Genomic DNA, 72089 nt, shown 5'->3' with positions numbered 1-72089 from the left:
CCGGGAAACTTGGCTTGAAAGTGTCAACGTACACCTTGAAAAGCTGCTTGAGAAGGCCAATAAAGAAAATAAAATGCTTCATCACATGGCCTATCACTATGTGACCCAGAACAAAATATACAATATAAGGATAAGGAAACTTAAGGCAAGGTTTAGGAAGGCTTTGAGGAGGAAAAAGGAGCATTACAAGATGAAAATCTTGTTTGAGGCCTCACTAGCCCATCAAAGAAACTAATGAGGGAGCCTTGTGCCAAATCTGGGCAAGTTTTGGTGAAATTTTGTCATTTTGAAATTTTGAAACTTTTCAACACAGAAAATTGCATTACGTGCGTAGTGCCGGCTTTTGACTGAGCGAATTTTTAGAGAAATGATTTGCATATTCAGATTCAATAGGACGAGAACATCAATCCCTGAAATTTTCAGCATTTTTGGAGTAAATCTTGGTCACCTAAAGGTCAAAAAACCATCAAACAAATGCTCTCTCTGCCTCTTTTTGGGCACATACGAAGCAACCTTGGGAGATTACACTTTTGAGGGGTCAAATTACCACCAAATGCAAAAATTCAAGATGTTCCAAAAACTAGATAGGAAGATCTTTCCAGTGCGCTATCGTGGGCTCAATTCGGCTAAGAGAAAGGCCTCCAAAATCAGCTAAGAAGTGGCGCTACGCACATGACAGGTGGTGCTATGCTTAGAACCAGTTTTCTCAAAGATCCAAATTTTGCCTAGATTTCCTATAAGTTGACTTTTTCTTTCATATTGGATGAATTTATGATTGTAAAGGATGCTATCCTATGTAAATTTAAGTGTAAAATGACCTTAGAGGGTAGATTCATCATTTTGAAGTGGTTTGAGGGTGAATGAATCAGTTTCCATAGTTTTAGAGGCAAGCTGTTCTAGTGCCTATATTCCTATTCCTAGTTTAGATCAGTGTTTTTAAACTAGGCCGGCTCGGAACTGACTCGGCCAAGTTGGTCTGAGTCGGCCAAAAGAATTTCAACTCGGTGGTTGAACGAGTTCAACTGACCCAGTTAATACCGCGCTAGCCATGTCATTGCATGACTCAGCTGACTCGGTATTAACTCAGCCGGCTTGACCCAGTTCATATCAACCTGACCGGGTCAAGGAAAGCAGCCAGTGAACCCCCCAAAAATTCAATTTTTATTTTTATTTTTTTATGTTTTTTCTGAGTTTGGGGGACTCCAAATGGTCTTATTAATTGGTTTTTTTGTCTTTGGGCTCCATTCCCCTCTCCTAGTATTGATATGTCATTCAAATTTCATGGTAATGTTAAATTCTTAAAGTAAAAGGATGAAAATGAAGTATCTGCAAAATGAAAGATTAAGTAAAAATTTAAGTAAACAAATTTCCAAAAATCATATTTGCAAAAGAAACTGCCTTGTTTTTCCCCTCAAGGGTGTGACAATGTCATTCCTATAAGTTCCTTATTCTACCCAGATTTGGTTGTTCCTTCTGTTATATGGAAGCCATAAATGTGACTAGTTGGTAACAAAATACCCCTATAATTTGTTGGACCAGTCTCTACTCAATAGTACACCATAGGTTTCTAGAATTTCCACAATTACTCTATTTATGTACTGATGAACTCGATGTTCAGATGTTAAGAAAATAAGAACATTTTTGAGCTCACCAATAGCATGGAGAACAGTCCCTTCTAGTTAAATGATTTGTGCACAGGTCTTATCCCCTTTGGAATTTATTTTCTTTGCGACAGATAATGGAATAATGTATATGTATGCACCAGAATCAACTAAGAATTTTTTTATATTGTAATTAAAAAATTTGAAAGCCAACAAAAATGGTGGGCAAAGTGTGTTAGATTCATATGTTAAAGCATTAACAACTAAATCGAGGTGACCAAAAGAATAACGAAGTTCCTTATGCGAATACACAACATCGTTACCTGAAGAAGTTTGTTCAAGGGATGAGACAAGAAATTCCTATTGTTCGTCTATCCTTGTAAGCTCAAAGATTGAAATATTTGCACAAGATTTTTTCATGTCATCAACTATATTGTAATCTAGCACAATAAGAATTGATGAAGTGTCTAGAGGAGTGTCTTTGTCTAACACTCCCAGAGTGGTGGCATTGTTGTTATTGTTGGTGGAAGTGTTGCTCACGGTGGCATATTTTGTAGACTTACCCTGAGTGTTTTGAGTTGAGTTGTTAGGCAGCGTGATCTTTCTTAACAAGTGTTCCTTCAATTTTTGCCTCGTCAGCTCTTGTTTAGAAAATGGACCCTGGCTCCTCAACTTATATTGACTATTTTTCTTTCAACCTGGGGCCTCACTTGGTGGTGGTTCTTCAATAATTTTCTTCCTAGAAACAAACACACAACTAAAAGCATTCATTGCATGTCTGACACTCACAATTTCTTCAACCAGGATGATTTCTTCCTTTTCTTCTCTCTACTCAGTCTGCTTATCTGAAAGTACTGAATCAATGATGTGCATATCCATAGTTTTCGTGTTGTGATTCCACTGTGTGCATGTCTTTTTAGAATGACATTGAAAAGAGAAATATTGGTAGATATCCTCAATAAGTTGAAATTTGGGGGCTTGTTGCTGACAATGGTCTTGCTTGACCTCTGTTTTAATTCTGCCAACTTATTCGATAGAGACTTGATGGTCGGGGTTAAACTCACAAGATCAGTTCCTTCTTTATCCTTGGCCTTGCTTGAGGAAGCTTGAGACATTTTACCCATCTCCTTGGATTATTTTGATGGTTCATTAGGCTTCAAATATTAAGAAAAAGTCCCAAGACACATGTATACAATGAACACCACTAGCTCCAATAGTGGACCATTAGAGCCACCGCTTGCTCCCCATAATAACAAACTTGTCCCTTTGATGTTTTATTAGAGAAGCCAATGTGAAAAGTCCTTTGACTTTGCAATGAGGGTGTATATATAACCAATGGGGTGATCCTTCACCTCCCTTGTAACTCTTTGACCACCCTGATGACTGTTTGACTTCCTATGGAATTTCAACTTTTACATGACTCTTTACATTCTGTATCTATCCTTTGGAACTCCACTTTACAATATATTTATAAATAAGAATTTATAATAATCCACAATATTATGTGGAAAACTATGACTTATGACACGACACTAGTGACATGGACTGCATGATGACATGGTAATGTCAAGCCATTATTTTCTACTGCTTGATTTGTAACTTATTGGAGATTCATGCCCATAAACTTCCCCTTAATTGATCAACTTGTACTTTTAGTGACAACTCTATCTTCTAGCATAGTCTCCTTCTCCACCTCCTTCTTCATCATCCTGTCATAGCATGATAGAGTACCTCCATCTACAATTCACTCATGAAAAGGTGACATTAGTTCGATAAACCCCTGGAATAATATGTTTCATGATGATCCACTTACTAAGCCGGAACTGGGTGGCATAATGAGGGAAAGGCTCAATGACTATGCAATTGCATAACTCAGGAAGTCAAGGGTTAGTTTTGAGCCTTGAGACTGCAATGCATAGTTCAGGCTTGACTAGTCTTAAGGATTGCACATTTGAGGGATTCAAGGAGCCACGTTGAAGGCTTGAGCACTGATATAACCCACTTCCCAGTGCTAGAAGGATAGGGAGACCGGGTTATTGCACAATTTCACAGTTTAGGAGTGATGAGCCTCAATATTGCAACAAGAAGGTTGGAACTCCCAAGGCTACCAACTTAAATTATCAACTCGGGGTTCGTACAAACTTAAGAGTTATCAAAAATATATGGGGAACATAAAATATGTCCTTATTTTGTTGATCTGATGTAATTGAGTGAATTTCATGAAATAAAAGCCTAAAATAATTGCAGAAATTGGAATTTTACTATATTTTTAAGAAATGGAAATGCTACTTGCTCAAATGTAAACAATAATCCTAATTGAAAGAAGGTAAAGGTTTTTCCATTTGCAAGAATGAAAATTAATTGTCTATTGGAAGAGTTTAAACCTTGTGCTACTTGCGACAATGTGAATCATTAGTCATATTGCATAATGTGAAAAGTTTCGTTGTAAACAAACTAATCCTATGCAAGAACAACAATTTGTAATTGAAATCCTTAGAGCATGAATTAAAATAAATTGGCCTGATGTACTTTGTAAAACAAAAAGTTCTAAGTGGTTTTTATTCTTCTTAAATAATGTATCTAGAGACTAGGGGTAATCATTCAAGCCTAAGAGACAAAAGCAAAGCTTTTGGAGTGAATCTGGTCAAGTCTACTCATGCTACAAGAGTGCTATAGGAGGTGTTACATGAGGCCTTGTTTTGATACAACAGGAGATAACTTGCCGAATGACCAAGTAAATCAAATGAAAATGGTATAATAATTTTTTTTATTAATTAGGATGTCTTAGCACTCCATTCCAAGTGGAATCACTCCAAAATATTTCTTTTAACATGTGCTAAAATATAGCACAAAATTACTACTCTAGAAACTTGAAATTCAAGATCTAGTGAGCTAGTTAACCTACCAAATGCCTAACCTAATCAAGTGAAAATGATATGGAGTATATTTTTTTATTAACTTGAATTTTTGTATGAAACAATACAAGTGGAATAAACTGAAATGAATCTCATTAACACGTTCTAAAAAATTGCGTAAAATTACTACTATTTTGCTACAAGGAATTTCTAGAAATTCTAGATTTGTGAACTAGTAAACCAATCCAAGTAGCTCAATGATTAATATGAATTTTCAGAGCTATTCTAAGGCTTCATCATTCTTCTGAGACTATAAATAACCAATAAAAAATTTACTTCAATCACTTAACCAATGTAACCTACAACAAAAGAGTCATGAACAGTCCATGTAGAAATAAGAGATGCAAGTCAAAAAGACATTCAAAGGAAACAAAGAAATTGTACAAGAGGGCTCTAAGGTTCCTGGGATGGCCAAGCCGAAGGAACATTAGATTCCTATGAAGGAAACCAAGCTTTAGAAGCTAAAAATGGGACCAAAATTCATTATTTGAATCAATCCAAGTACATCCCTACTACAAATGAAAGTGGAACTGCTAGATAAAAAAATTTCTCCACGAGAAGAACAAGCAATACAGGCCCCTAGAGGAACATCCAAATTGGTACGTATAAAAATTTATGGGGAAGAATTCTCCTTGAAAGGAGGAAGCTTTCCCCTCCATTTTCCCTCAAATAGTGGATCTAGTTCCCAACATTAGGAATTTTCACTGAATGACAGGGAACACATTCCAAGAATTTCTCAATCATTGGAGCTCCAAAATTTTCAATAATTTCATGCTATTTTGTTCATTTATTATCCAATCTTGATCCTCTTGTAGCAGGGAGCAAGTACCTTGATTATCTCCTCCTCAAAATCTTCATAATATTCCCAATATTCTCACAACCTTTTACAAAAATAAATATTTATAAATAATGAGTTCATACAGGTGAATTTATTTTTTTTAGATGGTGGAGGAATAACCTATTAAAGAGTTTTAATAACCCAACATTTTGGATTTCCAAGTGAGTCCATCCTTAGGGAATACGTCAATAGATTAAGAAGATATTAATGATATATCTGGAGCTAATATTTCAAGTATATATATGGAATATGAAGAGGATTAATATAAGATATCTAGTCAGCCATAATTTAAATAGTGTAATAATAAATTATGGCCAAATAGATATCTTATATTAAGGTGTTGAATTCAAAGGAAGGGCAAAAAAAGAGACATACGAGGATCGGTCTTCAAGAAGGGCATCAAATCAAGGTTGAAGAGCTTTGTCAAGATTGAAGGATCAGTCTACATATACCAGTCTACAACAACAAGAACTTGTGTTTACACAACCATCATTCAAGTACCACCAAGACTCTCATCAATATACCTACAAAGCTATGAAAGTTAAAGGACCTCAAACTAAAGATCTCATCATCTTGGAAAAGATTGAAGAAATCATGACCTACTATTCAAAAGAAGGCAAGACATATTGAAGGCAAGAAGACATTGTCATCATTAATGTTGTAGTCAAGGAAGGATCATTTCCTTATCTGAGAAGATCATCCCAGGAAGTAGAAAATCATCCCTATCAAAGGGAGAAACGTTTTCTATTAAGAAGAGGCTTTCTCATTCAAATGAAGATCATTCAAGAAGAAGCCATCATATATATTCTTCAACCATCATCAAAGAAATCAAGGTGAATATTTCATCTTCACATGACAAGTAAGTATCTTTTCATTCTATCATCAAATTTGGTGAAATGACATCATGAATTGGAAGGACATCTATAATTTGATGGGTCATCATGATTCCTTCCATGAAAAATAAGGATAGACATAGTCCTATAAGTAGCTAAAGTCGTTAAACATATCAAAAGGTCTACTCCGAATATGGAAAGAGATACTTATGAAAGATCCCCTCACATAGAAATATTGGAGACATCAAAGTGTTGAAGATGATAAAATCATTCTCTGAATGTGCAATGAAGAAGGTCACATGAAATTTGATCTACATGAAGTTAAATGTTATTGAAGGATGTAGGATATCTTCATAAGGTCTAATATACAAGATCTATGAAGGAAGATAACCATCATTGATATATAATATGCTAACAAGGTAACAAGTATCCCTAAGATAAGGAATTTACCTCATTCGAGAAGTTATGGTCTTTATGCTAAATAGAGAGATACAAGTTGTTGGCGAAACAATTGAAAGGACTAAAACATGTGCAGAAAGGAAAGGCAAGTTTTCAATGCTATGGAAAGTTTATAGAAAGAATCTCATACCAATGATGGAGGAAGCTAAAGAAAAGAGGCTGAGGAAAGAGGGAGTAATAAATATCTACTATGAGTGAAATAGTATCCCTCACAAAAGGGTCCTATCATAAGCTTATGTTATAAGATATGACAATGATGATAAGATGCATTGTGGCATCATGGAAGTATCAGAATCAAGAGATCATGACATCACTATGGTAATCTTGAAGAACAATATCCATGAAAAACAAAATAGGAAGGATAGAGCTCTTGGGAACCTTAGTGGACATTGAAGGAAAGAGTCGTATAGGACAAGGCTCATCATACTTCAAGTCAAAAATGAAACATCTGCCAGTTGGGGTTATACAAGATCCATAAAATTTTCAGATGGAATCCTCATCGAAGGGTTCACTAATCTAGAGAGGAAGCAAGTGTTTCAACAAGAACTCCAACTGATGGAATCCATGAGATGATGATGTGATGACATGAAGTAGATCAAGCGATTGGAGATATTTTCAATCATGAAAGTTGCTGGAAGAATCCTCGATGACCTGAAGGTAAAATAATGTATGTATGCTTGTGTTAATTCTTATAATTTCATTTCATACAGTTGCGGGTAACATGGATCATTGCTTCTATCTTGAGAAGCATAATCAAGAGAAAAATATCTCCTCCTTTGAGAGGGTGTAGGAAGGCATAAGTCACACTAGGTGAAATCAACACAATATGTCCTCATATGAAGTATAATATGGTTGAATACAATTTAGAAAATTTGATCGAAAGCTCCTGGGAATGGAATGTATGAGGAAGGAAAATATCATGTGATATGCAACCATGATGAAGGAAATCAACATCCAAAGGACCAAGAATATTTGACAAAGAAATCTCTCGGAAAGATATGAAGGCTCTAATGAACGTATGAGAAAGATGAAGACCCTTGAAAATGGATATATTTGGGAGATGTGTCAATATATGTGCACGATGCTAATACCTACAAGAAGATGGCATGATGAAGAGCCAACTCATAAGGTATGATTTGATTTAATATGATGTTTTGATTTCTTGAAAAATATATGGATAATGCAGGGCTACTCGAACAAGAGTTGTAAATACAATTAGAATTATCATTCATGTGGTGGATGGAAGAAGCATGATGAGAAATAAGTGTTCATATAACGAAGGTTCCAGATATGAAGAATGCCACTTTCCACAAAGAAAGGAATGACATGATGAAATAAGGAGGAAAGTGATTGATGGTTGTTTCCCTACAAGGAAGAAGCTCAACTGATTTTCATGACGTCAAGAGGAGAAGTTAATCAAGAAAAGGACCCATGAAGAAAAATTTGTTGATGTATAGAAGAGTCCCTATCTAAGAGGGAGCTCTAACATGTCCCTAATCAATAGGAAGCTTGGATTGGATCACGCCTCATTAAAAAGGAGTGACAATTGTGTTTTTCTATTTTATGTGTCGTGGACTAGACCAGGACTGACAACCATAAGTCTAGGTGAAGGCCATGAAGAGAAATGTAGACACATGATATCCTCCCTAGTTGAGAGGGAGAGATACACACAACATTCTTGTCTTTACTTTAGAAGAAAGAATGGAGGATTGGGTAATCATCTGGAATCTGGTACTCTTTGAGGATATGTAGGGCATCCAAGATAAGAGTAGGCAAGAGGACCAACATTCTTTGAGGGCTAGGGACCCAAGATAAGAATAGTCCTAGAAGGTCATACTTTGTGAAGACCGAGGTGGGTATGTACCTTGAGAGACAATGATAAAGGTGTCTATAGTAATTGGTCTCGCCAACATTGTGCTCTGATATAATGAGAGATAGAGTTGTTAGTCAAGGCCTTGCTATAGAAATAATGTTGGTTACTATTATTCTATACAGATGGGTTACCAATATGATTCTTCTTCTGAGAAATTCTTCAGATTGAGAATGACGAAGTACCATTATAAATACCTCTTAGTTAAGGGGGAGTGTTGAAGAAAACTGTAACTAGGTTCGATATTTACAAATGTACTTTTGAACTTTGTACTTGTCAAGAAAAAGAAATATTATTTTATAAATTATAAGAATGAGTTTCTTTCTCATTTCATAGGTATAGGAAAGTCAAAGAGTCAAAGTAATGTATAAGAAGCTCTTCTTGAGCCTATGTGTAAATGTATACTAGTCTAAAAAGCCCTCCAAGACAAGGACAATCCTCCAAGACAAGCACATGAAGAAGTCTGTAAGCTAAATGATGAAGAAGACAGTCATGTCAGCCTACAAATATGTATAAAAGACAAGTCGAATCAAATAATAGACACATCCTTGTTGAACCTTAGAATTACCCTCTCCTTGACATTTTTCTCACCTTTTTCTCTCACTCTATTATAAGACTACAGACCCAATCAATGATAAATGCTAGGTTTTGTCTTAGGGAAAGCATTGAAATGATCACCATATTATATTTTCTTGTTCTTGATATTTGAATAGATTTTTGCAAATTAGCTACAAAACGCAACCTATTCTGCAGCTAATTGTGGATTCCGTAGCTACTCTCTTTGTTTCGCAGTTCTAGGTGTCAAATGAAGAATTGGGCCACATGGGCATTTCTAAAATCATCTCCGCATGGATTCTATCCTATTCACTTGATCCAAATTGATGGAAAAGAAATCTTAAGGTCATGGTCAAAGATGGAGTCAAAATATGTTAATTGGAAGCAATAGGACTCTTGATTTGCTCTTTCATAGCAAATCAAGATTCTAACAATTATGTTGTAGATTTAATTCGAATTAGCCACTTGTAGCTTATTAGAAGTTTAAACAGTCCTATTAAAATTCGAATTAAGCCACCTATAGCAAGTTTTTCTCATAAATATTCATGTTAGATTTAATTTGAATTAGCCACCTATAGCAAGTTTATCTCATAAATAGTTATGTTATTTTCCTATAAATATCGGTTTCATGGAACCGGGAAGTAGTTGGAAGTTAGAAGGAATTACGTTCAGGATTTTTTTGATACTCTATATTCAGACTTTGTTTTGTTCATAATACAAACTTCGTGTTGTCAATGATCATTTAAAGTGCATCCTTAACTAGCTACAATTCTAGCCACATCATTTGTAGAAGTAGTTGGAAGTTAGAAGGAATTACGTTCAGGTTTTTTGTTGATACTCTGTATTCAGACTTTGTTTTGTTCATAATAAAAACTTTGTGTTGTCAATGATCATTTAAAGTGCATCCTTAACTAGCTACCATTCTAGCCACATCATTTCACTTGTTGTTTTCAATTTAATGTCTATTAGTCTATTTCAACAAATCTATTTTCTAATTTATAATGATATTTCATTTCAGTTTTTAACCAATATTGTAAGGATAAAATCACAGCTGTGTAGCCTTTTTCTTCTAAGATATTTTGTGGAGAAAAAATGACTTTTTTTCTGAACTGAATTAAGATTGAAGTAATAAAGATACACAGTTGCTTAGTTTTCTTACTGTTTTTTCATTCATTCTCTTAGAACAGAATTTTCAATTAACTGTGTTAAGGGATGTTTTCAACTAAACTAAATGGTTAAATGTCTAATTCATACAGTGATTGAACTTCCTTAGTACATTGTTAGTTTTACATGCTTTTACCTTTTTTCTTTTAGATCCTTAGTTGCATCACTGATATTCCAAAACATCATTTCAAGGAGATTGATTTAATCATATTCCAAAATTGAATGATTGAATGTTTAATGAATGCAATTATTGAGTTACCTTCTGCATCAATATCACTCTTGGTTTTAAGAATTAGATCCATGGATTATGACTAGTGATAAGATTAGATAGATGCTCTCTTTTCTTAGTAGGTTCGAACTAGCCAATATTTCTTGGTCCATTTTTAGGAAATTAGATTAATTTAGGAACATTTCCTTTCCTTTAAAATTCATTAGATCCACTTAAATTTTCTCATATTTTCAAGTTGTACATTCTTAGAAATCAATGAATAGAAACCCCATAAAACAAACATAAAATACAAAACAATGAAGTAAGAGAAAGGTTAACTAAGCACATATAGTGCACCACACTTCATTAGTTTACAAACCTAGGTTGATAATTTATGCAAGCAATTTAGGACACTAAATTGACTAAACATTTTGGCACCATTGCCAAGGAAGTATAATTAGGTAACCTCATCTCTTACATCCAAAATAAATGATATGCATATAGAAAGAGACTCTAGGGGTAGATTCATAGCTAGAGGTAGGAGTTTAATTCCTACAACACCACTTACTCCACCAAGGCTAAGGAGAGATACACCTCCATCTCAAACTCATATTCCTAGCCATATACTTCTTGAAGTTCTAAGTTTAGAAACCCAATCAATATGATCTCCTACTTCATCTACTCAGGCAGTCCTAAAGGACGAAAATCTTGGATCTCCAATAGAAGGAGTAGCCTTTTTCACCTCTACAAGGGAACATATTTTAGTTGGAGAATTAAGAATTCCTAGTGGAGAGGGAGAAGTAGAACCTTTCTTCCACATACCATTGATAGAGGAACCAAAGGAAGAGCAATTAACCTTACAGGTTGAATCTTATATTAACTCTAAAGAAACTATAATGGCAGGAAGAGGACAAGAAGGAGAGGATGGAGAATTTTCACTATTTGGAAGAGGAAGAGGTAGAGGAAATAATGGATAAGGTAGAGGAAATAATGAAGGAGGTAAAGGAAATAGGGAAGTTGATAATTCTTTTGGATTCCCTATAGCTGATGAAGAAATAGATGCCACAATGAAAAATATCTCACTTTCTATCCTCCCAAATTTTCATGGATTAAAAAGTGAAGATCCTAAAACCTTTTTATTTGAATTTGAAGTCTTGTGTAGAAATTGTGATTATTTACAGGACTCTCAAAAACTAAAATTGTTTCCTTCAACATTGAAAGGAGCTGCTTTAAAATGGTCCATGGGATTGGTCACTCAGTCTATTAGAACATGGAATGACAAGAAGAAGGTGTTTTTGGACAGGTATTTGGATTATTCCATGACTATTAATCATAAAGATGAATTGTTTAAAATGATGCAAAGAGAGGATGAAAATTTGGAGGATTTAATTGAAAGATTCAACTATAACTTAAAAAGAGAAAAAAGGATAATTTATATCAAGATACTTTAAAAACTCTTTTAATAAAAGACATTAGAGATGTGTGGGTAGACATCCTTAACATGATGGGGAAGGGAGATATCTCTCAACTCCCGTTAACTGACATTGGAGAATTATGTGTTCATCTCTCAAGAGGAAAATCCAAAACTGGGAAAGGTCCAAGAGATCCTTCTCTTGTTAGAGTGAATAAATATGCAACTGGATCAGTGAGTAGGGAAGAAATTGGAAAAATGCTTAATGATTTTAAAACAGATATTCTAGGAAGCCTTAGTGAACAGATAGACCTCATTAAGTACAAAACAAGCAAAAAGCTGAGATTGATGCTTTAGCTATTTTTTGTCCCAAATATAGAAAGAAGCATGCTTTAAGAGAATGCCTTTTGGATGCAAAAATCATAGAGACTTGTGTGATTTTTTCAGAAAACCATGAGACCAAAAGTTGTCCTTCAATTCCTAGTCTTAAGGCTATTTTTCAAGAGGAAAAAATTTCAAATCAAATAGAATATCTTTAGAGGACCTTGGTAGGGGAAACAAAACCAGGTTTGTAACAACCAAATGTATATTCAGCCCCCACCAAATTGGAATTCTTGGCAGCAACCTTGGCCTCAATCTCAATCTCAATCTCAACCTTGGGCTCAAGGAATGCAAAATCCCTATGGAATATTCTCTCAATACTATCAATATCCTCCATCATATCCAAACTATCGTCCCCAACAAATTCCTCAACAAAATCAACAGCCCCAACTTCAAAACCAAAACCCTCAACATTCACTGCCATTCCCACAGAGACCAAATTAGTTACCTGCCCAACCATTACCAAACCCCAACAATAAAAATCCTCAGAATACCTATATGGTGGAAGGAAAGAAATTTCAAACTTATATGATCACTCCTTTAGGTCTCAATGATGTCCAACTGAGATCTGGTAGGATATTAGAAAAGAAAAAGCCTTCTGTAGTTATTCAAGAACAAGACAATTCTGAGGAAGATTTGGAGCAGCGAAACCCTAGAATCCAAAGCTCTGATACCAAATGTTATGAAACCAGCTCAAGAAAAGATAGAAAAGAAAGATCAACGCCTTAGAATTCAGCCTCTTCGAGGGGGCAACATCCTTTACATTACATAAATGAACAATTCTTGGATGATACAAATGACAAAACCTCCTTTCTATATATAGGAGTCTAAGGAGTCACAATATAATCCAGCCGACCTAACAATAATAATATAAAGCCACAAAAATAACAATAGAGGGATTCTATGGGGCACAGAAATAACAATATGGGGGTAATAGGGGCACAACAATATAAATAAGGGGTATAACTACAATAGTAATGGGGTAATCACTAGTATTATAGGGACCCAACATGCCCCTCTCCTTCAAAAAAGTGTTGTCCTCAACGCTTGAGCAGTTCTGGATACTTCTGCATAAAATTCTCATCCTCCCATGTGGAATCTTCAGCGGATAAGTTCTTCCACTTGATAAGATACTCTGAAATTGATCGATTTCGTAGCTGTCGAGTTCTTGTTTCTGTGACTGCTTCCGGTTCCAATATAATTTTTCCTTCCTCGTCAAGTTCTGGCAATATTGTTTGAACTGGGAGCTTGTCGCCTATAACCTTCTTTAAACATGAAACATGGAAAACTGGGTGCAATCGAGAAGCTGCAGGAAGCTCCAATTTGTATGCCATAGTACCAATCTTTTCCAACACCTTGTACGGACCATAATACTTTGGTGATAATTTATTATCCTTCTTAGCTTGCTTTAGGGACATTTGCTTATATGGTTGTAGCCGTAGGAATACCCAATCACCTACATCAAAACTTCTTTCACTGCGATGTTGATCTGCCTGTTGTTTCATTCTATTTTGTGCCAACACGAGGTTATCCTTTAAGAGTTGGAGGACTTGTTGTTGATGTTCGATGTGATGTTCCACTGCCTGAACCTTAGAATTTTCTCTTAAATATGATGTGATTGATGGTGGTTGATACCCATAAAGTGCCATAAATGGGGTCATTTTTGTTGCTGTATGGAAGGAAGTGTTATACCACCATTCAGCCAGAGGCAACCATTTGACCCATTGTGTCTGTTTATCAGATACAAAGCAACGAAGATATCCTTCCAAACATTTGTTTACTATCTCAGTTTGCCCATCAGATTGAGGATGATAAGATGAGCTATGAGCTAACTGAGTACCAAGACAAGAAAATAATTCTGTCCAAAAATTTCCAGTGAAAATGGGATCTCTGTCACTTACAATAATCTTTGGGTTTCCATGTAGCTTTTGAACTGTTTCCATAAATGCAGTAGAAACTGTACTGGCTTTAAATGGATGTGATAATGCACAAAAGTGTGCATACTTGGTAAGTCTGTCAACTACCACCATGATGACACTCTTTCCCTCAGACTTGGGTAAACCTGTGATAAAATCCATTGAAACCTCCTCCCAACGTTGGCTTGGAATGGATAAAGGTTGTAATAGACCCGGTGTCTTAATTGTTTCAACTTTATTTTGTTGGCAAACCAAACATTCCGCCACAAACTTTTGAATATCTGATTTAAGGCCATCCCAAAAAAATTCCTTCTTAACCCTGTGGTAAGTTTTTAAAAATCCTGAGTGCCCTCCTAAGGGAGAAGTGTGCAATTCCATAAGAATCTTTTGTTTTAGCTGGGAATTCTTACAGAGGTATAAGCGATCTTTGTACCATAACGAATCATTTTTCCAGCTAAATGTATCAGAAGTACTGGAATCTTGTTGTAGCTTTCGAATAAGTGCCCACACTTCTTCGTCATTCTTCCATTCCTCCTTTGCTTCGTTTATCCAATCTGGTTGGATAATAGAAATGGCACACAACAATGCTTCCACATCCTCATCCTTTCTTGAGAGTGCATCTGCCACCACATTTTGCTTCCCTTTTTTGTAGATGATTTCAAAGTCATAACCCAACATCTTTGTGACCCACTTTTGTTGCTCTTCAGAGGATAATCTTTGTTCTAAAAAGTATTTAAGGCTATCATGATCCGTTTTTACCTTGAAGTGTCTTCCCATTAGGTAGGGTCGCCATTTCTTAAGTGCATGGAGTATTGCCAACATTTCCTTCTCATAAATAGCTTTGCTTAAAAACTTTCCCTTGATTGGACGACTTTCAAAAGCAATGGGTCTTTCATCTTGCATTAGAACAGCACCAATTCCATTTCCTGAAGCATCACATTCCACAATAAAGGTTTTTGTGAAGTCCGGTGTAGCTAAGACCGGTGCTTGGCACATTGCCTCTTTAAGATGTTCAAAGGCCTTTGTTGCTTCCGGAGTCCATGAAAATGAATCTTTCTTCAATAATGTTGTTAGAGGTGCTGCTATTCTCCCATAATTCTTAACAAACTTGCGATAATACCCTGTCAACCCAAGAAATCCTCGCAGATGCTTTATGGATGTGGGGATTTTCCATTCCTTAATGGCTTTAATTTTGCTAGGGTCTACCTTAACTCCTTCATGAGATACAATATGACCCAAATATTCCACCTCCTGGACTCCAAAGAAACATTTGGATCTTTTTGCATATAATTGTTTCTCCTCCAATAGTTGTAGCACCTTGTCAACATGTTCAACATGATCCTTCCAAGACTTGCTGTAGATTAGTATATCATCAAAAAATACTAACACAAATTTTCTAAGGAATGGTTTGAAAATTGAATTCATCAAACCTTGAAATGTTGAAGGTGCATTGGTAAGGCCAAAAGGCATGACCAAAAATTCATAATGACCCTCATGAGTTCTAAATGTCGTTTTCGGAATGTCTTCAATCTTCATTCTGATTTGATGATATCCCGAACGAAGATCCAACTTGGTGAAGTAAATTGATCCATGCAATTCATCCAGTAATTCATCAATGACAGGAATGGGGAACTTATCTTTAATAGTGAGCTTGTTGAGCTCCCTATAATCTGGACACATGCGCCATGATCCATCCTTCTTGTGCACCAATACTACTGGAGCTGAGAAAGAACTTTGACTCGGTTGAATTATACCAGCCTCTAGCATTTCTGCAACCATACGTTCAATTTCACTTTTTTGGACATATGGATATCTGTACGGCCTGATGTTTGGAGGAACACTTCCTGGAATCAGATGAATAGCATGATCATGATCACGCATAGGTGGGAGACCTTTGGGAGTCTCAAATACCTTGGAATGATTGTCCAGGACTTTTTGGAGATCTGGAGAAATAGATGATTCCAATGTGGAAACATCTAGCGAACATAATTGTGCAATTACACCTCTTTGCTCCTTTTTTAGAAGCTTTGTCATGCCATTAGAGCTGATTATCTTTCCTGCAATACCCCTTAATTCAACTTCCTTTCCTTCCACAGAAAATTTCATGAAAAGTTCTTGAAAATTAAAAGCTATTGTACCCAAGGATTGTAGCCATTGGACTCCTAGTACAACATCAGCACCTCCCATTGGAATGGAAAGCATTGGGCTAGTCAATACATATTCTCCCATGGATAGCTTGATATTATGGCACTTTCCAGAACAATTTATTGTTCCTCCATTTGCAATCATCACTTGACACTCTGGTGCTGGATATAGGAAGCAATTCAATTCTTTTGCTACCCTACAATGAATAAAATTGTGGGTGCTTCCTGAATCAATCAACACTATTACCTTTTTCTTCTTGATTTGTCCTTCTATCTTGATGGTTTGAGGAGTGGTAATTCCCGCCAATGCATTACAAGATATGGTCGGATTTATTTGTTCTTCATCTAGGCTTTGTTCCTGGAATATATCCTCTTCTTTTGACCTTTCTTGCTCCTTTTCTTCTTCCTCTTCACAATCTATGTAGAATAATTTCTTCTCAGCACACTTATGACCTTTTGTGTATTTGCTATCACAATTGTAACAAAGCCCTTTTGCTCTTTTTTCTTCCAATTGTTGTGGTGTCAACCTTGTAGGTTGTGGAAGACTATGGGCAACAACACTTCCGTCTTTATAGTTGTGAATGGTATGCTTCCTAGTTGCCATAATTTTGCTTTCCATTTTTCTTGCTAACCTGAATGCCTTCTCTAATGAATCAGGTTCCCAAAGGCGCACATCATGTTGGATATTATCCTTTAAAGACCCTATGAACACATCAATCCTATGCTCCTCTGGAATATCTTTTACCCTTATGTTCAATTTTTGGAACTCCTCAATGTGCTCCATTATTGAACCCTTTTGTTTGAGACTTATCAATTGGCTAAAAAAAGTGTTGCTTTTTGTATCCTCATAATGTGCTATCAATTCTTCCGTAAAAATTGCCCAAGTGATAAATTGTTTACGAGAACAAAGCCATTGATACCATACAAACTGATTTGGTTCCAAATATAAAGTTGCCATACGTACCTTTTGTGTGTTTTGCACATTATTGAGATCGAAGAATTGCTCCATCTGTAATATCCATGTGGCGGGATCCTTGCCATCAAACTTCCTCATATCGATTTTTGGAATATGGTGGGTCTTCGATCCAACATTAGAGTCTATGGAATCATGATTAACATTTCTTTTGTTCACATCATGAGTTTCCTTTACAACCTTTTAACCATTAGTAAATATTTCTTGTAGAAAATTTGTCAAATCTGTCTTCAAATCTGCCATGTTTGTCTTCAAATCTGTCCTCAAATCTGTCTTCAGATCATCCATCTTAGCTTCAATGCCCTTTATCTTAGATTCCACGCCATTTATCTTAGATTCCATGCCATTTATCTTAGCATCTGTTAGCTTTTGTGAGCGTGACATTTGTTGCACTTGTTCTTGTAATTTTGATATATCATGTAGCATTTCTTCCTCTTCTTCATGAGTCATGCTAGAGCTTTCAGGTTCCTTACTAGGTGTTTGCATTTTCTTTCCTCGGGGCATCAGTTACCGATAATAATGCTTTACTATGCCGTTTGAATTCCTTCAAACCAATCTTTTGCAAAACTTAAAAAAAAACTACACACCTTTTTTTACTTTGTAGAAGCCTGATATTGAATCTGATGTATCTTTGTAATTTCAAATCATCCAGTTCTGAAATTGTGACCTGTAGTATCCTTGTATGTCCTCTTTCCAATGCCACTAGTCTGATCCAAATTGGATTTTCCAAGAAAGAGTTATGCACAATCTCCCGCAGTGACCTGATTATAGATTATTTCAGTAGAGCAAACTTGTATGAAGTGCCACGTGTCACTGCTCCAACCTTTGATTCTGAAAAATATATAAAAAAAAACTACAGTCTGTCCTCTTTCTATACCTTCTTACAAAATTTCAATCCGATGCTCAGAAAGAAAGTTATGATGATTTCCCCAGGTCACCTGTTTTGAGTTTAATTCAGGAGTTTGCAAAAAGGCCAACTTCCTCAGATCATATCTCCGAAAATGTCGTGCGAAAAGCTCTGAAATTAGGACCCAAGGTTCAGTGCGATTTCTTCTCAAATTGGTTTTTTTTTCGACTTCTGAAACGTCACAGAAAAAAAGTTATAGCGAAAATGCCACGATGACCTGTTTGGAGCAGCGAAACCCTAGAATCCAAAGCTTTGATACCAAATGTTATGAAACCAGCTCAAGAAAAGATAGAAAAGAAAAATCAACGCCTTAGAATTCAGCCTCTTCGAGGGGGAAACCTCCTTTACATTACATAAATGAACAATTATTGGATGATACAAATGACAAAACCTCCTTTCTATATATAGGAGTCTAAGGAGTCACAATATAATCCAGCCGACCTAACAATAATAATATAAAGCCACAAAAATAACAATAGAGGGATTCTATGGGGCACAGAAATAACAATATGGGGGTAATAGGGGCACAACAATATAAATAAGGGGTATAACTACAATAGTAATGGGGTAATCACTAGTATTATAGGGACCCAACATGAAGTCATATCTAAATTATCAATTCCAAGTTGTCAAAAGGATCTTAGAAGTTTTCTAGGATTCACAAGATATTATAGAAGGTTTATAGAAAATTTCACTAAACTAGCATCCCCACTCTTCAAATTACTCACCAATGATTGTAATTCAATTGGAATCCTAATTGTCAGTTGGAATTTGAGACTTTAAAAGAAAAAATTTCTGAAGCACCCATCTTCAGAGGTCCAAATTGGAAACTACATTTTCAAATTTCAAGAGATGCTTCAAATATAGCTCTGGGAGTTGTATTAGGACAAAAAGATTTGATCCTCTATGCCATCTATTACACGAGCAAGAATTTGACTCCCACTAAGTTAAATTACACTGTAACTGAAAAGGAATTCTTATCTGTTGTTCATGCTATCAAAAAGTTAAGACATTACATAAAATTCTATGAAACATTTTTTCAATACAGATCACTCTGCAATTAGGTACTTAATGAATAAACCTATTACTAATGGCAGAGTTACAAGATGGTTATTACTCCTACAATACTTCAACATCATTGTTCTAGATAGGCCTAGAAAACAAAACACAGTTGTTGATTTCTTGTCTAGAAAAATATCAAAAATGACACGCCAGTTGAAGATAAAATTTCTTGATGAATATCTTCTTGTAGTAACTACTCAGACCCCTTGGTTTGCAAATATTGCCAATTACTTAGTCACAATAAAATTACCTTCACATTTTTTTCCTAAGGAGAAAATAAAAATCATTCAAACAACTGCAAGTTACTCATGTATTTCTAATGAATTGTATAAAATAGGTCCATATCTCATGATCAAGAGATGTGTTTGAGATGATGAAATGCTTGAAATTCTTAAGGCATGTCATGATGAACCTTGTGGTGGAAACTTTGCTGACAAGAGGATAGCCTATAAAATCCTTCATTTAAGATATTATTGACCCTCCATCTTCAGAGATGCCAAATAATATGTTAAAAGGTGTGATAGTTTCCAAATGGTAGGAAAACCTGCTCCTTCAGATGAAATGCCACTACAAACTCAGGTACCCATTGAACCTTTTGAAAAATGGGCCTTGGATTTTGTTGTACCAATTAATCCTCCATCTAAACAAAAGAAGTATATTTTCATATGCACTGATTATGTCACCAAATGGGTAGAGGCTAAAGCATTACCTTTTAATAATGAAAAATTTGTAGTTACTTTTCTTTTTGAGGACATCTTCACTCGTTTTGGTGTTCTAAGAGAAATTGTGACAGATCAAGGATCTCAATTTACATCTAAAATGGTAGAAAGGCTTGTCGAAGAATACAAGATCAAACATAGAAAGTCTACTCCTTACCATCCATAAGCAAATGGTCAAGTTGAATCTACCAATAAGGTAATTGAAGGAATTCTCACTAAAACTATACATTTGCACAAAAGAGATTGGGTAGAAAGGTTTCCTAAAGCCTTATGGGTCTACAAAACTACATGGAGGAACACAACACGACATACTCCCTATGAGCTTGTTTGTGGGAAGTAATTCCTATTCCCTATAGAGTTTCAAATCAGAACCTTCAAGATGGAAATCCAATTGGGACTAGATTTATCAGAAGCACAAAAACATAGATTGGAGCAACTTAATGAGCTTAATGAAATCGGGCAAGATGCAGTTCAAAGAACAAGTTTAATCCAGCAACGAAGGGCTAATGGCATGATAAGTACATCAAGGACAAGAGGTTTTAAGCAGGGGATTGGGCACTTTTGTTTGATTCAAAATTCAAAGATTTTCAAGGAAAGTTTCAGACTCATTGGCTTAGGAAATATGAGATTGAAGAAGTCTTTAATAATTGAGCAGTGAAAATAAGGACAATAGATGAAAGAAAGGTACCTCTTATTGTGATTAGTCATCAGTTGAAGATATATCATAAGCCAATTTCAAGAGAGGATTTTGTCAAGATTTTCCAAGATAACACCGAAATGAAGAAGAAGAATTCTTCTTCTCCACTAACTTAGCTTTTATTTTTCCTGAATATATATATATATATATATATAAACACAAATAATAATAATAATAAAATGTATAAACTATGAAAACCAATTATTAATTGGCATACTTATACAAGAAATACAAGGTGAAAATCATAAATTTCTTACATCCTATATTTTCCATTTTCTTTTTGTAATAAGTAGTGACATAAAGATACATTCATTTGTATTCCTTGATCTACAAATTCATTTCATTTCATATCATCTCGCCCCATTTTCATTTTATTTTACAGTTTCATTCCATCTCACTTCACTTTCATTCCCTTTCACTGTCATATTCCATTTCCATTTCATTTCACATTCATGTTCCATAGCCATACTTCATTTTATCATGTTTCGCAACTGATTCCATTCTGCGGCTAATTCGATTCTGCAACCATATCTCATTCAACAGCTCTAATGTAATCATACAGCTTCCAAACAAATGATGATTGCAGGGAATTAAAGAATATTGTTTTGAAGACCAATATGCTAAAAAGGTACCTACGAATCAACATCAAAGAAAACAACAAATGAAAAGGTTAAGTTCAAAAAGGTAAAGTGCACAAATTTATTTTAAATAGTAAGGTTAAAACATAAAGCATATATAATATGGATATTCATATGTTTCCTTGATGAATCATCATTTGATTTTATTGCAATCTACATCATACTACATATCCACCACATCCTCCATATTCTTTCACATAACAGTCCATGATTAACTCCCTCGTTATTATTAATGGTCATGACTATGACGTAACATGCTTGTCTACGTTTCTCCAAAACCCCTACCATCTACTTATTTCATACAAAGCTACAGTTCCTTTCACCATATTCGCAGTCAATCCATTTCATAGAACCAGGAAGGGTAATTCTAAAGGTTGAGAACTCTGCATAGTAGAAGGCATGGGACTAACTGTCAGATAAGAACCGATAGGAGAAAAGTACATGTAAGGATACCCAAAGCTCAAAGAAATGTTGTAGAAAGCCAAATGACTTAAATTCATCAAGAAATTTGATGGTTTTCATAAGGAGATTACAAAATCCTTTGCTCGATCTTTTGATGGCACAAAGGTAGAAGTTGGAGATATCAAGTTTGCAGTAACTGATTCATTCGTAACTAAGGCTACAAAACTTCCAAGGCATGGTGAAAGATGGTTCAAGAACAAGGAGTTCCACAATGAATCATGGAAAGTAATACTCAAAAACCTAGGTATGGATGTCTTTCTTTTTAGAAAAGGAAAAACCATTTTAGCTCTTAAAAGAAAGTGGAGGAACATGATCTTGATATTACAGAAATTTATCACTTGTGAGGGGAGATTTGGTTGCATGTATATCTACCATATTTGTTTACTAATGAATTTCTTAGAAAATGGATAAATCAATCTTCCTTTCTTCCTGCAAAATAGTTTAAGAAGGATGGCCTCAAATGTGAAAAATAAAATAGATTTCATAGGGACAACCATGTATCATCATGGGCTGATAAAGGTATTGATTGAGTTTCATTTAAAAATCATAAGAGATACCTAGGAGAATTTCCTTATTAGAAACCATTTCCAAGAAGCCGTAGAGTCACCTATAGAAGGTAATGTCAAAAGAAGTAGAAGGAACAAGACTAGTATAACTATTGAAAACAGACCCGAGTCTTCATTACAGAAAGATGATGAAAAGTGAATCTTTGAAGAACTGACAGAAATTAGGAAGAAAATCAAGGCAAGAGGGAAGATTAAGAAAGGAGAAACAGGGCACGAATGAGGAGAATGTAAGTCCTCCACAACTTAGAAGAAGGTCTAGACTCCGGGGTTTGGTAAAGAAAACATCATCAAAAGGGACAATGTTTATCAATTTATACAAGGAAACCCTAGAAACATCCCCTATTAACATCTCTTCTGCACACAGTCCTCAAAATTCTCCTGTTCATCATTTTGAAGGTAGCCCAAGCAGAAGATCTCTAGGAATATACCTAGTATAGCAACAAATATATATGATTATATAGAATCAATAGAAAAGGGAGGTGCCTCAATGAACCCAGAACCTCCCGTCAATCCACAAGAACCTCTAATTGATACTCTCAAATAGGAAATTTATGAATTAGAGATATTGAATAGACATATCAAACATGAGAATGAAACCTTGAAGGAACAAAATAAATTGGACACAGAAACTCACGATAATACCATTCTGCATCTAGGACTGTGGTATAAGAAAAACACAAAATTGAAAAGAAAGAATAAGATTTGAACAAAGTCATTAACCTAAAGTACAAGCTTATGAAAAAGCCCAGAATGACAGTCACTTCAAAGAAGAGAAAAAGAAGGAAATTGGATGTAGTAGCAGAGGTATCTGAGAAAATGCATTAGGGAGGAAGAACTCACATTTTTGGCAAATTGCATGAGCACATGAAATGATATTGCAGTGGGGGTATGTTGAACCTCATAATTACCCTCTCCTTGACATTTTTCTCAGCTTGTTCTCTCACTTTATCATAAGTCTACAGACCCAATCAATGATAAATGCTAGGTTTTTTCTTAGGGAAAGCATTAAAATGATCATCATATTATAATTTTATGTTCCTCCTATTTGAATAGATTTTTGGAAATTAGCTATAGAACGCAGCCTATTCTGAAACTAACTATGGATTTTGTAGCTACTCTCATGGTTTCGCAGGTTCTAGGTGTCGAATGAAGAATTGGGCCACGTGGGCATTTCTAGAATCATCTCCACATGGATTCTATCCTATTCACTGGGTCCAGATCGATGGAAAAGCAAGCCTAAGGCCATGGTCAAAGATGGAGTCAAAATATGTTATCTGGAAGCAGTAGGACTCTTGATTTTCTCTTTCATAGCAAATCAAGAGTCTAATAGTTCTGTTGTAGATTTAATTCGAATTAGCCACCTGTAGCAAGTTTATCTCATAAATAGTTATGTCATTTTCCTATAAATATTGGTTGCATGGAACCGAGGAGTAGTTGGAAGTTAGAAGGAATTACATTCAGGCGTTTTTTTGATACTCTGTATTCAGACTTCGTTTTGTTCATAATACAAACTTCTTGTTGTCAATGATCATTTAAAGTGCATCCTTAACTAGCTGGCATTCCAGCCACATTAGTTGTAGATGGCCCCTATACTATAGGAGGTTTTCACTTGCTGTTTTCAGTTTAATTTCTATTACTCTATTTTCAACAATTCTATTTTCTAATTTAGAATGATATTTCATTTCAGTTTTTAACCAGTAGTGTAAGGATAAAATCAAAATTGTGTAGCCTTGTTCTTCTAAGATATTTCATGGAGAAAAAAATGAATTTGTTTCCAAACTAAATTAAGATTGAAGTAATAAAGATACATAGTTTCTTAGTTTTCTTACTACTTTGTCATTAATTCTCTTAGAACAGAATTGTCAATTAACTGTGTTAATGGATGTTTTCAAAAGCCATTTCAAAATGATGATGATCCTAAACTAAATGGTTAAATGTCTAATTCATATAGTGATTGAATTTACTCAGTACATTATTAGTTTTACATGCCTTAACCCTTTTGCTTTCAGATCCTTAGTTGCATCAATGATATTCCAAAAAATCATTTCAAGGAGAATGATTTAATCATATTCCAAAATTGAATGGCTGAATGTTTAATAAATGCAATTACTGAGTTACCTTCTGCATCAATATCACTCTTGGTTTTAAGAATTAGATCCATGGATTAGGACTAGTGATAAGATAAGATAGATGCTCTGTTTTCTTATTAGGTTCCAACTAGACAATAGTTATTGGTCCATTTTTAGGAAATTAGATTAACTTAGGAACATTTCCTTTCCTTTAAAATTCATTAGATCCACTTAAATTTTCTCATAGTTTTAGGTTGTACATTCTTAGACATCAAAGAACATAAACCCCCCAAAACAAACATAAAATACAAAACAACAAAGTAAGAGGAAGGTTAACTAAGCACATATAGTGCACCACACTTCATCAGTTTACAAACCTTGATTGATAATTTACGCAAGCAATTTAGGACACTAAATTGACTAAAAAATCCTTTCGATGGACACGTTGGCTAATTATGGAGAACAAACTACTATAAATACCCAACTAAGGTATCTGCAAAACATCAACGAAGAACTCAGACTTATCTAAGATTTTTAGAGGTTTGTCACATGGTGATCTTCATATGGGTATAGGACATAGATCTGCATTACAGGAGTAAGGATACCTATGCAACTTCCATATAAATTAGAGTGATAAATATCTCAGTCTCCCCATCATAGTCTCAACATGATAAACCCAATCACCGTGTAAGATATTCTTGACATGCTTACTGTTATAGTCTCAGTGTACTTATGGATGGAGAGATACAATCTTAGTATACTTGTAATGAAGAAGATTTATAGTCAAAGTCTTGGGATAGATATAATAAGAGAATCTCAGTGATCAAACAGAGACATACTCTCTCTAAAAATTCTGAACATAGTCATAATGAAAACTTCAATGTAGTAATCACATGTATATACATACATATCTCGTTATAAAAACCTCATCTATATGATGATCATCTTGGTGAGAAGGAATGAATGAAGTAAATATGGAGATATGGTGTATCAATCATGATCTCATGAATATATCACTGAAGAAAGCATATCTCAGTGAAGCAGTAATGATCTCAACAACAAGAAGAGGATTGGTGACTTGGTATTGGAGTGGAATAGTAGGTCAAGGGTCATGGTCTTGGTATTCATCAATTGGAATCTCCATAAGAAGAATTTTGTGTGGGTTTCCCTCTATAAGAGGGAAAGGTTTTGGCCCTAGGAGGATGCCAACATTTTTTGTTCTTGTCTCTATGTTTTTGGTAGCTATTTTATCAACTAACAAACACGCTCTAACTATAATAAGTGCAGATTGGAATAAGAAGAAAAACTGAAAAACACCTCAAAAATAGTTATCATGCCTAGAAGAATATAATTAATTATAACTACCCTAGACTCTCCAACAGTTGAAGGTTGACTGGAGAGGTAGATTGGGAATTTTTGGAGCTCAGGGGCTGGGCTTGAGCACAAATATTGTTCAGTGTGTAGTTTTGGAAGGCAGGAATTGTGCATTCCACAGTTCTAAGAGGAAAGGTTTCTTCTTGAGGGGTGAGACTGCGCAGTGTGTAGTTCAGGATGGCTGGAAAAGGCTGAGGGGCCCAATGCGAAAGTTTTCAAAATTTGAATAAGTGTTGGATTGTTGTAAGAAATATGGGGAAAACCATGTCTCTGAACATGATCACACACTTATATTATTCGACGAAACAACATGGAACACTTAGAAGACATAAAAAGCATCCTCTCCTCCATGTGACAACTTTGCGATGACTTACGCCAAGTGAAACACCAAAGATACAATTTGCAATAATCATGAAGAAACTTGTGTGAGAGTGCCTAAAAATTTGGAAATGAGTGAGATACATGTTTACATGGTAAAACCAACTCATTTACACAAAGATTACCACTTGATAGCACAAAAACTATCTTTTTCTCATTGTGCGACACTTAAAATGCTAAAAGATGACACTTTGATTTCCTTCCAAACAAGAGAAGAATACTTAGAGAAAACACATGCAATGACTTTTAATGCTTATGATGCCAGTAGGAAAAATCAAGGTAGTCTCTAGAATTTGAATGTAAACAAAAATTTTGGAGGGTGTTGTAGCAACGACAATATGTTCTTACTTTAGGTAACTTCATATGTTGGAAATCAGGTAACAATGACATAAGTAACAATGAATTATTCAATAAGCGTGGTGTATCTATAATGTACTTGATGTTGTTTCAATTGATTATTCAAGTCATGGTCAAACTGAAATGTGCGAAGTTATAATTAGATCACATATTTAGGGATTTTGTTTTACTTCAAATGAGGTGTTGAGACTACCAATCTTCCTTTGTTCAACCATAAGATATAATTCTAATATGATCATATAATCATATCTTCAGTCATGCCAACCTAAAAAATTATTCACATATTAGAAAAGAACAAGGTGCCAGCTATATATTATTCAAACATCATTAATATACCAAGTATATATGTTGTAGACAATCTAGGAATAGGTTATGAATATGAGCTGAAGTTTTACAAGCCTTGAGAGACAATGTAGTGTTATAGAGTGGATTTTGAACCTCTATCAAATAATGTTGAATTGGTGTTTGAGAGATTATGACATAATAGGTTGCACCAGTCATGCTCAATGAAACTCAAAAATTCTTCTTTGGAGAGTGTCTCGAAGACATGTCATAATGGTATGTGAATTTCTTGAACCGAAGGAAAATATTTCTAAGAGAAAGAAGGAAGTGTGCCCTTTGGATTTGTCTGGATAGGCCATGCCAAAAATAGTTCACAAGTAACTTATTTAATCAATGAAATCTTAAATATTACATGAATGGTCTCAACACAATCCTTAGTTTTTTGGAAGGGAAAGGTTGAAGTCAGATTTATGTTTCAATTGTAATGTGGTCTGCTCTAAGAAACATGGAGGGTTTTTCTCCATGGTGCCAAGGTTAATGCTTTTACATCCTAGTCATAATTTCTAATTTATAGAAGTTTAACATTAAGTACTATTACAGGTTAGTGATCTTGGGTTTTATTTCACAGCATATGAATCTTGTCAGAATATCTCACAAAAACACATCCAAGGACCCATGAAAATCCCAATAGCAAAATCATAAACCAAAATCAACCTTTGCATAATCTTCAATGTCGCAGGGTATTGGGCCAATATGTTTTATGATGTTCCAAAGCTTTACATTCAAAAAATTGAGAGAACATATTTGTGGTTTCTCAAATTATGTCGCAACAAGTTTAAGAAATAGGATGTATTACTTTGATCCTCTTCTTAATATCCAACCGCTGGTCATACGAGACCCTTATGCCCTAATTTTTTGTTCCTCAAACCCTTAGAACCTGCAATATAAAACTCCAACAAATCCCCAGTAAAAATTCAATCAAGAGAAATAAGCATTAGGCATTGAACAATTCTTCAGGTATGTAGAAAAAATTGAAAATTGATAGGTGTAGATCCCAACAAAATTCATACAAGCAACAAACCCCAAAAAATAACAAACCAACAGAAAAAACCTTTAACAACCTTCCTGTTGCAGATGAAAGGAGAAAATTATTTCCCACACTATAATTAGTTGAGATCCCTCCATTTATAGTGGTAATTATGCCTTTATAAAGTTCCACTAGAATATTTTTTAAAGTTCACTTCTTTGGGCCCAAAACTACGTCGACCCAAACTTCCAATTAAATATATTTTGTTAAAACCCTTTTCTCAAAATTTTCATTTAATTTCGGACCAAAAAATTTATGTTTCCTTTATGATTTGGGTCAAGACAAATTTGAAAATAATTGATGACTTATTAAATTAAATTGGCTCCTTAGAAGAAATTTTCCTTATTTCCTTAGCATATGTAATGGTGCCACATCATCCAAAAAACAATATGATGCCACATAATCACACAATTGACACATCCACATCATCATGCCTCCTAATCCAATTGAATGTTGTCACATCAAAAACCATTTTGGGTTTTGTAACACTAACTAGATACATCAAATTTGATTGAGCATATCTCATGAACCATGAAAGACTACAAGACACTCCACACATCAAAAAAATCAAAATGACGAGGATAATCCACTGGTAAGGGTATCTAAGACAAATTAATTGATCTACTACTACAAAAATTGAAAATTGATGGGTATGCCCATCATACAAAACATTCAAAACCTCAAAGTTAGGGTTTCAACAAACTATATCATCTTGTAGGCATCATTGAGCAACATCATCATCACCCACATCATCATCACCTGTATCATATCAATGACCTCCAACTATACCTGGCATTAATGACAATATCTACATCCTACGCCTACTGGCACCCAGTACACATGCACCTAATTTGACATCAATGACAACATACTCAACACCCTATGTATATAAAGAGGAAATTATTCTTGTTGAAAAATCAGCTCAAAGAAGCAAAAGATAAAAGAGGTGGTTCTTATTGAAAAATGTCTGAATGGGAAAGGAACTAACATAATTTAGAGGAAGAGGTTGTATCACTGAGAATATACCTTGAAAATTCCAAATCCATGATGTATCTAGACATAAAGTTTGATAAAAGAATAGAGAACTTAAACAACATTATTAGCAGTCAAAGACTGCTACAAATCAGCAAGTCTAGGATACAAAAATCCCTAAAAGCCTTTAAAAGGAAAGGTATGCACCAAATCTATAGGAAATGAAGTCATTAAAGACTATCAAAAAGCACTTGAAGGAAGAGCTAGTGAAGATAAGAAAAAGAGAAATCAGATAAGAAAACGACAAGGAGACAAAAATGTCAAAGCTTCAAATGCTGTTTGATCCGTATTTAAACAGGAACGCAACAAATTACAGAGATAAACATATACACAAAGATGCAACAGAAATAACACTTCATTTCATTAATGGAAAATACTGAAATATGCTTACAACCAGAAATGGAAATAAACCAGCTAGGGTGATGGCAGCTTATCTCTGAGAAGAGATGTGGTGGCTATAACCCTCTCAACTCCGTTACAATGAGGCTCGAATGCCTATTTATTGTTGAGAAACAATGGAAAACCATTAACATTCCAAAACCTAACCCTAGGATATGAAACGCCAAACTATGGGCCCCGTTTGGGTAAATTGGTACATCAACTTCCCGGGGTCGTAAGTTTGGCATACGATCTCCGTTTGACACGTACAATAGCTCGTTAGAAAGATCTATCCGAGCACTACTACTTTGGGAAGCGCAACATCGGTCCATGGACCCATGTTGCCCCCATATTTCCCAAAAAACATCGTTTAGGGCCTCAAAACGGCTCCAGAAGTTCAGGACCCGAAAAACTGCTAAAAATAGTAAGTTGTGCTACAATTAAGGAAACTAAAAATGCTAAGAGAAATAATGGTGGGGGTCTAGGTGGACTTGGCAGGTGGCAACCAATATCCACCTGGATCACTCTTCCACATAGACCTAGAACCAATAGACAAGATAGCTGAGATAAAATCAATCTACTAAATCTCAATGATTTTTAGATTTCAGGTACCCAAAATTGTTTGTATGCGTGTCAAAATTTTTGGCATAAAGCCATTAATTGTAGAAATTCTAAAGTTAGAAGAGATGACAATGTTAAATCTAGCTATTTTCAAAATTCTAGAAGACTAGAAATTTGTTTGTTGGTAAAACAAAATCATTCTCTCCTCTTGTGAATGAGATTGAGGGTTCAAGTGTAATAACTTTGGCCACAAGGCTAGTGAGTGTAGAAGAAAGTTTGATTATCCTCTTGAACAATATATATATGAATGATCAATACAACAAAGAAATATGAAGAAATGGAAGCAAAATATGGAGATGACAAAGGAATGTGTTGTATCACTATATGATCATGATCAAGAAGATAAATGGTATGTGGAAAGTGTTATTTCTAAACATATGAATGGAGACAAGAGAAAACTTTTATTTTTTGAAATAAGATAAGAATGGAAGTGTCACATTTGGATACAATGCCCTAACTTAAATAAAAGGAATAGGTGTTATCAGTCTGGATCAGAAGACAAAATCCAAAAATGTGTTTTATGTGGATGGTCTCAATCATATGTTTGATCTAGATGAGTGATAATGGTTATGATGTGATTTTTCACTCTAGATACCATGAGATATGGAAAACAAAGAATGGAAATTTGGTTGGAAAAGCAATCGTAACACCAAGAAATGTGTATGTGCTTGATTATTCAAGAAGAAATTATTGTTTGAGCCAAATAGAAGAATATTGGATATGGCACTAAACGATGGGGCATGCAATTTTTGATAGTTTGATGAAGAATAGAAAACCAAAGACAATCAAATGATTGCAAAAACTATCAAGTCCAAACAACTCAATATGCAAGACATGTCAATTTGACAAGTAGGAAAGATTGTGCTTCAAAAGAAAGGAATATTCATCCTGTAGACCTCTCAAATAGGTGCACACTAACATATGTCTTCCTATAAGCACAAAACCCAAGAGGAGAAGGGTACTTCATTTTTTTCATTAATTATTTTATTAGAGATACTTCAATAATTTTTATCAAAGAAAAAATAGAATCTCTACGTAAGTTCAAAGTGTTCAAGGATCAGGTTCAAAATGAGGGATATTTGAAAATAAAATTCTTGCGATTTCATAGGGGAGGAGAATACACCTCAAAGGAGTTTGAAGTGTTTTGTGAATAGCATGTAATTAAAGTGCAACAATTAGTTTCCAAAACCCCTCAGTAGAATGGGGTGGTGGAAATAAATAATATATCCATTCAAGATATGGCCTGAGAAATTTTGGATGAAGGTAAGGTTTCAAACACCTTCTAGGGGAAAGTAGCTTAGGAAACTATTTATTTCTCCAATAGAGAAAAACTTAGTCCCAGTAGTGATAAAACCCCTTATGAGTTGTGGAAAGGAAGACCGACCTCTATGAGGCATATCAAGGTCTTCGGCAGTAAATGTTACATCAAAATGGATGATCAAAATTTAGGAAAATTTGGCTCTCATGTAGAATTAGGGCACATTTCTTGAATATTTGGTTAATAGCAAGGCCTACAAATTATACAACAAAAGAACTAAGAGGATTGAGGAGTGGATTGATGTTAGATTTTATTAAGCTCTTCCTCATTCAACAAGGTCTAAGGAAAGTGATCAATCAGATGTGGAGGAAGATGATGGTTTTAAATTTGTAGAATAAGAAGAAGAGGAAGAAGAGACTTTTCAAAGGCGCAAGACTCCATCTAGATATGTGCAAAAACAACACCTAGAAAGGAAAATAATTAGAGACAAAGAACTTGGTGTTCAAAGAAGATGAAGATCATAAGCAAATCCAGTCATGCAAATATTGCTATTTTGTCTCAAATTGAACCCAAAAACTTTTGTTAAACAAGTGAAGATGAGTTTTGGGTGAAATGAATGCATGAAGAGTTGGATCAAGTTGAGAAAAATAGCACCTGGGAACTAGTCCCTAGACCCAAGGTGTAAAATCCCTTCTAAGGAAATTTACCAAATGGCCACAAATTTATGAGTTTTTTAGTGAGTCGTTTAGCTAGGCATTTTGTCAAACATGTCACATGCACATTGTTGTAGGTGACTGTGAATAGCTTTCAATTTCCCAATAGTGGTTTTTAATAATTTGATGTCTTTAAATTTTGTCCCTCAACCTTAGTATATAATAGAAAATTGTTTCATGAGTACAAGCATCACAAATAAGATAATATAATGCAATTTCCTTTATTAAAATATCATACCATAGTTATAGAGTATGAATACATAGTAGAACCTAGTTTTTTTTTACAGTAAAAATTTAGAAGTGATGAAGAATGTCCCTTTATTTATATTCTCTTGACCACTGCCACAAACATGTAAATGTTGTAGTGCATGCATGAACAAGAGAGATATACATTCATCTAGCAACATAAAGTATTTATCCTCAACCAAAAAAAATAATGGAGCTTATATAGGCACAAAATGACCTCCAACAAGCCACAAAGGATCCCTATGTTTGATATATACACACAGCAGGTAGTAATACCAAATCTCACCTAGCTAGGGAAGGCCCATGACTGGATAGAAAATTCCATCAGCCATGTAAGCTTACTCCAAAAGAAAATTGATAGTCCTCTATGAGATATATCGGCCAATAATGTATAGTAAGAAATGCAACCCTCACATAGTAAGAACACGACCCATCTTTGACTTGAACTCGGCTAGGGAAAGGAACCTTAACTTGACCCTCTGAGTAGGAAGGAACTTGTTCTTTTTTGGGTGGAATTCTTAACTCGGACAATCAAAGAATGTACAACCTTCTAATCACCGGTTCAAACTCTCTTTTATGAGCAAGACTTGGAAAGGTTTGATCTTGGAAACTTGGCCCTATGTAGCTTCCTCTTCAACAAAAAAAGATGAGATAGAAAATACCCAATAAGATAATAAAGTCAACTGATAATATCTTTCTACTTCAATATATCCTACCAATCATCTTATCGTTTGAATCCCAATGGTGAAATCTAAGTGATTCCACTCCATCTAGTTAGAGTGTATAGCTTTTAACATAGAAACTAGTTATGATGTCCAGGGTTTCCCAAACCCTAAACTCCTCTCCAAAAAATCTCCAAGAGATATTTTATAAAAAAGAAAAGTGAATGTATGAGGAGAGTCTCCTCATGTTTTCCCTTTCATAAACTTGTTGCCACTTCTGTTGCCATTTTACCCTTCTAACTTCTATAAAGACACTTTATAATCTTTTCACTTTATAAAGTTAAAGTAACTTTTCACCTGCCTAGAAAGTGTCCCCTTTTCACCCCTTAGGACATTTATAATGTTTCCCTAGGTGAATTAAGTGCCCTTATTAAATATTTCCCCGCTTTATCCTATGGGAACCATGTTAGGATAGCAGACTATGTCACATCCTTCTTAAGTGGTCGGGGACATTACAATCCTCCTCGCCCAAGATTTCTTGTCCTCAAGAAATTTTTACTTAGTATGTTTGAGCACCTGCTCACCTTCCCAGGTGGCACCCTCCATGTGTAAGTCCTTATATTTTACTAGTTACTCCTTCAGTATCCCACTTCACACCTTCCTTTCCCTTGTCTCTAAGATCTTTTCTGGGACCAAGATTAACTTTGCCTCCTTGTCCAATGGTGGGAGTTATGTAGAAGTGAAAACATGCTTCCCTAGGTCCTTTTTAAGGTAGGAGATATGAAATATGTTTTGAATTTTACATCCTTCAAGAAGATCAATCTCATAGTCCACTTCTCCCACTTGTCTCACGATTTTGTATGGTCCATAGAACCTGGTTTTCAACTTTTCTGCCACATTTTTTCTGAGTAATGACTATCTGTGGGGATGAAGATGGAGGTCTACCATATCTCCCACTTCAAATTTTCACTATAATTTGTTCCTTTTTGCATGCATTTTCAATTGATTTGAGCCATCTGCAAAGTTTCCTTGAGGACCTTTAAAATATCTTGTCTTTCTTGAATCCATTCCTTGGTCAGAGGTGCTTGACTATCCAAAATTCTGTATCAGAAAATGTTGGGGCATCATATCCATATAATTATTTGAATGGTGTAATGCCGATGGACATGTGGAAAGTGTTGTTCTAGAATTCCCCTCCCAAATGAAACCACTTTATCCATGCCTTTTTTTGGCTAGATAAATAATTCCGGAGATAGCCCTTAAGTCATTTGTTAACTATTTTTGGCTATCCATCGGTATGGGGGTGATAGATGCTGCTTAGTGTCAACTCGACCCCCACAAGTCTGAATAGCTCTTGCGAGAAGTTGTCCATCAACCTAATATCCTTGTCACTGGTGATGGTTATCGAAAACCCATGTAATTAAAAGACATCCTTAAATAATACCTTGGCCACCTACACTACTGAATATTTTGATGGTATGGCAAAAAAATGAGTGAAATTTGTGAGTCAATATACCACCACATATATATAGTCTTTTCCCTATACGAGAGGTAACCAAGTGATAAATTCCAAGGAAAGTTTCTCCCATTTCTACTCACAATAGAGAGTGGTTGGAGTAAACTAGCTGGATGAATTTGTTTTCCTTTTCTCTACTAGAAAGTGCTACATTCCTTCACAAAAATCAACCCATCCATTTTTAGGCCCTTTCAAGAGAACCTCTCCCTAATCTGTATGTAGTTCATTATGTATCCTCGGTGTCCTGTTAAGGGTGAGTTGTGATCTTTGTGCACAATTTTGTCTTTGAACTTGGATTCTAGGATCAGATAGATATGGTACCTATCAGCATGGATCAACCCCTGCAGAATCTTACTAGAAAATTTATTCTTCAAATACTCCACAAGCATCAATGACTCCCAATCTTTTATCATCTCCATAAGAAAGAGAGGGGGTTTCATACTTCAAAGAGCATTGAACATTATATTTTTTTTCCTTTGAATTACTCTATATTGAAGTCGTAGGCCTACAATTTAATGATCTAATTTTGTTTCCTCTCACTCATTTCCTTTTGCTCCATGAGGAATCTCGAGCTATTATGATCTGTCTTTATTTTGAACTTGTTCCCCACTACATGTTGTTTGAATATGTCCAACACATGCATGATGACTGAAATATCTTTATCATATATCAAATACTATCACTTGTAATCCATGAGTTTTCATATCTTGAACATTATGGGATGATGATTCTGCATAATAAATTCTTTTATTCCTATCCCAAAGCATCATATTCTAACAGAAATGGATGGGTGAATTTTGGTAGCGCAAGTAAAGGCCATGTGCTCATAACGTACTTCATCTTATTGAATGTTTCTTCTGTTAATTTAGTAACTCAGTGACAAATTCCAACCATGGGACAAGATTCCTCTTTTCTAGAAGACCAATTTTGACTATTGAAGTTCTTAATTTCGACAAGGGAAAGTGTATTTTTGAATTAAATCCCACATGTGCATATTTCATTAGGCTGGCCCAAAAGATAAATCAACAACCCATGGATGGCTATAAATACAGGTAAAGTGACCCTTATTTGGATATCATCATGAAGCATTTCTTCTATTCTTCTTTCTTTGGTTTTGGCTCTCACATGTTCGAGATTGCAGGGTATGAAGCTCGCAATTTTCTAGGGTTTTGGTTCACAACTACAGGCTTGTAAAAGGAAATTTTCAGTTGCAACTGCACACCAGCCATCTCATCCACGTAGTTGAATCTTTCCAACCACACGTACATCACATCATCCGTGTGGTTGGGACTCAGGGTTTGTTTTTATCAGTTGACCACAAATTTCATTCATTCACTGAAGGGTTTGGTAGCTGAGTGCATAGAGTGATAGTTGATTGTAGACTTATGAAGAATAATTTTAAGTATTAGCATTTTTTAGTTCATCACATGGATATTATTTATTTGCTTTTTTCTGGATAGGTTTATGGTCGTTGATATGCATCATTGTACTCTCCCTTATTGAATCATTCAATGACAATCTAATAAGAATAATTTGAAAGGGTTTTCCCCATAGTGGGTTTCTCCGTGTTTTTCAACCAATCCTTGTGTCTCTATGCATGAATTCTTTTCTTCTATTGTTCTTTTATGTTCCATTGCATTGATGATGATGTTGTTCTTTCTATGTAATTGCATATGTTGCTAGATAAAGTTGTAAATCTGAATAATGTTATGACAATATGGGGTGAATTCTATATGTAAATTATGAAATGCAATTATCAAAGTAAAGAAAAATATGGATCTAAGAAAAATTAACATGGTATCTATTGGCAATTGTTTCTAGCACTTGTAGCACGAGTGCTTCAGGGGACATAGAAATCCTCCTAGAGACAACCTCTGGGTTGATTGTAGACTAGTTCCTAGGAGATCTTAAAGGGAGGAGTGCATGGAAGATTATGAGTGATTTTTTTTTTTCACTCCAATTGTCACGTAATAAAAGATGATAAGAGGGGCTTGGTTCAATAGGCCTTAATTAAGTAGAATCAAGCTGACACATGTATCCAAATGTGAGGGATATATTAGGGTAGTTTCAAAGAGAAATGTCTTATTTTGGTGGCCAACTAACAACAATGATACATCCTAATATTGAAGTTGTAGAGATGGTGGAGAGGAGGAGAGGAAGGGTGGAAATAGATGCATAGGTCTGTAGACAAATAGAATCCTCAACAACAATGTTCCAGCAAAAATATGGAAGATGAAGGAGGTTAAATGATAGAAATAGTGGTATGATAATTAAGGTTTAATGCTAGATATAGCATGGGTATCATTAGAACCAAACAACATGAGTAAATCTGGGCTCACACATGTACTTTTCTCTATTTAGTAGCCTAAATAAATCCATCAATCAAGGAGAAACCAACAGCTTCATTACACTATTTCAGAAAAGGGAAAACTCAAATTGAGTGAGAATTACCAAGCGGAAACATGCTTCAAATTGATCATGCTTGGAATCACTGTTGAGAGTTTTAATTAGTGATTAAATCTCCTGATATTTAATTGTCAACCAGCACCCGTGAGCATGAGTTGTACTACGTTTTTGGTTCAAGATTAAATTCAGAGTATGTAATTTTCCTTTGATCGTTTAGTATAGAATGATGGAAAAGAAACAATACTAATTAAGAGAACTAGCCCTCATCTTATTCTTAGAAAACATAAGAAATACAAAAGAAATCTACTTAACTCAACCCACTATGTTCCTTATTCTAAATCTCTTTAATTGAAAGACAACCTTACTGAAGCCAAAGGCTTAATGAAATTCATTCCAACTACAAATCTTAAGTGAGGATTTAAACTTCTACCTATTAAAATACCAAGCACCTATTACTTGTAACGAAATATGATAAGGAGGCCCAATTGTAAGTCTAAAATCAAATACTAATATGTTATCTTCAATCCATTCAAACCAAACTACTTTTACTTGGAAATGAAACACCTTTCAAACTTAATTTTAAATTGTTACAGAGACTGACTCTATCAAAATGAAACCTTTGATAGAGTTAACTAAACTTGCTACTGTAAAATCAAATCCTATGCTACTGCATTCAAAATTGAAATCTAATCTATCTAGAAGTAACTATCTTCAAACAACTCAAAGCAATGCAAAGAATCAAATCATACTAGGAATACAAATCACACAGTTCAATGCTTGAAATCAATCTTTAGAGTATAGTACTGGAAATGAAAAATCAATCTTATTCTACTATGTGAAAATAGATCTAAATTATCCTATGATAATTTAATAAATGAAATCAATGCTCTTGAATGAAATGATTTAAAATAAACTACACTATGAAAACTAAATCATAATGCCTGAAACAAATCAAACAATTCAAATTGTGGAAATCGAAAATGCAATCCCTATTGCTACTAAACTCAAATTCACCTGAAAACATAATCAAAACCTCATACCATAAATAGATATCTCAATTATACATAAGGAAATCCACACTCACACTCATACCATTCATCATAACCTTCGTTAAAGAGATAGAAACACCTAAATAAACACACAAAGATTGTGTTATATAACTTCAATAATCAATTGATTTTCCTATCATGGATACTCCAATTATAAACATAAATGGATGGGTTTTTGAATGAAAGAACAAGGCATGGATCTGTATCGAAATACTAACTCAGTTTATGTAATGAATCAATGTCTTTTGACATGGGAAAGAATCTTTAAATGGTTTAATATGTAAAGCAATGAACCATGTAGATCATGAAATCATATATCATTGTTCATAGTTGTAACACACAAGATTCAACTATGAAATTACACACACACACCTAGCTATCTGAACTGTTAATGGGACTTATTTCCATAGGTGGTGGGCCATCCCACGCCTGGAGTAAGCTAGTCTACTGCAATAGGATAAAGATAAAAAACATAAAAGATATAGTTTGCAATCAACCATGATAACATTTTTTTTTGGCTCACAACTTGAATGTGATCATATATATTTCCGAAACAAAGTTTTAGAACTAATTGACATAAGTCACAATGTATCAACAACAATGATTGTTAACGCGATAGCTCGACTAGCATTGTCTTTGCATTACAACAACCTTTAAAGGCGACTGTATAAATGTAAAAATAGAAATTTAACTAACTATGGAAACCTTCATAGCTATAAACTAATCTAAGCACTGCTTGATCTGCTCCAAATCATATTAACTTTACTTGGAACGAACAGCTTCCTTCTAGATTAACTCACTACCATTATGAGAGTCGTATACTTTGATTCATACCTAGAGGATATTCAGCCTTGGAATTATCACAATTAACATATAAAATTGATCATGGAAGCATCGTGCTTTTCCTTATAGATCGTTGTGTAGTTTCGATGGTCAAAACAAGAAGGAGCCCACTTGGCAAAACTCTCTCGACCTGGCTCAAGGATCAGTTGTTTAAATATGCCAGTTGAGGTTGATGTTGATGACAAGACATCCTTCCATTCATGCAAACCTGTCAATACTATCACCAAGCTTCCAGTTAAACCCATGAATAAATAGTTAACATATAGGGACATAACTCAAAATTCAATTAAGTTCAATCAAAAATAGAAAAATGATGTCAATTAAGTGCATTTACCTCTAAGTTATGTACCAGTGGGGTTTAGGGAGTGATGTAGGTGATAAGGTAGGTAATAGGAGTACTTTCATGGGCAAAATATGGTGAAAGTAGGGATGAGAGGTAGAAAATTGGGGACAAAAGTGGGCGTCAACATCCATCCTATACCGATTCGAATGCATGTCCTCATGAATGTTGCCATAGTATGTCAAAAATAGTACTGATGTGGCAGCAAAAGAAACTCTAGTCGAAGACTATCGACCTTAACCAAGACCTATAACCCATGCTTAATTGGAATGGAACACATTGTAAGTTGCAGAGCAATCTCTTGAGCACTTAGCCTTTTGATAGGTTTCATCCTGGAAATTTTTCAATGTAGCAATTGCTTGCTCCTCTGCTTCAAGTTGTCATTTTGGGAATACAACTGAAGGTTACTTTCTCTGATCTGATGGTTAACTTCTATGACATACTGAAATAAGGCTTCATACTTGTTTGCTTTCTTACGAAGTTTAACAATTTTTTTTCTGCAAGTCCACTACAACAACCCTCAGGTTTTCTTCTACTACAGGACTCAAAGTTTTCATGGGTGTTGTCAATTGTTGAGTGGCACTGCCTCCTAGAGTTTTTCTATGACCTTTTCCTCATGAGGAAGCTTTCTCAACTTCTCTACTAACCTTTTGACTAAGATTCTTGTTGGTCTAGGACTAAACAGGGAACTGTGTTTCCAAATCTTATGCAATGTAAAAGGGGATGTCCACTGTATATACTAAGACAAAAATTTCTTTAGGGGAAGAATGCAATTCCTTGCCATCTGAGTCAGAAGACAAAATAACATCAATATGCTCAGAAGTTATAACCTTAGGAGTCTTAATCTTGTTCATGCTTCTAGTTCTCGAGTGGCCTTGGATCAAAGTTTCTGCCATGGATATCGACGGTATTGGGGTTGGAAAAAGATCTTTCTTCCTCTTAGGTTTTGGTTCAGTCCCTACATGAGCTTTAGGAGCTTTCAATGTTGGCTCTTCACCTTTCGACCCAACAATATCAGCTGGCTAAAATGGTCTTTACTACTCTTGCTCCACTTATTCCTTCAGTTATTTACCCTCTTCCATAGTATTAGAATAGGGTGTCGATTTGTCAGGAGTTTCACCAACAAGAGAGACAGGGTTACCTATAGAGTTAGGAAACATTTGTGAATGATGTGATAGGGTCTCCCTCCTATGCTTAAGTGATTGTCCCACCAACCAATTTCGACCTTTGAACTGAGTCTGTTCTCCAGGGAAACTTTTTATCAAGAAGTCTTCCCAAGACCCATGTCGCTTTGTAAGTGTTGGGTTGTGTTATATTCTTTCCACAACTAGACCACGTAGTTAACTGGTGGGTTAGAGGGGGGGTGACACCCACCCTTGTCTGGCGGGTTTGAGGGGGGCGGGTAGCCCCCCTCTATGTGGTTTGGGGCAATGCCCCGAGGAAAATTTTTTGGACCCTATATTAGGTCGAGCGTACCTACCTATGGTTTTGTGCATGGTTTTCACACATGGTTTTGGACATGATGGTTTTCGGTCCATGTTTTTGGATGTGATAGTTTTCGTTCCATGGTATTGGATGCTTCAACATGTGTAAATTTGTATTGTAACAATGAAAGGAACATAATGAAAAATCAATTTGGTAGTCCTGGTTTTGGGGTCCAGGGGAAAATCTCTATGTATATGTGCTTTATGTGTTATTCTCTCGTATTTTTTATTTTCTATGTTTTAGAATTCGTATGCAGGTAATTTTTGTACGAGGTTAAAACCTACATTTGGTATCAAAGCTGTTTTGGCTTCAAGGGGACCGAGGGGTTTCGCTGGGGCTGGTGGTAGATCATGTTCAATGGGATATCTACGAGATTGATTCTGTTGGTGAAAGAATATGGCGAACAGTGGAAAGATAGAGATCAAGAAATTTAATGGTTAGAGTTTTGAGTTGTGGAAACTCAAGATGGAGCATCTATTGGTGGATAAATATCAGTGGATCGTAGTAGATCTGGGTACTGTACGAGGATGGTCCTAGAACAGAAACAAAAATAAGTCATCGAGTGGGAGATCTAAATCTAGAGGGAGACCTAAATCTCTAGGAAAACCTGTAAAGGTAGTTTGTTGGAAATGCAGAAAGGAAGGGCACTACAAAAGGAACTGTAAATCTAAAGCTCCTAACAAACGAAATGGATCTGATGATGCTCCTTCTTTAGAGGTGAAAACGACCTCAGATGAAGGTGGGGATGTGTACTTGGCTTCTTCATGTACACATGTAGATCATAAGGCATGTTTGATTGACTCAAGTGCATCTTTTCACTTCACTCCCCATAGAGAGTGGTTCTACGAGTATGAGAAATAAAATTGTGGTGATGTCTTCTTAGGGGATGATAGGAAGGCTAAAATTGTTGGTAGTAGAAAATTAAAGTTGAATTTGCAAGGTGGAAGGGTTAGAACACTTCCGAGTGTTCTACATATTCCTACATTGGCTAGAAATCTAATTCCTATAAGCAAGCTGGATGATGCAGGTGTAAAAATAGTGTTCGAGAAAGATACCTGCAAGATGGTTCAGGGAGCACTGGTATTGATGCACCAAGTTTAGATTGGAACTCTATACAAGTTTCAAGGTAGCACTGTTAATGATGGGTGCAATAGTTCTATGGTTCCTAAAAGTGGAGTAGAAAATCTAGTGGTCTTTGGAGAAAAGGCCATGCTATGGAATCAAAAGCTTGGACATATTGGAGAGAATGGCCTTCGAATACTTCATGGTAAAGGTATGGTAGAAGGTATGAATAATAGCTCTCTAGATTTTGATTTATGTGAAAATTGTGTATATGGGAAGCAGAATCAGGTGAGTTTTTGCTATGGTGGTAAGAGGAAGAAACAAATATTAGAGCTTGTGCATAGTGATGTGTTTGGACCTGTGAAGGTTCCATCACTGGGGAAGTCTATGTACTATGTACCATTTATAGATGAATTCTCAAGGAATACATGGATATATTTCCTTAAGCAGAAATCTAAAGTCTTTGACAGGTTTAAAGAATTTAAGGCTCTGGTGGAAAACCAGAGAGAGAAGAGGATAAAGGTGTTGAGGACAGATAATGATGGAGATTTTTGCAATAAGGAATTTGAATAATTCTGTAAGAAGTTTGGTATAGCATGGCAGAAGACTACTACATATACACTAGAGAAAAATGGAGTTGCAAAAAGAATGAACAAGATGTTGATGGAAAGGGCAAGAAACATGCTCAGTGGTGCCAAGTTAGGACAAGAATTTTGGGCAGAGGTGGTGGAGACAACATATTACCTAGTCAACAGATCACCTTCATCACCATTGGAGGATAAGACTCCACAAGAGGTACGGATTGGTAAGAAACCCTCTCTTTCACATCTGATGATATTTGGATGTGATGCATATGTACATGTTCCAAAGGAGAAAAGAACCAAGTTGGATAGTAACTCTGAAAAGTGCATCTTTATTGGGTATAAGGATGGTTTAAAGGGTTATAAGCTTTGGAACCCAATAACAAGGACGTTGTGTAAAGCCGAGATGTGTTGTTCAGAGAGGTGAAATATGTTATTAAACATGAAGTCCCATCAAAGGAACTTGAGAAGATAGAGTTTTAGCTAAAGGAGGAAGAATGAGACTCTACAGTAGAGGAGGAATCAGAAGATGAAGAGCCAAAAAATCCAGATGTGAGAAGATTAGTTTAAGAAAGAAGGTAGCCAGAAAGGTATAGTCCATCTACTTTCTATTCAATTTTTTATTTATCTATTACTGATGATGATCCCAGAACTATCAAGGAAGCAGTAGATTCAGAGGATGGAAAACTCTAGAAAGAGGCCATGGTTGATGAAATGGCATCTTTGCATAAAAATGAGGCTTGGGATATGGTGGAGTTGCCGGCTAGAAGGAAACCCATTGGCAGAAAATGGGTGTTCAAGAAGAAGACAAATGCAAAAGGAAAGGTGGAGAAATACAAAGCTCGGTTTGTAGCAAAAGGTTATTCCCAGGTGTCAGGAATTGATTTTGGTGATTTTTTTTCTCTTGTTGCCATGGTAACTTCTATTAGATTAGTTCTATCTGTTGTTGCTGCATTTGATTTTGAGGTGGAAAATATGGATGTGAAGACATCATTTCTTCATAGGGATCTAGAATAGGAGATATACATGAAGCAACCTAAAGGTTTTGCAGTGAAGGGTAAGAAAGAATTGGTATGCAAGTTAAAGAAGTCTCTGTATAGGTTAAAAAAGTTACCAAGTATGTGGTATCAGAAATTTGATACATTTATATGGGGACTTACCTTCACCAGAAGCAAAGAAGATCACTATGTGCATTTTAAATTAATTGGGTGACCATGTTATTTATTTAGTCTTGCATGTGGATGATATGTTGCTGGTTGGAAATGACAAAAAAATTATATAGGATTTGAAGACGCAATTGTCCCCCAAATTCGACATGAAAGATCTTGGTGCTGCAAACTATATTTTGGGCATGGAAATTAAAAGAGATCGAGCAAAGAGGAAGCTCTGGTTAAACCATGGGAAGTATGTCGAGACAATACTACAGAGGTTTAATATGTAGGATAGTAAATCAGTGAAGGTTCCTATTCTTTTAGGTGTAGAGTTATCTGCTGAACAGTGTCCCAAGACACAAGAAGAGGAAGAGGACATGTCTCGTGTTCCATATGCAAGTGAAGTTGGTAGCCTAATGTATGCAATGATCTATACTAGACTAGACATTTCACATGCAGTGGGAGTATTGAGTAGGTTTATGTCAAAACCAGGGAAGGAGCATTAGACAATAGTGAAGTGGGTTTTCAGGTATTTGCGTGGCACTAATGATTATGGTTTGTGCTACCAAGGAAGACTGGGATTGGACATAGTTTTGGATATGTGTGGCTTTTTTTATGTAGACTAGGCTAGAGATCTAGATCAGAGAAGATCTACAAGTGGGTATGTGTTTAACCTATTTGGAGGTGGAGTCAGTTGGACGAGTAAGAAACAATCTTTAGTGGCACTATCAACAATAGAGGCAGAACACATGGTAGCTACTCATGCAAGCAAGGAAGCAGTTTGGTTGCAAATATTGTGTTCAAGTATGGGGTTAGTACAGGGAGCTATAAGGATAGATTGTGATAGCCAAAGTGAAATTTTCTTGGCAAAGAACCTTGCTTACAATTCAAAGACAAGGCGCATTGATGTTCAGTATCACTTTGTGAGGGATATGATAGAAGACTAAAAGGTGTTGCTGGTAAAGGTGGACACTTTGAAGAATACTGCAAATGCATTGACAAAACCTGTGAGCTCTGAGAAGTTCTCTTGGTGTAGAGAAATAATGGGAATTTTAGGGCTGGATAAATGATTAAGCTCTCTTGTGGCCCCCTGTGGAAAGAAAACAACAAATGGCAGAATGTTGGGTTGTGTTATATTATTTCCACCACTAGCCCACATAGTTAACCATGGGGTTAGAGGGGTGGAGGTAAACCCCCTCTCCAGGGGGTTTGAGGGGTGCGAGTAGCCCGCCTCTACAGGGCCTGGGGAAACGCATCTTGGAAAAAAAAATTGGACCCTATATTAGGTTGGGTGTACCTACCTATGGTTTTGTGCATGGTTTTGGACGCAATGGTTTTCTGTCCATGGTATTGGATGCTTTGGCATGTATAAATACGTATTGTAAAATTGAAAGGAACATAATGAAAAATCAATATGGTAGTCCTGGTTTTGGGATCCAGGGGAAAATCTCTGTGTATATGTGTTTTATGTGTTATTCTCTCGCATTGTTTATTTCCTATATTTTAGAATTTGTATGTAAGTAATTACTGAATGGGGTTAAAACCTACAATAATTTCAGCAACAATTACCATTTTAATCAGACTATGGTGATATAATGTGGTCTTAGGTTTCCTACTTGTTGATTGCACCCCTTTTAACCTTTTGTGCAAGCTTAACCTCATGAAATGCAAGAAATTGATCTTACTATCATTTGCAAAATATGATAACATTTAAATATGATATGAAAACACAATGGCATACCTTCCCTCACAGATAACAAAGCACTGCAACATGGTGATCATAGGGTTCCATTTCTGTTCAATAAAACTATGTAGTATACCTTTCGTCCATTTGATTGACTAATAGGTCGGTTTGGGGAATGAGCCACAATTTGGAATATGAAATTGCCCACCTTTAAAGAATGGTTAACCCATAGAGGGTAGTCCTATAGTACGTCTAAGAGAATCCTTTGTAACCTTAAAATGAAAATTACCAACTTTAACATGCGCTCCATCGATGTTTTGAGCAAATGTGAGGGATGTTGTATCATTATATCCTTGGAATATTAAAAATGGAAACCATCCTCACTCTTCATGAATTCTTTTACATTGTTGATACTCAGTGCTGCGGGAAAATTAAACAAAGGCCAACTCTTGGCGATTAGCGCCCATGGCTGCGTAAAACCATAATTCATGAATCGAACCAAAAATTTTATCTCCTTGCCTACAACCTAAGATAAGAATATAATTCCCTAATGATTGATAAAAAAAATGGTTTTGTTTATCTTTATGAGAAATGCCTCCATTGGGTCGATGATTCCACCCTCATCATGCCCCGATAGGAATGGTTATCATGGAGGTGGGGTAGTACCAAGGTGAAGGTGTGATAATGGCCACGGTTTAGATGTGATGTAAGTCAAGAAATTTTATAATGATTAGAGCGACGGGGAGGGTTTAACATGAGCCGAGAAGATTGATAGAGGTTTTTTAGGGAATGATGACAAGGATAAGGTAATTATTATAAGACAAGGAGTGTAGGAGTGCGGCTATGAAACCAAGGGCATAAATTATTGGGGAACCCGAGGTTGCATATCACTTGACAACATTTTAACTACTCACAATTAAATCTAAACAAATTATGAGCACATACCTTACTAACTCAAAAGGATATAGGGTGTTGAGCTTGTAGAGATCGACCATCTTAGGTTGAAGTAGAAGCAGACATTGATCATGGAGTAAGGCTTATGAAAATGAAGCATAAACACCAAATGTTCTCTAAAACAAATGTTGTTGCAAAAATATATCCACAATAGCAGAATTTAGTTTTTACATATTAGAGTACAGAAATCTGCTAAGTACATAAAATTTGGAGTACAAAATCTGAGAGTTTCTCCTTGAGTATTGTCATGAAATTTGCTAAATGTTACCTTCAGAACATGGTAAACCTACTCACCATCCAATAGATTTTAACCAGGCCATGGATGATAACTTCCTGAGGGATTTCATATTTAAAGAGCTTGAAATGACTAGAAAGAAAGCTCTAGGGGGGTTTCTTTTCCGTAAGTATTCTGCTAAGCCTAGAAAAGAATAATTCTATGCCCAACAGATCCCTAACTATTTCTGATATATAATTTTAATGAGACTAAAGTAGCCACTACTCGAGGTTGTCATATTTAGAGAGTTTGAACCACCAAAAGAAGACTCCAAGCAGTTTAATTTTCCATAAATATTTCCTTAAGGCCGAAAAAGAATAAATTTGTACTCAAGGAATCCCTAGGCTACCACTATTTCATGTAGTTTTTATGAGCCAGAATTAGTTACCGCTCGGGAGTTTCAATTTTCGAGAGTCTGAAAACATCCAAAGAAGACTCCAAAAGGCTCCTTTTCCATATTAATATGTCAAGTCTAGTTAAAGGAATAAACCTACCTAAGACAGATTTCTCCTTTATTCTACATGGGTTGTGGGGAGAAATGGCTGAAGATATGGAAAATGATAGCCCATTAATTATATATATATATATATATATATAAGGGATCAACTAGATGAACTAGCAAGAGGATGGTCATTCTCATGGACCAGCTCCATCTCTAGATCTCTTCTTACCTCCTACAGAAATTGTTGTCAGGAGAGTGGTTGGTGATAAATCTTAAGTTGGTGGCCATTTACTACAAAAGAGATCTAATTGCCATCAATAATTTTAATGCAGACTGAACCATTGTGTAAAACATAATCGACTTCATAGGGACCGAACCACCTAGTGGAGAATTTTCCTTTGAACTCTTTGAACTTACTTTCATAGAGCAAGGCCTGATATCCCGGATGGAAAATATTATTCTTAATAAATTTATCATGCCAACGAGCTCTCTAGCCTTGCACCAACATGGTTCGTTGGAGTGCATCCTGTCTAATCTCATCCAACTCATTCAGCTGCATAAACCTTTGTTCTTTGGCTTCACTAAGATTCATCTCGAGTTGAGTGGCAGTCTGAAATGTTTTCACTTGGAACTCAATAGGCAGTAGCACATGTTTACCATAAACTAACTCATATGGGGTGTGCCCTGTCATGTTCCTCCAAGTGATGCAGTAAGCCCATAATGCCTCCAACAACTTGTCAGACCAATCATTATGATGTAACTGAATGGACTTGGTTAAGATGGATTCTAACACTTTGTTTGTGGACTCCACCAGCCCATTGGCTTTGGGTTGGTAAGGAGTATATTTCTGATGTTTGATTCAGTACTGTTCAGTGAGAGCCTTAACCAATTTCGATGTGAATTTTGTGCCTTGGTCAGTAACAATCTCCCAGGGTACTCCAAATCTAGTGAAAATGCCTTCAAAAAGGAATTCCACTACTGCTTTCTCAGTTGCAGCATACAAAGCCTTAGCTTCCACCCACTTCACAACATAGTCGGTGCAAACTAAAATATATGTTTCCTTCTTTCACATGGGAGAGATAGGTCCCACGAAATCTAATGCCCAGTTGTCAAAAAGTTCTATTGATATCTATATCTGAAGGGGCATATTTTTTGAAGGAACTAGCCTCCCCATCCTCTGAGAAGCATCACAACTGCACACAAACTTATTGGCATATTTGAAAAGTGAGGGCTAATAATACCCAATACGAAGGAGTTTTTATGTGGTCCTTTTGTCTACAAATTTCCCCGCACAAGGCTCACTGTGGCAGTCCTTCAACACATCAAATATCTCATTTTCTTGTAAACATCTCCTCATGATCAAGTTGGGTCGAATGTAGAACAAGTCTCCATCGATCCAGGAGTAGGTTGCACTATGTTGTATGATGCTATGCTTTTCCATGGTAGATAGATTCTGAGGCAACTTCCTTGACACTAGGTAGTTGGCAACATCTACAAATGAGGGAGTAATGGTAGATATAGTAAACAATTCTTCATCCATGAAATCATCTGGTACTAGATTTGGTACATTTCCCTACATGACAATCAATTGATACAAGAAGTCAGTTGCCAAATTATCTCGCCCAAGCCTATCAATCACAGTTGTATTAAATTCTTGCAAAAGAAGTAGCCATATAGTGATCCTACCATTAGTGATAGGTTTGTTCATCAAAAATATAATGGAAAAATGATTGGTATGGACAAAAGTCTCATAACCGGTTATGTAATGTCTAAATCTGCTAATAGCATGAACAACTGCTAACAATTTCTTTTCAGTAACTATATAGTTTAGTTCAGGAGCAGAAATATTCTTGCTAACAAAATAAATAGTGTAAGGAGACTGATCTTCCCTTTGTCCTAAGACTGCTCCTAGTATGGTATCTGAAGCATATGTGCAAATGTGGAATGGCAAGGACCAATTTGGTCCTCTCAATACTGGAGCAGTGGACAACCTGTCCTTTAATAGCTCAAAATAATGTTGACAATCATCATTCCAAACAAAGTGAACATCCTTAGTTGATAATTTAAATCAATGTGCTACAATTCTTGTAAAAAATTCAATAAATCGATGATAGTAACATGTATGTTGCAAAAAGATTCTTACCTCTTTTTGTGTACTAGGAATTGAAATATGTGAGATTACCTCAATCTTGGTTGGATCAACTTTGATTCCTTCAAATAAAACATGATGGACAAAGACTATCCCCTTATTTTGCAACATTTTACATTTACTACTGCTAAGGGCTAGGTTGGCTTCTTGACATCGAATCAACACTTTTTCTAGATTTTCTAGAGCTTGGGAAAAATCATCTCCATATACTATGAAGTTGTCCATATAGACTTCTACACAGTCATGGATCAAGTTAGAAAAGATGGTTAGGAAAGCTCGCTGAAAGGTGGTTGGGGCATTGCAAAGGCCAAAAGGAAGAACTCGATAGGCATAGGTACCCCAAGGGCAAGTGAAAGTCGTCTTCTCTTGGTCTTCCTCAGCTATTTGAATCTAGTTATTCCCGTTTTACCCATCTAGAAAATAGAAATAATTCTTATCAGAGAGTATTTCAAGTACGTTATCAATAAATGCTAGCGGAAATTAATATCGTAGGGTGGCTTTGTTTAACTTCTTGTAATCAACACATATGCACCAATAATTTCCACAACTCATCTTTTACAATTTATTTCAAGGTTGGGTTCATGTGTCTCTATGGCTATCATATTGGTCCCATCTCCTCATTGGTGTAGATGTGGTGGATGCATGTATCTAGGTGTATGCCGTTCATGTCAAAATAGTCCAAGGCGAAAGCTCCAGATTTTTCTTGAACCATACTCAACAATCGCTGCTTCTGTTCTTCATTTAGTTCATTGTTAATGTACAAAACTTTTCCTTCACTAATTTCAACTAGTTCAGTAGTGAGCTCATTTCTATCCTCTATTTATGTAAATGAGGAAAATATAACTAGATGACAAGCTTCCTGAAACTCATTACTGAAAACATGTTGATAACTAGTAAAAGAAATAGGATAATCAATATAAGAACAATCAGATAAAAATTGCTATAAAATATGATCTTTTGATTGTTCCTAGAGTCCTCTAGATTGTTCTAATGATAATAAAGGAAACATAAAATTTTCATCTCCATAAGGACTCTCTAGCCATAAGGGTACTTCAATAGCAGTTTGAGCAGGTGGAAATGTTGACAAGGTTTGATTATATAAACCATTGGAAATGATGATTTCTTCACTTCGACACCCTATAACAACATCTGCAGTAGAAAACCAACGGCATCCTAGGACTACAAGGTGTATTGGTTTTTTAGGAGAAATGACAATGAAATCAATGGGATATTTCCAGGAAGCAATGCTGACTGCTATGTCTTCTAGAGTTCCCATGGGTTTAATAATGGATTTATCTGCCAATTCTAAAATAATAGGCGTAGGTTTCATCCCTTGCAATTGTAAAGATGTCATGGTTTCAAAATTCATAGCATTATTCGTTGCTCCTAAATATATGAGGATATTTGGTAGAAGAACTCCACTGATTTCGATGGTCACTACGGGATTTCCTGGGTCGCTATATTTTAATGGTAAATCTTAGATCATCCTTGACATTTCACTCAGGACTTTTACATTTTGGTTCTTGTGTCCTTTCCTTCCCAGTTTCTTAATACAGAGGTCTTTAATGATTTTAGTGTAGATAGCAATGTCCCTAATGTATTGTAATAGTGGAATTTCAATACAAACATTCCTTAATTTTGATTCTAAATCATATTCAATCGAGGTCTCTTCCTTCTTAACAAGTAATCTTTCTGGGTATGGAGGTTCATTTGGTTCTTATTTTTGTTTTCGTTTTTCTTGTTCTTGTTGAATGTGATTTTCATTTTGTTCTTGAGAGGCCTCTTCCTGAATAATGATAACTAATTTTTCCTTATTTCCTATTTTCCCATATCGTAGTTGAATCTCATTTATTAGGAAAACAATGATCATATAGGTAGGAAAAGGATGTACTTCTATATTTTGTACAGATCGAGGTTGTTTATTATGGTTGGGATTAGCTATGGGTTGTGCAGGTAACAAAGTAGGATGAGGTGTGTTCAATGATGGTGGTTCTGGAAAGGGTGATGGGTTAGATGGTGTAGGTAAAAGATGGTGGAAAGGATGAGGAGGAAGCGAGGGTTGTTGATAATGATTTTGATTGTACCCCTGCTGATAAGGTTGAATGTTTGGATTTTAGGAGGTACTAGGCATGTTTCAGTATGGAGGATAGGGTTGGTTTCAGGGTTGAAAGTTGTTTACATAAGGATTTCCCCCCCAATACTGATTCCAAGGAGTGTTTTGTGATTTAGGATTAAACCAAGAAGGATAAGATGGCTAGAAACTCTGGGGTTTATTTTGACCATAGGCTTGAAAACTAGGATCTTGAAACATGTTTTGATTTGGGTTCCTCCAAGACGGTTTCTTTCTTGTTTGAGGAAAATCATTTTTTTCAGCATTACCCATATAGATAGCCTATAAACTAGCAAGAGGTGAACACTTCTCGATTGCATGTTCCAAAGCACAGATCCCAAAAACCTTAATAACATTAATGGGACACTCCCTCTCAGCATGCTTGTTTCTGCATTTAGGACAAAAAATTGCCATGGTAGCCCTCTCATCTTCTTGTTTCTTTTTGAGTTCTATTGTGTCAAGTTGGTTACCAATAGTATTTAGGATATCCATTTTGAATTTTTCCAATAAGTTTCCTAATTCCAATCTAGTGACAATATTGGGTACATATTTATGATTTCTTGACACATAATCTCGGGAATTTAATGGAGCTTCTTGCCTACTTTTTCTTGACTTCATGAGTAAGTGCAACAAGGTTCAGCCACTTTAGCAAAAGGCCTTTTATAAATATCCCCACCACTTAGAAGATTTAGGGTTTCAATGCATTCATCCCTCAGCCCCTTTAAAAAGATAGTTCTAATGGTTTTCTCATCTAGATGTGCCCCCAGGGATTTATGGAAATTATAAAAGAAACCTTCAAGATATTCTTCTAGTTTCCTGTCTTCTAATTGTTGCATCCTAATAATATTGTTCACATCCCTAATTTTGTAGAAGCATTGGTATTTCTTGAGAAATATGGACTTCATATCATCCTAGGAGTAGATGGTATGTTCACCTAGGCTCATAAACCATCTAAGAGTTGCATATTTTAGGGTGGCTTGAAATAGCTTGAGATTATGTGCATCCTTGTAATAATTATAACTCCTACATAAAATGTTGAATTCAAACAAGAAGGCATTTGGGTCTTTGGAGGACTTACCGTAGAAGAGTGGAAGAGATGTCATTGGTATGTTCTTCATAGTGATATCCCTCATTACATTGACAATAGGAAACCCAAATGTGGTTTCTTCTTCTTCTTCTTCTTCTGATCCTCCCCTCGATCCTTCATGGTTACCTTCGAATGGGTTGTGATTTGGACCTTCTCGTTTCCCTTGACATTCCTCATTGTTTCATCCAAATATATTATGACGTTGACCTTCTCCTTCTCCCAAATGTTCCTCATTATTTATGTTCTCTCCTCCCTGGTTGGCCATGTCTACCACAGGTTCTTGAAGAGGTCTACTAATGATTACTTGGTCAACAAGAGGTACTAAAGGATGGTCCTTGATATTAGTTGATTCTATATCTGTGACTGGTTCTTCTAATACAATTCCTTTTGTACTTCCAAAAATAATGTGTTCAATTGTTTCCTTGTCTTGATTCAGAATCTCCCTCTCCGAAGCCACTTTGCTATCAATGCCTGCTTCTCGCTTTATTCCTTCATAACAATTGATAGGATTAGTGATTTTTGTGGTTGTTGGACCAAAAGTTGTAGGAAATTTTGAGCTAGCAATAAATATACCTTGACTATCCCTAGGCTAACTTATACTTCTACGCATAAAGAAAAGGAAATAAAAGTTCAAATATAAGAAAAGACGATCAGCCTTTGGAGAAACCCCACAATAGTGGATGTGTGTCTCTTCACTCACGTCTTATCGTACTCTCTCCGCCCTTTGACTACCTACAATACCCTTGAAACTCTGTAATAATAATCCTACCTGAACCAAAATGCAATTCCCTGGCAATGAAATCAAAATGTTGAGAGTTTTAATTAGTGATTAAATCACATGATATTTAATTATCAACCAAGACTCATGAGCACGAGTTGTATTGTGTTTTTGGTTCACGACTAAATTTAGAGTATGTAATTTTCCTTTGATTGTTAAGTATAGAATGATGGAAAAGAAACAATACTAATTAAGAAAACTAGAACTCATCTTATTCTAACAAAGCATAAGCAATCTAAATGAAATCTACTTAACTCAACCCACTCTGTTCCTTATTCTAAATCTTTGCAATCGAAAGACAATCTTACTAAAACCAAAGGCTTAATGAAATTCATTCCAACTACAATATTAAGTGAGGATTTAAACTTCTAGCTATGAAAAGACCAAGAAACTATTTATTTGCAATGAAATATGATAAGGAGGCCAAATTGTAATTCTAATATCAAATCCTAAGCTGTTATCCTCAATCCATTCAAACCAAACTACTTTTACTTGGAAATGAAACACCATTCAAAGTTCACTTTAAATTGTTACAGAGACTGACTCTACAAAAATCAAAGATTTGACAGAGTTATCTAAACATGCAACTGTAAAATCAAATCCTATGCTATTGCATTTAAAATGGAAATCTATATTATCTAGAAGTAATTATCTTCAAACGACTCAAAGCAATGCGAAGAATAAAATCATACTAGGAATATAAATCACATAGTTCAATGCTTGAAACCAATCTTAGACTATAGTACTGGAAATGAAAATAAATATTATTCTATTATTTGAGAATGGATTTATATTATCCTATGATAATTTAAAAACTCAAATCAATTCTCTTGAATGAAATACTTTCAAATAAACCACATTTTGAAAAATAAATCATAATGTCTAAAATGAATCAGATAATTCAAATTGTGGAAATGGAAAACGCAATACCTATTGCTACTAAACTTGAATTCATTTGAAAACAAAATCAAAACCTCATACCATAAATCAATCTCTCAATTATACACAAGGAAATCCACACTCACACTCATACCATTCATCATAAACTTCATTAAAGAGATAGACACACCGAAATAAACACACAGAGATCATGTTATATAGCTTCAAGAATCAATTGATTTTCCTATCATGGATACTCTAATTATAAACATAAATGAATGCGATTTTGAATGAAAGAATAGAGCATGGCTCTATATCGAAATAAAAACTCAGGTTATATAATGAATCCAAGTCTTTTAACATAGGAAACGATCTTTAAATGGTGTAATTTGTAAAGAAATTAACCATGAACATCATCGAATAATATATCAATGTTCATAATGGTAGCACATAGGATTCAACTATGAAATTAAACACACACACACCTAGCTATCTCAACTATTAATGGGGCTTATTTCCAGAGGTGGTGGGCCCTCCCACGCTTGGAGTAAGCTAGTCTACTGCAACAGGAGAAAGATCTAAAACATCAAATATATGGTTTGCAATTAACCATGATAATAATGCTTCTAGCTCACAACTTGAAAGCAATCATATATATTTCCAAAACAAAGTTTGAGAACCAATTGACATAAGTCACAATGTATCAAAAATAAGGTTTCTTAACCAGGTAGCTCAACTAGCATTGTCTTTGCATTACAACAACCTTTAAAGGTGACTATATGAATGTAAAAATAGAAATTTTACTAACTATAGCAACCTTAGCAACTATCAACTAATCTAAGCACTACTCGATCTGATCCAAATCGTACTAACTTTACTTAGAACGAAATACTTCCTTCTAGAGTAACTGACTATGATTATGAGAGTAGTCTACTTTGATTCTAACCTGGAGGATCTTCGGCTTTCGAATTATCACACTTAACATAGAAAATCAATCGTGGAAGCATCATGCTTGTCATCACAGATCATTGTGTAATTTCATTGGTCAAAACAAGAAGAAGGATCCCACCTGGCCAAACTGTCTTGAACTCTGTCAAGTATTGGTTATTTGAATATGCCAATTGAGGTCGATGTTGATGACGAGACATCCTTCCATTCATGTGGACCTATCAATCCTGTCACCAAGCTTCCAGCTAAACCCATGAATAAATAGTTAGCATATAGGGACATAACTCAAAATTCACTTAAATTCAATCACAAATATAAAAATAATGTCATTTAAGTGCATTTACCTCTTAGTTATGTACTAGTGCGGTTTAGGGAGTGATGTAGGTGATAGGGTAGTTAATATGAGTACTTTCATAAGAAAAAGACGGCGAAAGTAGGGATGAGAGGCAAAAATTGGGGACAAAAGTGGGCACCAACAATCACCAAGGAGTTTCATTAATCCAATATGAGTCCAACATACCAATCCATAACATTCATCTCAACATTAGTTAAGCCCTCCATGAATTAGAAAATAGAACCAAAGTGGCATCTCGGAATTTAGACCCTGCTGGTGAGAAATTTTGGAACCTTTTTAAAGTGTTGCTTCCCCCTATTTATAGGAAGAGGGGTACCTTAGATTATAGTTATAAAATATCTTAGCCAAAGGCCATCTATCTGATGTACTAGTTATCGCAGTCTGTGATAGCTGCTACTACCCAAAAATATTTCCAAGGATCTGATCCCTTTCTTGCAAACCAACAAAAATTACAAAATAATGCATAGAAAGAGGAAGAGTGAAATATGATGGAGGAATTGTCCCTTTTCTATTCTTGTGAAGGCCTTTGATTCGGCCACGTATCTGTCATCGTGCATCCCTCTAGCTGCTCACAAATATCTCTATCACTTTCACCTTAACTACCAAAGTCGCTTGTTCCCCAGAGTTGGGATTGGGTCAACTATGAATGTCTATCATGGAGTGGAAATGGAGCACCTCCCGACAGACCTTTGTTATGTATAAGAGTGAAGAGCCATGTTGTGCCATTAAGTCTTCCTGAGTTCCCCCATACTGATTCGTTGCTACATCGACTTCATTCACTGCTTCAGCTGCCGACCTATTCGCCTTTAAAACCCTAAACTATATTATTGAGTCTTATACGGAAGCATGACTTTAACTCTTAAAGCCGTTGCAGAATGACAGGATCTAGTGTTCCTTGGCCAACCTTTGGTTTAGCCCCTATCTACATTTCTTTTAATACTACTGGGGGCTATGACCAAGTGCTTAGTTCTCGGGTGCTAAGACCTTTGGACTCCTGTCCAGGGGCTTCTTCATTTTTTATATAAAATCTTGCATACTGGCGGCTTATGGCGCTCACCTATGATAGATCCCCTGAACCACGTGATTGTCGATCTACGAGATTGGGCCCACCGGGGGTATTACAATCAGAACATAGAAGAGGGCCCTCTTATGATATTTCCTGGAGCTAACCGATTATCTGGACATGACGGTCTATACAATGCACCACATAAAGTATCACATCCGAGGGAGGGGTTTTGAAAGAGCATACGACCTTTGAAAAGGGGAAGACCCAACTAGCCTCTAAATCTAATGTATAAAATATTGCATTTAGGGAGTTCCTGCACATAGCACTTGCAAGCCAGGAAGGGGAAGCCTTATTACGTCCTTTCATAGCACTCGTCGATTGTTCTGACATGAAATCCTCATAAGATATAAGACATAAAATATTGCATTCGGGAATTTCATGCATATCACAATCGCAAGCCATAAGGGACTTCAGCGGAGGAGAAACTTTAACTTGTGCGATCATCGATCTACGAGATTGTTGATATCATCAGCGCCATGTGGCACCTCTTGAGTAGTGACACATGTCACCCAGAAATTGCCCCATAAGACCCTTGAAAATACCAAATCAGTATGGCATGTGTCCTTTTGTACTTCCATTTCAGACAATAGGAACCAATAGTATTCCGCCGCGTGGCCTGTCGGAGGAGAGAAAAATCCCACCTATCTCAATTTTTTTGTTAATCTCCTTTATAAATCAGCCTCTACCCTCCCCACGCTTTAGAAATATAGGTGTATTTCCCCTGTAATTCTTTAAGGATGGTACGTTGGGCTCGTTAATTGCTGATTTACCGATATCGTGGAATTGCGAGATGTAGGACTGTAATATGGTAGGACTGTTGGATGCAAAACTACTACAATTGTGATATGCGGGACCTACCCCCCATTGATAAGTTGATATGTCATGCCTTGGATCGCATATAGTCAATTTGCGATATCTACGAGCGGCTAATTGCCAATTTCATTATCTACTCTGGTTGCTCCTTTACAAAATCCTCTATTGTGATTTGCACTCCGCCTTGGTCCCGCCAATTTCCATCTGTGATAGTATCAATCAACTGATTGCAAATCGCTATTTTTATGTGCACCCCCACTATTGCTGCTAGGAAACTCCAATTTGCGATTGCGGTAAGCCTCTTCCTTTGGTCTTTTCTTCTTGTTTTCTAGCTTTTCAAAGTGGAGCTTTCATCTGCTCTAACTTTTGATCTAGAAGTCGATTCTTAGACTTCCATATACCATTAGAAATCTTATCATGAGAATTATGCAATAGAGAGGGTCTGACTAAGCTTTGAGAGCTTCTATAGTTTGGGAAAATGCTTCAAGTTTCACTGATTTTATGCACTCTAGGCAACTGATAACTTTATAAAGCAGTGAGTGACAACATTGGCTCCAACTAGGGAAGGTGCCTTTCTCGCAAGGTACTGAGAGCATGCATAACAATATCCTTCACCATTGGTTATGGATTTAAAAATATAATGAACTTTTATAACCATAAAATCTCCATGAAAATTTTGTGTGCAAGGGGTCTTTTCCTCATCAAACTAAAATGCAGAAAAATAAATTCTATCTACTCAAAATGTGTCTCATAATCATGCAAAACAATTTCCAAGCATAACCTAAATGTGTCACATAATCATCCCCTCTCAGGGTTTTTCATACCTAAATCTGACTGATTTCACTAGTTTTGGCCCATTCTTGGCATGTCTTCCCACTGTATTAAAGGACATTATTCACTAGAGCCCACACCCTACAATTCCCATGAATTAACTCCCTTGGAATACTAACAAGCTTAGGCGGCACTATATCCACTAACTTAATGCACTCCAAACCAAGAATTGTTAGGGATGACGTCAAAGTCCTTTACAAGTCACCTCAATATGAGTTGTAGGAAATTGGTCACTGCATGATTCAACACATCAACACGTGGCACTAGTCCTTTCCCTATTTAGGGGTACACAATCTGACTCAACAATGACCTCCTCTTCACATATAAATTCAGACTCAAAAATAAAGGAGGTAGAAATAAGTCACCTCAAAACTGACAACAGTGACAGAAATACACCTGTGACAAATCTATTACTAAAATAGTTCTTTCATGTTAACGCAACATGTTAGAGGACTTTGAGGGATCGTGATCCTCCTCCCCAAAGTTAACGCAGAGATTAGAGGTGATTGGAGCAGAACTCCAGTTGGGAAATGAATATAGAAGAAGGCTGGAGACATTGCTCCTTCCCCAGAGGAAGGAAAATGCCAATAGAATCCATCTCAAAGCAGTTAAGAAGATCATATGTGAGAAGATCATAATGGTAGTTAGAAAGCACTAGAAATATTTGGATTTGGTGTAAGAAAAGATAGATGTGGTCAAGGCATCTTAGGAAGAAGTGGAGAAACTTAAGGGAGATATAGAAACAAGTTCAAGGGAAGATAAGAAGAGTTGCATGGGAGGGGCTTCCCATCAATTTTTTATGAGTATGGAGATATATTCCCAAAAGGACATTTCAAAAATAGCTTGAATACCAAAAAAAAAATCCAAGAGGATCTTGAAGAGGGGGATCGAGCAACAACACAAGGCAAAGGTATCGCAGACTTGTACTGAAGTCATTTAGAACTGTCGTTCATGCTTAAGAACCTTCTCAGAGAATGGGAAAAGTGAACTAAGAGCCCATTATGATCATGGAATGAATAGTAAGTGAAGTATGGGAATGTGTCCTACTCACAAAAGAATTATGCCCAATCTCGCACAATGTAAGTCTTGCATAGAGTCCATGCCTATATGCAAGACTACCAATCATGGATCTATATAATGTTTGGTCCACATCCTTTGACAAATTTTCTAAGATAAAATTGCAACATGTTACCATGGGGGTAAGGACTGGCTTGCAATATTCCATCTGGAATTTCTTAAGCATTTATTTGATGTACTTGGTTTGATATATGAATATTCCTTTATCCTGCTGAGAAATCTAAAGCCCTAAAAGGTATTTCAGCTGGCCAATCGTAGACATTTCAAACTCACTATGCATTTTTGTGGCAAATTCTTTACTTAATTTGTCACCACTGCTTCCAAAAATTATATCATCCACATATACTTCGATAACTGTTAAGTTATCTTGATCCACTTTCACATAAAGATTATTTTCAGTGCTTCCTTTCTTGAATCCCTATTGATGTAGATATCCACCAAGAGGAGCATACCAAGCCCTAGGATCTTGCTTGAGACCATATAGAGCCTTCTTTAATCTGTAGATGTAGTCTTGTTTGTCAGATAGCAAAATACCTTTGGGTTGTTTAATGTAAACTTCTTCCTCCTCACCATTTAGAAAATCTAACTTAACATCCATTTGGTAGACCTTGATTTTTCTCGAGCAAGCATAAGCGAGAAACATCGTGATATCTTCCATTCTGGAAATGGCAGCAAATGTTTCTTCAAAATCAATTCCTTCAACCTGTTCATATCCTTTGCAGACTAATATTTCCTTGTTCCTGGTAACCTATAATCCTTCAACTTTTCTTCTCCCCCTGAACCTATAATGAAACTGCCATCTTGTTCAAAATACCTTCCTGTTAATCGTTGACTTGTGCCATACGCTGCTACATATACTCCTTCTCTACAAACATTAAGGGGTCAACAAGCCATATTTTTCAAAATAGTGAGTCACCTAATCGGCCATCTTGACTTGAGTCATTGTTTCCAAGCATAACCCAAATGTGTCTCATAATCATCCCCTCTGAGGGTTTTCCATGCCTAAATCTAACTGATTTCACTAGCTTCGGCCCATTATTAGCATGTCTTCCCACTGTATGAAAGGACATTATTCACTAAAGCCCACGTCCTGCAATTCCCATGGCTTAATTCTCTTGGAAGACTACCAAGCCCAGGTGGCCCTATATTCACTAAATTAATTCACTCTAAACCAAGAATTGTCAGTGATGACGTCAAAGTCCCTTACACTTCACATGAATATGAGTTGTAGGAAATTGGTCATTTCATGATTCATCACATCAACACGTGGCACTAGTCCTTTCCCTATTTAGAGGTACATACTCTACCTCAACAATGGCCTCTTCTTCACATATAAATTCAAACTCAGAAAGGAAGGAGGTAGAAACAAGTCACCCTAACACTAACACCAGTGACATAAATACACTTGTGATGAATCTAGTACGAAAATAGTTCTTTCATAGTTAGATAGAAAATATGGTTTCTTGGAACATGTCAGAGGCAATTCAGGGCTCATGATCCTCCTCCCAAAAGTTAAGGTAGAGATTAGAGGTGATTGAAGTAGAATTCCACTTGGAAAAGGAATACAGAAGAAGGCTGGAGACAATGCTCCTTCCCTAGAAGAAGAAAAATGGCAATAGAATCTATTTGAAAGTCATTAAGAGGATCATTTGTGAGAAGATAATAAGGGTAGTTAGAAAACACTAGGGATATTTGGAGTTGGTGTAAGACAATATAGATGTGGTTAAGGCAACTCAGGAAGAAGTGGAGAAACTTAACGGAGATATCGAAAAAAGTTCATCAAAGGTTGTAATAGTAATGAGTTTTTTTAATCGTATGACTAAAGAAGAAGTTTTTGAAGCAAATATAGACCAAGTTTGATGGGAATTCAAGTCAAGTTAACTGGAAAAAAAGTAAGAATTGGTATTGCAAATAGAAAAAAAAGTAGGCGACATGGTCGAGGAAATAAAAATGTTCAAGGTAAAATAGGAAGAGGTTTGTGGGAGGGGCTTCCCATCACTTTTTGACGAGTATGGAGATCTATTCCCAAAAGGACATCTCAAAAATAGCTTGAAGACAAAAAAACGATCCAAGAGGATCTTGAAGAATGGGACCAGGAAACAACACAAGGTAAAGGTATTGCAAACCTATAACGAAATCATTTAAAACTGTTGTTCATGCTTAAGAACATTCTTAGAGAATGGGGAAAGGTGAGCTAAGAGCCCATTATTATCATGAAATGAATATTAAGTGAAGTATGGACATGTATCCTACCGATAGAAGAAGAATGGACAAATATGTTGAATGTATATAATTCAGTAATTTAGAAAAAAATCAATATGAGGCAAAGGAAAAATAGGGCAGGATCAATCTCAAGCCTAGCACCATCAGCACCATTGGTAGTGTGTTCACTATAGCGTTCAACCCAGTCAATGCCCAAGAGAAAGAAGGAAGATCGTTCCCAACGATGAAAGAGATGCTATCAAAGACAAATATATAGGGACCCAATCCACAGTCACTATATTTTCAAAGAAACTTCTAGAAAAAGGTAGTTACAGTACAGGTGGAAATTTTGTAACAAACTTGAGTGGTTTTACACATACCACTAGTGGTTTATGTTGGAAATACTGGAGGGGTGAATTAGTATTCCTAGCAATTATCACTTCTAAATATTTTCAGAGCATTATTTAATCTTCAATCATTATTAATGTTTAATCAGTAATAATAATAAAGAAAAGAACACAGTAGACACAATAATTTTAGGTGGAAAACCCCCTCTAGGTCAAAAACCACCAAACACTTTTCTAATAAATTCTTTAATCTTTAGCCACAACTGAAATGAAAGCAAAAACTTCCTATAATTCTATAAAATCATTATTCTCTATCTCCCACTGGAAAGACGCTCCAATGCCTTGGTTTCTTGAGTAGCCAGCTGAATGGATGCCCCAACATCCTAGACCAACTAGCCACCCTGAAGTGTTCATAGGCTCCAACCTGTAGGCGACTTCATGCATTAGCCTAGCACCTCCATGCCTCATTATAATGACTTAAATGAGACAAGAGTGTGGATTCTTGTACCAAGGACAACGATCCACGATACAATATGATTTACAATGGTTTTGACCAAACACCCAATCACACCATGACATGCAACCCAACCATGACATCATCCCAACAAATACTCCTATACCTCCCAATAATTCCTTTTCAACTCTAGGCAGATTGAACATTTTACAATAATGAATCTTCCAATGATGATACTTTTACAAATGACTCTTTTACAACTTTACAATGATGACTCATGGCCTTGATACAACTTCATAATATATGGATGGTTGTCATGTCTTCAAAGGATGTCTCGTTGCAATTCTTCCTTCGATTTGATACTTCTGCTCTTGAATTCTTGCTTGAAGTTGTACTTTAATCTTCTTCTACCTGCATGCAAAATTTTCCCGGTGAAACCAATCCTAAAACAAAACAAAATACCCTTCAACTTACCTCTGCCTGCAAAACACATGTAAGTGCATAATAATGAATAAATACAAATACAATGAGCACCTAAAGTGTGCTTGTCACTTTGGTTGTTGACATGTTGCAGCAATAGACAAAGACTCCCACTCATGATATAGGCCTAGAATCAATGCAAGACTATCTCAAAAACTGACCTAAAGATATATATAATAAAAACTAATGACAGACCCTAGACTTGTGATGTACCAAGTTCTAAGTACAACAACAAAGACCATTCTATCAACTATGACAAGACAAGTACCATGAAATTACAACATCATATAGATTTAGTAGACTTGGAGTAGCATCAAGAATATGTAGCATCAAATGTGTAGTATCAAGAATAGAACATCCAAAATGTGGTATCAAAACCAACTCTAACATATAGAGACTGAGAGATATAACCGAGACCCTGTATGAACTTACATTGTCCTACAAAAACATATGTCAAAGATGATACTCATATTTAAAATGTAAACACTAATCATACATACCTTGTTGTAGGAGACTTACCATTGACTATTGATTTGTCGTCCTAACTGCAGTGATCCTTGAATGCATGCTTTTTCTTTCCTTCTAGGAGATCGATATTGAATTTGTTGTATCTATGTAATTTTGGATCTCTCGGGTATGAAATTTCATCTTGTGGTAGCCCTATGAGTCCTATTTCCAACCCCATAGGTCTGATCAAGATTTGATTATTCAACAAAGAATTATGCCCAATCTCCCACAATGACCTAATTATAGAATGGTTCAGTGGACCGAACTTGTACGAAGTGCCATGTGTCACTAGTACAACCTTTGGCTCTAAAAAATGCTACGCAACAAGCTACAGTCTGTCATATTTCTATGACTATTTAGTAAATTGTAATCCAATGCTTAGAGAGAAAGTTATGACGATTTTCCCAATATCACCTGTTTGACATGGAATTCAGGAGCCTATAAAAACCCTAACTTCCTTAGATCATATCTCCGCAAATATAGCAAACCAAGATTTGAAATTTTGTCCCAAGGTTCATCCAGATTTCTTCTCAAATGGGTTTTAATTGCAGCTTTTGAAACTTCGTAGAACAAACATTATAGCACAAATTCCACGATGACATGTTTGAAGCCACAAAATACCTACTAGAGGAGGATATGAGGGTCATTATTTATATGAATGTCTTGAGTTGAGAGTGTCCTCAACAAGTGAACTTTGGAGGGATTTTAGGAGCAAAGAAAAACATTATTAATTATTGACCATTCAATGACCACAACCGATTATGATTGCCATTCCACAACCCCATATGGTTTTAGCCCACTAAGTGGGGTTACAAACTCCAAACATGAATATATTACAAACCATGAAGAATTACTTGGCATGACATATATCAATGGAAAAATACTGACGAGTAGAATCCATATATAAGATATATGACCCAGAATAGAGTAAATTTTCAATTCAAAATTCCCATGCAAGATCGAGGTAGCTACTGATGCTCCTTGGGTTGACATCACTGACAACCACTGATCAACAATCGCCTACTTGGGCATTAATGGCAACAATAGTACTCACCCTACAATCGTGACACCTATTCCTACTACCTTCTCTCCCCCTTTGTCATCAATGGAAAAGGGTGACTCCCCCTAACAAACAGCCATCTCGAGCACCTGTACACACCACTACTCCCCCTTTCTACTCGAGTAGATAAGAGAAAGAGTGTAATGGAAACTTGGGAGAATCCCCATTGATCCCAAGCCTTATCCAAGTCGAGTGAGTTTGCCGAGGAGACGCAGGAGATAGCCAAAGATTTTGGCGAAGGTACTCAAATTATTCACGAGGTAATGGTTTGGTAAATAATTCAGCAATTTGTTCCTTTGTGAGAACATATTCAAACTTGATATTATTTTCAACAACCTTCTCTCTAACGAAATGATATTTAATCGGAATGTGCTTCATTTTAGAATGCATCATAGGATTCTTGGAGATACTGATGGCATTGGTGTTATCACAAAACATGGGAATAGGCTCATCGAACTTGACTTGAAGATCTTGCAAAGTTTTGTTCATCCAAAGAACTTGAGTATAATAAGCTTCGACCATGACATATTCTGCGTCTACTATGGATAATGATATTGAAGATTTCTTTTTACTTAACCATGAAACAAGACAACCACTTAGATAGAATGTTGCTCCACAGGTACTCATATGATCATCAACACTTCCTACCCAATCTGCATTTGTGTAGGCTTGGATGAGTAGATCATTTCCTTTGCAATACCGTAGACCATATTCTATTATGCCCTTAAGGTACCGAAGAATTCTTTTGATGGAAATAATATGAGATTCTTTTGGTGGTGCTTCAGATCTTGCTACTAGTCCAACTACCTACATCACATTAGGTCGAGAGGCTATCACATATAAGATACTACCAATCATGGATCTCTACAATGTTTGGCCCGCATCCTTTGACAAATTTTCTATGCCTAACCTGTGACATGTTACCATGGGGGTAAGGACTAGCTTGCAATCTTCAATATGGAATGTCTTGAGAAATCCTTTGTTGTACTTGGTTTGATATATGAATATTCCTTTATCCTGTTGAGAAATCTAAGGCCTTATAAAGTATTTCAATTCGCCAATCATAGACATTTAAAACTCACTTTACATTTTGGTGGCAAAGTCTTCACTTAATTTTTCATCACTACTTCAAAGGATTATATCATCCACATATACTTCGATAATTGTTAGGTTATCTAGATCCACTTTCACATAGGGATTGTTGTCAGCACTTCCTTTCTTGAATCCCTGTTGATGTAGATATCCATCAAGACAATCATACCAAGCCATGGGAGCTTTCTTGAGACCATATAGAGCCTTCTTTAGTCTTCAGACATAGTCTTCTTTGTCAGAGAGAAAAAAAACCTTTGGGTTTCTTTATGTAAACGTCTTCCTCCAATTCACCATTTAGAAAATCTAACTTAACATCCATTTTGTAGACCTTGATTTTTCTCGAGCAAGCATAAGCGAGAAACAACCTGATAGCTTCCATTTTGGAAATAGGAGCAAATATTTCTTCAAAATCAATTCCCTAAACCTGTGCATATCCTTTGCAGACTAATCCTGCCTTGTTCCTATTAACATGTAATCCTTCAACTGTTTTTGTCACCTTGAACTTGTAATGAAATTGCCATCTTGTTCAAACTACCTTCCTGTCAATCATAGACTTATGCCATGCACTGCTGCATATACTCCTCCTCTACAAACATTAAGGAGTCAAAAAGACAGATTGTTCAAAGTAGTGAGTCACCTAATGGGCCATCTTGACTTGAGTCATTATTTGAAGCAACTGCTAATTCCTCATGACCTTTTGCTTTTACAATTCCTGAAAGAATAAATATAGAAAACTTGTTATCCACTTTGTCTTCCTGTACCTGTTTCCTTTTCCAGACCTTCTTATTCCGAAAATCTCTAGCCATGTGCCCATAGTCATACCACTTGAAGCATTCAATGTTTTCCATGGTGATTCCATCTGATATCTACAACCATGAGCGCTATGGCCATAGTTATGGCATTTGAAACATTCAATGTGCGGCCCATCCAACACGTATTCTCTTCTTACAAAATCATCGTGGAACCTATCTAGTGATCTTGCAAACTTGCTTCTAGGGTTTTGCAGATTTTGATTGTACCTGTCAAAAACTTCATGATCCCTAGCCATATGTCAAAAATCGTTACATTTGTAGCATTCAACATCATCTCTCAAATGATCAAATTTTTTAATATAATGTTGAGTTCTGAAATATCCATTTCTGAAGGATCTCCTAGAATTATATTCATTCCAAACATACATATGACATTCTGCAGCTTTATGTCCAAACCTTGCACATGAATAATAATGAACATAAAAGATAGGTTGATACTTGGGAGGAAATCTTCTTCGGGGAATTGTCTTCCAAGGTTCTTCCTACGAATCTTGATTTCTTGATCTAGCTAGGATATCTACTTGCTTGGTAGAGTTTACATATCCATTTGCTTTAATTGTCATAGAAGGACTCGACTTCTTTTCAAATTTTTCTTTGTAACCAAGACCATTCTTGGCATTGTCTGATCATTGGTTTTTTATAAGTTCATCCACAGTCTTTGAATTGTTGGCGTAATTTTGAATTTTTTTCCATTTTTTACATTATTTCATAGAGAAAATATTTAAGCTTCTAATGCTTCTCTTTCCTTGTTCCTTTCCTTTAATTCTTTCCTCAGAGATTCTTCAGTTCACTTTTATTCTTCAACCTTTATTTTAAGGTTGAGGACTTGTTCTCTTTCTGTCTTCAAATAATCTTCAAGAGTGTTGACATCCTTCTTCTTGGATTTGAGCTCTTTGATAACCCTTATCACTTCGTTTTGAAATTCAACCTCAGTCATTTCTTCTTCTACATCTCCTTCTTCAACAGGTGCCACTTGCTTGTTGTGCCTGGCTATAAACAATGTTGTTCCATTGAATTCTTCTTCATTATCACTATCTTCTTCAGATGAGGAACTATCTTCTTTGGTGAAGAAACTTTTCTTAAACCATTTATTCTTTCCTTGCCTTTTGAACTTCCTAGGACCTTTCTTTCCATTTGTAAGAACATGATTTTTGTGAGGACATTTGGCTGCAAAATGTCCAACCTCGCCACAATCAGAACATATTAATGGAATTTTACCTTTGAATTTTCCCATCAATGTTCTCATTTTCCGCGTGAAGTAGGCGAATTCTTTATCTAAGATTTCTTCTTCCTGTTCTTCCTTTTCTTCATCCTTACAATTGCAAGTTTTTTCTTTCTCAATCTGCTTGTCCTTACCATTCTTCTTGCATGCTGAAAATTTTGTTTCTAAGAGAGATGTGCCATCCTCTTGTTCAATCCTCATTTCATATTCCATAATAATTCCACGCAATTAATCTATGTTGATATTGGTCAGATTCGATCTATCTTCTAAGACATATACCTTAGGTTTAAATCTTGTTGGCAAGGTTCCCAAGATCTTTCAGACAACAATTTTTGTTTCAACAGGTTCTCCCAAGCCTTCCAATGTATTTTTTGTTTCATAAACATGTTGAAAGTATCCAACAATATCTTCATCTTCCATCATTTTGAGTTGCTCATTTTTTTCCCTCGAGATTTGAAGCTTTGCTTCTTTCAACTTTAAGTCACTTGCGTATATATTTTCAAGCTTTCCCCATAACTCTTTAGCAGTTTTGAAACTCAACACCTTAATATAACCATATTCGATAAGCCCACGGATAATAATATCTTTAGCCTTTGCATCATATACCATATTTTTCGTACCTTCTTCATCCTGGGTCGGTGTGAAGCCTTTCTCAACAATTTCCCATACTTCATATCCTTGCACCAGCAAATGAACTTGCATTCTTCCACTCCAAAGTGCATAATTCTTTCCTTTGAACAAAGGAACTCTATTATTAGTACACTCCATGATATCCATCCAGTTGTTAGACTGATATTGAAGGAACCAAGATCTGATACCAGTCGTTGGAAGAACTCGGGGGGGTGGTGAATCAGTATTCCTTAAGAATTAGCACTTTTAAATATTTTTAGAGAATTAGTTAATTTTCAATTACTAATGTTTATGTAGTAATAACAATAAATAAAAGAACACGGTAGACAAAAAAAAACATGTGGAAAACCCCCTCTAGGTCAAAAACCACCGAACGATTTTCTAATAAATTATTTAATCTTTAACCCCAACTGAAATGAAAGCAACAACCTCCTAGAATTCTAGAAAAACATTCTTCTCTAGCTCCCACTGGAAGGATGCCCCAATGCCTTGGTTTCTTCAGTAGTCAACTAAATGGATGCCCCAACATCCTAGACCAACCAATCACCCTGAAGTGTTCACAAGCTCCAACCTATAGTTGACTTCATGCACCAGCCTAGCACCTCCCTACAACCCTATAATGACTAAAACGAGACAAGATTGTGGATTCCCATACCAAGGACAGCGATCCACAATACAATATAATTTACAATGATTTTGACCGAACACCCAATCACACTATGACTTGCAACCCAATCATGACATCATCCGAATAGAGACTCCTATACCTCCGAATAATGCCTTTTCAACTCTAGGCGAATTGACTCTTTTACAATAATGACTCTTCCAATGATGACACTTTTACAAATGACTCTTTTACAACTTTACAATGATGACTCTTGGCCTTGATACTTCTTCACAATATACGGATGGTTGCCATGTCTTCAAAGGATGTCCTGCTGCAATGCTTCCTTTTATTTAATACTTCTACTCTTGAATTCTTGCTTGAAGTTATACTTGAACCTTCTTCTACCTACATGAAAAATTTTCCTCGCGAAACCAATCCCAAAACAAAACAAAATACCTTTCAACTTACCTCTGTCTGCAAAAAAACATGTAAGTGCATAATAATGAATAAATACAAATTATAATTACAATGAGTACCTAAAGTGTGCTTGTCACTTTGGTTGTTGACATGTTCCAGCAGTAGACAAAGACTCCCACTCTTGATATAGGCCTGGAATCTATCAAGACTATATCCAAAACTAACCTAAAGATATATATAATAAAAACTAATGACAGACCCTAGACTTGTGATGGACCAAGTTCTATGTACAACAACAGAGACCATTCTATCAACTATGACAAGACAAGTAACATGAAATTACAACATCATATAGATTTACTAGACTTGGAGTAGTATCAAAAATATGTAGCATCAAATGTGTAGTATCAAGAATAGGACATCCAAAATGTGGCATCAAAACTAACTATGACATATAGATACATAGAGATACAATCGATACCATGTATATACTTACATTGTCCTACAAAAACATATGTCAGAGATGATACTCAGATTTCAAATGTAAACACTAATCATGCATACCTTAATGTTTTGAGGCTTCTGCGATCAGTGATTTGTGTGTTGTTTTCTTCTGGAGTTCTCACGAAAGAAAACAACACACATGCATACCTTGTTGTAGGAGACATACCCTTGACTGTTGATGTGTGGTCCTTACAGTAGTGATCCTTGAATCCATGATTTGTCTTACCTTCTAGGGTCTCAATATTGAATCTGTTGTATATATGTAATTTCTGATCTCTAGGGTATGAAATTTCATCTTGTGGTAGCCCTCCGAGTCCTCTTTCCAACCCCACAGGTCTGATCAAGATTGGATTCTTTAGGAAATAAGTATTCCTAATCTACCACAATGACCTGACTATAGACTGGTTCAGTAGGTCAAACTTGCACGAAGTGCCACGTGTCACTATTGCGACCATCGGCCCTGAAAACACTACCCAACAAACTATAGTCCATCTAGTTTCTTTTAATATTTATGAAATTTGAATCCAATTCTTGGAGAGAAAGTGATTACAATTTTCCCAATGTCACTTGTTTTACATGGAATTCGAGAGCTTGCAAAAACCATAAATTATTCAAATCATATATCTAAAAATATAGCGAACCAAGATCTAAAATTTGGTCACGAGCTTCATCAAGATGTTTCCTCAAATGGATGTTAATTTCAGCTTCTAAAGCTCAAATGAAAACATTATACTGCAAATGCCACAATGACATGTTTGAAGCCACAAAATCCCTACCAGAGGAGGATATGAGGGTCATTATTTATACGAATGTATTGAGTTGAGAGGGTCCTCAACAAGTGAATGTTGGAGCGATTTTAGGAGAAAAAAAAAACATTATTAATTATTGACTATTCGATGACCACAACCAATTATGAGTGCCATCCCACAACCCCATACGGGTTTAGCCCACTAACTGGGGTTACTAACTTCAAACATGAATATCTCTCAAACCGTGACGAATTACTTGGCATGCCATATATCAACGTAAACATATCGATGAGTAGAATTCATCTAGAAGATCCTTGAATCACAATAGAGTAATTTGTCAAGTCAAAATGCCCATGCAAGATTGGGGCAGCCCTTGGTGCTACTCGGGTTCACATCAATGACAACCACTGATCAATAGTTTCAAGTAGGGTCAAGCTCTTTGACTTCATTTATATAGGCCTCATTTTGAAATGTAAAAGGGGAGGGAAACATGGTTGTAGGGAAACTTTGCAAAAAATTTTGGTGAATTGCTAGGAGGCCTTGAAGCAATTTTGGGAAAAAATTCTGGAGTAACTCTTGGGTTGTCTTTACTTCTCATCATGTGTGTTTACATGTCATCTTTATTTTTAAGTCTGCTACTAATGAAATGCAGGTTTATGCAATTGTCATGGAATTTTGAGTTGTAAACTTGTTATGTTATGTTAATTGTAGAAATTAATGTGTAGATTTGAAACTACTGATGAAATTTACTAAATTACAAGACTGGAGGATGCTCTATTTTTCTGTAGAAGTTAATTCACCATCCAGAACACAAATCATAAGAATGCAAAAGGAACCATCACACATGCAAAGAGATTTATCTAGGGGAATAAAACTGCTCAAAACCACTTCCTATCTATATTGCATTAATCATAGAATAGAGATGAATACATATTCTTGCTCAAGCTTGAGCACACCCTGCAAGTGTATAGTCTATCCGTCTTCTTGACTAACTAACTCTAGCCAACACTTAGACAATTTTCAAGCCCTCCAAGCTCTTATTTCCTTACAGTTTTCCTTAAGGAATTAGGTCCCTATTAATTAGGAAATTCCCTCATCTAGATTCGACAATTCCTTTCGGTCCTTCCTATGGATGCATGCACCACCTGTACATATTGGAATGGTCAATAATTGATAGTACACTGCCTTGAAATCTCCATCTCAATTGGTTAACTCGAATTCTCTTCATGCATCAGCTAATTTTGGCTGATTGATTAGTTATCTAGATGATCATTGAGTCTAGTTAGCACACACTTCCAAAACTTGTCCTTCCATTAGATCCTCCAACACTTAGAACTATTTTGACTAACCATAAGTCAATTTAACTGAAAAAAAAAAATTGCTACAACTGAAATTAACTCAACCTAGGCTCCTAAAATTTAGGAATCACTGCACACAGTTGAACTTCATGGCCCTAACTCGAATTAACTAAGATAGACTCCATGTTTTTAGGAATCAACTAAAGTAAACTAAACTTCAACTCATTAACTAAAATTGAGTGTTCTTAACTGAGTGACAAGAGCCATGTCACCTCAGTTAGCCCATCCAAGTTGTTTGTTGATGTGGAACTTCAAATTTACTCAATTTGATTAAGGAAAAAAATAAAAAATTGAGACTTTCTTGCTGCATTTTCAACACTAATTATGTATAATTGCATAATTATTTATGGCTAAAATGAATTTTTACATCAGTATGATGGTTTGTTTTAGTTTTGCAAGATCTATCAAGATAAATTTAAGAGTATGTTGGCTTTCTTGATATTCCTTGCAATGGTTTTTAAAATACTTAGTAAATTTCATAATTACATGTTTCTAATTGTTGAGTTCTTAATTTATTAGTCATCCACCAAGGTTTATTTGGATTAAAGGAATTATTCATTGCTCTTTTAAATTGGGTAAAGTATGATTCTCCATTTTCATCCATATTTTATTTTTCAAACTTTATGTCAAACCCAAGGGCTATGAATGCTCCTACTCAAAATCAGTGGAAAATCAATCCAACAAAAGACTTATTGTAATGGTATTTTTACCCCAACCTTGATCCTAAAGCACTCTCTAATTAATAGTTACTTTAACAAGTTTGTAGAACGAATTTAGAGGTTTTATTGTGCACATCATGTTGCATTGAAGAAAATTCAACAAGAGTCGAATTGGACAAGAACCATTTTCTAGGTTATATGTAATTTTGATTTTATTGGTTGCATGATTGCATTTGATCACTAAAGGAAGATTAAATATCAATCTTGATATTATTTTAACTTGATGGTTGTGATAGAATTTGGTATGTCATTTATTTTCTTGTGACAATAAAA

The sequence above is a fragment of the Pinus tabuliformis genome, chromosome Q (assembly GCF_031772625.1).
Source record: "Pinus tabuliformis cultivar Carrire ecotype Pingquan chromosome Q, CPIR1, whole genome shotgun sequence".
Taxonomy (NCBI): domain Eukaryota; kingdom Viridiplantae; phylum Streptophyta; class Pinopsida; order Pinales; family Pinaceae; genus Pinus; species Pinus tabuliformis.
The sequence above is the reverse complement of the archived record's forward strand: the minus strand, read 5'-3'. Positions refer to the sequence as shown.